The sequence below is a fragment of the Lactuca virosa genome, chromosome 5 (assembly GCF_052849685.1).
Source record: "Lactuca virosa cultivar CGN04683 chromosome 5, Lactuca_virosa_CGN04683_v6, whole genome shotgun sequence".
NCBI classification, from domain to species: Eukaryota; Viridiplantae; Streptophyta; class Magnoliopsida; order Asterales; family Asteraceae; genus Lactuca; species Lactuca virosa.
The window spans coordinates 70747925-70820013 of NC_136430.1; the positions used below are offsets into that span (position 1 = coordinate 70747925).

Sequence of the window (72089 nt, forward strand, 5' to 3'; positions counted from 1 at the left end):
TCGTGGATAACTCATGCGGAAGAGCGTCGCGTGGAATGGATCGGGCTTGGCTGCCAGCGATCGTAGGTAGATCACGCGGAAGAGCGTCGCGTGGAATGGTCGGAGCAAGTTGCTATAATAGAGTCGGGCTGGGAAGCCAGGCGACTCGAGGCGGGGGTACTGAACCTCGTATGCGGAGCGTGCCGCTATAATGGAGTCGGGCTGAGAAGCCAGGCGACTCAAGGCGAGGGTACTGAACCTCGCATGCGGAGCTTGCCGCTATAAGGAGTCGGGCTAAGAAGCCAGGCGACTCGAGGCGAGGGTACTGAACCTCGCACGCGGAGCTTGCCGCTATAATGGAGTCGGGCTGAGAAGCCAGGAGACTCCAGGCGAGGGTACTGAACCTCGCATGATTGGGCGTAGCACCCCACAGTCTATGCGTCTAGCTCGGGTGATCAGTTTGGGTTAAAGTGGAATGGTACCTGATGCTTTGCTGCATCGCTAGTCGTACTAATAACTGATGCCTCGCTGTTTTGACTGTTTGTCGAAGGCTATGCGGGGGGTGCTACTTAGAGTTGAATAGTGTAGCTACCGTCAAGTGGTGCGTAGCGAGACCGCCGTCGAGAGCCGGTCATCACGGCTGTTGAGAACTGAGTACCGAGCTGCTAGCGATAGATGAGCAGCACGACCGCTGAAAGCTGGGCAACGAGACTACCGAGGGTTGAACAGCGGGGCTGATCTTCCGATTCGGAATATTAATATCACCTCGGGAGTGCACTATCATGCATAACATCAGCTCTTCATGTACTTTAACTCTGCCCCTTCGGAATCACTTATGCATGGTGTCGTACCAACCCTACTCCCCCCCCCCCTTTTTTTTCTTAGAGGGGCGAAGAAAAGGGAAATATGGATGTACAACTGCTGAAAGCTGAGATACATAGCTGCTGGAAAGAGCTAGGCGACATTAGTGCTAACAAAAGGCGGATAGCACGGCTGCCGAGAGCTAAGCAGCGCAACTGCTGGGAGTCAGACAAAGTAGCTGCTGATGGTTGGGCTTTGCAGCTGCTGAGCTAGGTCGTGTCGCTGCTGAAGGTCGAGTTGTGCGACTACTAAGAGCTGGGCAGTAAGACTAGCGGGGGTCGGTCAACATGAATGTGAGAGTTGATTAGCGAGACCTCCCGGGATTGGTCAACACGGCTGCTGATGACCGCGCAGCGCAGTTATTGATGGCTATTTCGAAATGCTTCACGAGTAGTAGTAGTAATGTACTACTCTTCTCCCTCCCCTTTTTTTTTGAAAATCGAGTGATCCGGACCGCAATGCGTGTTCTGAAAACGTATTTGCTGGGCGGAGCTTGCGGCGTGCGAGTATAAAATTGCTAATTTTTGTCTTGCAAAATTGGATCATTTTTGCATTGGAGGCAGCCCATTAAATATCAATTTATATGAAACCTAAACTGTCACAGCCCAAAATCGCTATTATTTCTTGTTAGAGCCCGCGAATAATCAGCCCAAGTTCATATTCTCCTTCTTTTCTCCTCTTTTTTTTTTGTTTTTTTTTTTTTGAAAACTCCGAGTGTTCCAGCCCTGGGTCGCAACGCATTTTTTAGAATCTGGCTTGTTGATTAAAGTTACAACATTTGAGTATTGATTGACAGACTAATTTATTTTTGCAAAAAAAATTGGGTCGTTCTTCCCTTTTAGTCCATCAGAATTAAGAACTAGAGCCCAAAGTGACAAAATAAATTCGGGAGCCCATATGTGAATATGTATGTGAGAAGCCCAAATCATAGTTTTGGCAGTCCATAGCAAGTGATACCCGATGCTGGTTTTGTTTAGTCTGTATAGCACTTGCGGGCCCACCCTAATTTGTTAATTTGTTTTATAATCAGTTTACAGGGAAAAAACCTTTCAGTTGCATCTCGTTTTACGTTTTCCCTATGGAGGCGCCAAAGAATGGACGCCTGTCGTCCTGCCATTGAAATTGGTCGACGAATGGAGGTGCTCGATAGCCGGATTTTGGGGTTGTGGTCGGCGGAGCGAAGGTTGATGAGAACTCCGATGCTTCTTCTTCTTTTCTTCTCTCTTTTTTTTGTTTGTTGGAGTTTAATGGTGCGCAGGTGGAGACCGGTGGTGATGATTGGAGGCAGCCCAGCAGTGGCGTGATGTCGCAGAAGATCGACGAGTGTGGAAAGAGATCGGTGACCGGCGGGCGTTGCTTTTGCTGGGTTATTTGTGCTGCAGGTTCGACGGAGATGATGATGGCCGGTGGTGTTGTAACTCCGGCCGCCGACAATTATGTGTGAAGAACACTGGGATCGAAGAATGGTCCTTGTGGGTCGTCTCCTGAGGAAGATGGTTGATTGGGGTTACGACTCCGACAATATATCGAGAAAACAAGCAGTCGGAGACTAGATATGGTTCGGCTATAGTGGATCTGTAGTTGGCGATTGGATGTCATCGAACATAAGGTAGGTCGGAGCAACGCTTTCGTTACAGCTAGGGCTTCTGTGGTTAAGGTCGGAAGTGCTTGGTGGTAGAGTAATGGCAGTCTATTGGTGGGTCGACCAGTGATTAACTTCGGCGAGAGGCAATGATCCCTCGAGAAGGTTTTCGATGGCTCATTATTTGGAGAAGACCGGCGGCTGTGGTGACTTGGATTGGGCCAGTAGATGGAGCAGCAGTAATCAACGACCAGCTACGGTGGTTGCGATGAGACTGTTCCGATGTTGAAGTCGACGATGGGAAAAGGTTGGGATGTCACGACAGTGGTACGCAGTGGTGGACCTAGTGGGTCCCAATCTTGATCTTTGTCTTTTTAGTTGATTTTTAGTTGACTTTTGATAGGTTTGAATTTGTGGGGCCCATAGAAGATGTAATAGCACAGAAAAGATGTAACATGTATAGATGGTATAGCTGATTACCACCCCCCTCCCTTTTTTTTCTTTTTGGTCGGCCATGAAACAACAGAGAGCTGTATACAGCTTTGTATCTCACCATTTTTTTGTTGATATGAAAAGGAAGCACCACTAAATTTTGTGTATCCGTCTCCTTTTTCTTCTTTTTTTACTACTTTCTTTCAACAATTCATCTCTACTCTCTCTCTCTCTTTTTTTTTAAACCATTTACTGATGGTAAAAATTACTTTACCAATGTCTTTAAATGTATAAGGAGTACAGCCCAACTTAATCAAACTTATACACATAAACTCATTACTAAAATGAAGTTTTAATAATACGTTAATCGGAAGACGGTAAAATTTATAAAAGCTTTCTTTCTTCCCAACATCTCTCGTAAGTCATCACAGAGGATGTCAAAACTGATGTGAGATAAAAATATGTTTTGTGAAAGTTTGAGAGGATAAAATATTTACAGAAACTTATTTTCTTCCTTCTAGATTCTAAACAAATTGAATCAACTTGTTCATGGAAAATCACAAATAAGATTTTTTGAAAAATATCTCTTTCTGAAAGGGTTTTGTAAAATGTACAAGTTACACAGCTGTATGTATAAATGAATGCTTCAGGAATTGAAGTTCTATGCATAAAATCTAAACTAAAATTGTTTTTATGTAACATATAAACTAAAAATGAAGTAAAAACTCATAAAAATTTATTTTCTCTGAAGTTGCTTAACAAACCCCCAACATATAAACAAAAACGGATCTAAAAAGGTTTTTGCAAGCTTGGGGAATGTTTGAAAGGCCAAATGATTCTAAGACAGATCTGAAAAGGTCTTGGCAAGAACCAAATGGATCTTAAACAGATCTTGGCAAAGGCCAAACGGATCTGATGAGGTTTCCTTCTCATAAAACCTTTTTCCTCTACAACTTCCTCAACAAGCTATCAGAATATGAGCAACAAACAGATCTGAGAAATTTTTGCTTCATTTTCTAATCTTTTAAAGAAAATAGACAGCTTTGAAAGAGTTTTGCAAAGAAACCATAAATTGAAGATGATTTCTCTACAACATAGACTGAAATAAAGTAACCAAAATGTTCTTCAACTCTCAAGTTGCTTGGATAAAGCACCAAAATATGAACAAAGATGGAGAAGAGCTCCTAAGAACCTCTTCTCTCCCCGAATATTTCAGTAAAAAACGGGTCTGAGTTGGTGTTTTGAAACTTGAGATCTGATTAAGTAAACAAAAACTTTCAAATCTAGAGATCTGAGCTAAAAATGAAGTAGATCAACAGATCTGAAAAAAAAGTCATCAGATCCAAAGATCTGAAACATAGCTAATCAGATCTGGATATATCTTTGCCAAGATCCAAACGAATCTGAACTAAGGAATGTAGAACTGAACAGATCTGAGCAAACCTTAGATGAGAACACATCAGATCTGAAGGGATCTGGGCAAAAACGAGCTTGAGACCAACTAAGGCTTTTACCACTTGCTCGAATCCGGGATGGCGCCAAATGATGCGACATCGACCTCCGGCTGGCCTTCTGGTCTTCTGCTGCGGCGGAGATCTGCTAGTCACAATCAGAGAGATGTGTTAGAGCCGTCCCAGGGACTGTGCCCCGGGAGCGGACTTCGACGGTCAAGTTAGATCAGCTAGAAGATCTGAGATGGTTCTCCTTAGCTGGAGAGGACCATCTTGGTGCTAGTAGTGATGTATGGTGGCTGACGGCGGCGGGTGGCGGCTGAGCCACCCAGACGGAGTGTAGTATGGCGGCTGAGCCAAGGGGAAGATCCCCCTCCATGGAGGAGGTACAGTTCATTATATAGGGGACAATTAGGTCAGGCCTTGGGCCAGCCCAATTCAGGCCCAGCTAGCAAGGAGCTAGGCGAGGCTGCCTGGAGGCTGGCGGGCGCGCACCAGGCAAGGCTGGCGGGCGCACACCAGGAAAGGTTGGCAAGGGAGCGCCAAGCCAGGGAGCGCCAGGCTAGGCCGGCAGGGGAGTCCCCAGCAGGGCTGGCAAGGGAGAGTCAGGCCGGGCCGGCGGAAGAGTCCCCAGCAAGGCTGGCAAGGGAGCGCCAGGCGAAGCTGGCGCGTCGGAGCTGTCTAGGCCATGCTAGCGGACCATATATCATCAAGTCCCCCCCAGTCTGATGTTATTGGTACGCGGCCAATGACATCGGACTTGTAACACCCAAATTTTCAAAACAATTTTTCACATTTTATAAAACACATTTTCATTCATAATCGTTATAAAAACACCATTGGATCACATAGTCAATCATAACATCATATCCCAAGATCATAATAAAAATCTCCCCGTGTGTGTACTGATCAAGCCGGCGCCTTCCCGTGATCCTCGCTGGTACCTGAGACACATAACACAACACTGTAAGCATAAATGCTTAGTGAGTTCCCCAAAATACCACACACAACACATATTAGCCACTCAAGGCTATAACTCTGATGACCCTCTGGTCAAGGTGTCTCTGTGGGACCCTCCAGTCCCATAACTCTGTGGGCCCTCTAGCCCTAACTCTGTGGGCCCTCTGGCCCTAACTCTGTGGACCTTCCGGTCCTAACTCTGAAAACTCTGTAACATACATAGCATATAACACATAGAAATCACATCATGCAAAAGCATACAGCATACTCTGTCTCATAGCTCTAATTACCACTCTAGGTAAAGTATAGTGAGAAGACTCACCTCGGGTAACTCGGTAAAGCTCGAACTCTGTAAAATCAGGTCTAGCCTCCGCCTAATCATGTAAAATAAATACTCTCAATCAATACATCTCTCAAGGCTAGACTATTCCTCCTCTTAGTACTCTCAGAAGGGTAAAAGACCATTTTACCCCTCTCATAACTCAAAGGCCCCACTATAGACCAAACCCTAAAAGTCAACCAAAAGTCAACCCTCCGAGTTACGCTGCGCGTACCAGATGTGTACGCTGGGCGTACCCGGCAGTCTCTCAGAATCGGGGAACGCCACCCCGTACGCCGCGCGTATTGGGATTACGCCCGGCGTAAATCCCAGTTTCAATCCCTTAGCTCTTGAGGTCTTAAACAGTTAAGACTCACGTCCAGCTTTTAGATCTGACCATTTTTAAGCCTCTTAATCCATAAAGTCGATGACTTTAAGCCTTTGCATGGCTGAACAAGTCACTAACACCCAAAATATACCATTTCCTAACACTAGAAAGCCCAATACTCAAGCATGATCTCATATCCACGACCAAGATGGGAACTTTATGGATCTATAACACAAATACCACTGAAATGGGACAGATCTAGGTCCATGGAGCACATTACGCTCATAAAGTCTCCACCTTTGGGACTTTTAACCCTAAAATGGTCCATGAAGCAACAAACCAAATGAAGAGGAAAGTTTTGAACTTTATACCTCCAAATGCAGCTCCTTCCTCTGTAGATCTCAGATCCAAACTTGCACTTCAAACTCTAGTCTCCACAAACTCCTCTCCTTCTTCTTCACTAGCACACCAAGGCACTTTTAGCTCCAAAATCACACACACTCACTAAGAACGATGAAAAGTTCTCTCTTAGGGTTTTACTCACTGCTATGGAGGCTGAGAAATGAGCCTTAGCATCCAATATATAGGGCACAAGTCAGAAATTAGGGTTTGCACTTGGACACATTACGCCCAGCGTAACCCTGAGTACGCCCAGCGTACTCAGGCGAGTCCGCGTCCAAAATAAACGCATGAGTACGCCCAGCGTACTCATTTGCTACCAATTCCTCTTAAGGGCTTAACTTGACACTTTGAATAAAAGAAGGGCTAAATAGTTGTACCTGAATTTCGGGATGTTACAATTCTCCCCCACTAGAACCAGACTTCGCCCTCGAAGTCTCATGCTGCAAACAACTCCGGACACTGCTCCCGCATCTCTGACTCTAGCTCCCAAGTCAGCTCGGACCCTCTCCGATGTTGCCACTGGACTTGAACCAGAGGCACCTCCTTGTTCCTCAGAACCTTGATCTTCCGATCCATAATCGCGATTGGCCTCTCAGCATAATTCAGGCTTGCATCCACCTGAATATCCTCCAGCGGTACCACTACTGTCTCGTCGGCAATACACTTCCTCAGTTGAGACACGTGGAAGGTATCATGAATTTGGCTCAGCTCCGTAGGTAGCTTCAACCGATATGCTACTATGCCCACCCTCGCGGTCACCCTAAATGGACCAATGTACCGGGGGCCCAGCTTGCCCCTCTTCCTGAAACGGATTACTCCCTTCCAAGGAGACACCTTTAGGAGTACGAAGTCTCCCACCTGGAACTCAAGCTCGGATCGTCGCCTATCCGCGTAACTCTTCTGGCGACTCTGAGCTGTCAGCAACCTCTGTCTGACCTGATGTATCTGCTCTGTCGTTTGAAGCACTATCTCTGTACTACCCATCACACGCTGCCCGACCTCACCCCAACAAATGGGAGTCCGACACCTCCTCCCATACAACAGCTCAAAGGGTGGCATACCAATGCTCGAATGATGGCTGTTGTTATAGGAAAACTCAGCCAAGGGCAAGTATGTGTCCCAACTCCCTCCGAAATCCAACACACATGCCTGAAGCATGTCCTCGAGCGTCTGAATCGTCCGCTCACTCTGCCCATCTGTCTGGGGGTGGTATGCGGTACTAAAATGTAGCCTCGTACCCAGCTCCTCATGAAACTTCTTCCAGAATCTGGAAGTGAAACGCACATCTCGATCTGAGACGATCGAGATCGGCACTCCATGCCGTGATACCACCTCCCTCACGTACAACTCTGCCAACCTCTCAGCGGAGGAGCTCTCACTGATAGCAAGGAAGTGAGCGCTCTTCGTCAACCTGTCCACAATCACCCAAATTGCATCGACGCCCCTCGCAGTCCTTGGCAATTTGGTGATAAAATCCATGGTAATCTGTTCCCACTTCCACTCGGGAACCTCCAACGGCTGCAACTTACCATGCGGCCTCTGGTGCTCGGCCTTAACCCTGCGACAGGTCAAGCACCTCTCAACAACCCATGCTACATCCTTCTTCATACAGGGCCACCAATAATCTCTTCTCAGGTCCAAATACATCTTAGTGGCCCCGGGATGGATCGAAAACCTCGATCGGTGTGCCTCCTCCATCAATATGGTACGTGCCCCGCCCACAAATGGCACCCAGATCCGACCCTGGAAGGTCATAAGCCCTCTGCTATCGGTAACAAACTCCCATACATATCCGATAACCCGCTCTCTCTTGCGGTTCTCCGGTCTCACGGCCTCAGCCTGGGCCCCTCGGATGGTGTCCAACACCGGAGTCATCACTGTCAATCTCATACAAACGTCCCGTATCGGGGCGCTCTCCGCCCTACGACTCAGGGCATCGGCTACAACGTTAGCCTTGCCCGGGTGGTACAGGATCTCACAATCGTAATCCTTTACCACGTTCAACCATCTCCTCTGGCACATATTCAGGTTGGGTTGATCCATCAAGTACTTCAAGCTCTTGTGGTCCGTGTATATGGTACACCGAACCCCATACAGATAGTGACGCCAGATCTTGAGGGCGAACACTACAGCCCCCAACTCCAGATCGTGGGTGGGATACCTCGTCTCGTGAGGCTTCAGCTGCCTCGATGCGTATGCTATCACATGCCCTCTCTGCATCAGCACCGCTCCCAGCCCCGATATCGATGCGTCACAATACACCACAAAGTCCTCCATCCCCTCCGGAAGGGCTAACACTGGGGCTTCGCACAGTCTCTGGCGAAGTGTCTCGAAGGAGGCCTGCTGCTCTGGTCCCCATGAAAAAGCAACACCCTTCCGGGTCAACCTGGTGAGTGGCACGGCGATCTTGGAGAAATCCCTGATAAATTTCCGATAATAGCCAGCCAACCCTAAGAAACTCCTGATCTCGGTGGGGGATCTCGACACCTCCCAACTCATAACCGCCCTAGGAACTGGACCAATATCCCATTCTGGTTAACGAGGTGCCCTAGGAACTGGACCTCTCGTAACCAGAAATCACACTTGGAGAATTTGGCATAAAGCCTCTCCGATCTCAAAACTCCAAGTAACTCTCTCAAATGCTCCTCATGCTGCTCTATGGATCTCGAATACACCAGTATATCATCGATGAACACGATCACCGAACGGTCCAACATCGGTCTGCATACTCTGTTCATGAGATCCATGAACGCCGCCGGTGCATTGGTGAGCCCGAAAGGCATCACCACGAACTCGTAATGCCCGTAACGAGTCCTGAACGCTGTCTTCTGGATATCCTCATCTCGTACTCTCATCTGATGATATCCAGACCTCAAGTCGATCTTGGAAAACCAAGACGCTCCATGCAACTGATCGAATAAATCGTCGATCCTCGGTAAGGGGTAACGGTTCTTGACCGTCAGTTTGTTCAGCTCCCGGTAATCAATGCATATCCGGTGTGAACCATCCTTTTTCTTGACAAAAAGGATCGGCGCTCCCCACGGCGAGCTACTCGGCCGTATAAACCCCTTCCCCAGCAGCTCCTGCAGCTGCGAGGATAACTCCTGCATCTCTGGTGGCGCAAGGCGATAGGGCGCCTTGGCGATAGGCGCTGCCCCCGGAACCAAATCAATACGGAACTCTACCTGCCTCTCGGGAGGCACACCCGGCAACTCCTCGGGGAAAACATCCGGGAACTCACGCACTATCGGGACCTCATCGACCGACCTCGGTCTCTCTGCATCTACTCTCGTATCCACCACATAAGCCACAAACCCACTACAGCCCTGCTGTAGACTCTGCCTCGCTCTAGCGGCCGAACAAAATGCTGAGCCAGAACGGGTACCCTCGCCGTACACCGTAAGTACTCCCCCACTGGGGTCTCGTATCGTCACCAACTGTCGCTCGCAGTCTATCACAGCTCCGAAACGGCTCAACCAATCCATGCCCACTATGACACATACGTCCCCCATAGCAATCGGGACCAGATCTATCGGAAACTCGACACCGAAGATCTCGAGTACACATCCTCGAATCACATCAGTAGCATACACCGTTCGCTCGTCAGCTATGGAAACTCGTAGAGGTCGACTCAACGCCTCACGCTGGTTACTGATGTGCTGACTAAACGCTAGTGACACAAAAGACCGACTCGCACCCGAGTCAAATAACACCAAGGCAGGTACAGAACACACAAGAAATGTACCTACGCATATCACAATATAAGCATAACACTACAAACTCAAAATAAACAGAGGAAAGAATACATACCAGCTACCACATCGGGTGCTGCGCGGACCTCCTCCGTTGTCAACTGGAAGGCTCTCCCGCGAGCCTTCGGTGCCTCAGCCTTCGCCGGCCGACTCTCTGTAGCTCGAACAGCAGCAGGAGCAGATCCCTGAGAAGCTCCCTGAGCTGACCCTCGTAACTGTGGACACTCGGCCTTCCAGTGTCCGGTCTGGTTGCAGTGAAAACAGACTGCAAACCCCTTGGGGCAATCCTTGGCCATATGCCCCTCCTTGCCACATTTGTAGCAAGACCCTGCTTTGCACACTCCATCATGACTCTTGCCGCACTTGCCACAAGTGCGGCCCCTCTGGCTCCCTGATCTCGAATCGGCAGGCTTGGCCCGCTTAGCTGCCGGCTGAGACTGTGCCGGTCGCCGATCCCTCCCCTGAGACTCCGCCTCCTCCCTAGCCTGAGTCTCCAGCTCTATCTCCCTCTTCCGGGCATTTGCCTGAAGCTCGGCAAATGTCCGGTACGTCGAGTTCGCCACGAACTCTCGTATATCCCTCCTCAAAATGCTCAGATATCGGCTCATACGTGCCTGCTCGGAGTACATGTGCTCTGGGCAGAACATCGCCCGCTCATGGAACATCCTGGTGATCACTGTAACAGACTTTGTACCCTGCTTGAGGGTCAAAAACTCCTGGGCCAAACGCTCCCTCTCCACCTGGGGAACGTACTCTTCTCGAAACATAGCAGTGAACCTCTCCCAGGTCACTGCAACAAGCTCAGTAGGCGAATAGTGCGCCGTCACAAACTTCCACCAGTCCTTCGCTCCCAAGCGAAGCTGGTTCAACGCGAACCGGACTCTCAAATGCTCTGGAGATGAGCAAGTAAAGAAACACCCCTCAATGTCTGATATCCACCTCATCGCTGCAATCGGGTCCTGGGTCCCATCAAACTCCGGTGGTTTTGTGTTGCTGAACTCACGAAACAGCAACGCATCACCACCCTGCGGCCTAGTCGCAGCTATAGCTGCAGTGGCCGCAGCAACCGCAGCCTCAGAAAGAGCAGCGTATCTCTCGTCAAATGTCTCTATCAGTGTGGTCTTGATAGACCCGAACATCTCTGGTATCTCTGCCCTGATGGCCGCAGCCACCTCCTCATGAATGATCCTACGGATCTCCTCATCACTAGTATCGCTGCTCTCTGGTGTGTGGCGTGTCCCAACCATGATGTCTCTGAAATACAACATAATAAATATCAGGGACTCGCTCGAGTATACTCGCACTCGATAACTCCACCCTACTTGCTCCTTAGTACCCAATGGATTCTTACTTAGGGTGCGCACTGCTCCGGTGTCTTCAGTAGTACGGGCCCTATACTACCGTCCACACCGCATCAGCATCCACTCTAAGTCCTCCTCCTTGGATCCCAAGTCCCAAGTACTCTACTCTCTTTAACCATATGCTACTCACTAGCAGCTCTCTCATAAACTCCTCGCTGCTATCTAAACACTCTCAAGTATCCCTAGCAGCAAAACTCCTAGACTAAGGCATCACATATCAGGCCACTCTAGTCCTAATAAGAATACCTAGTCTACTCTAGCATGCATAGCATAACTCATCAATATCATAACATAATATATCTCATAACACTAATTACAAGGGTATTTTGGGAAATCACCGTTCGGGCGCTGGCTGATCGTACACACGGCTCTGCTCTGTTTGTCTCAAAACTCTTTTTACTCTTTAAAAAAAGTTTTTAGTCATCAAAATTTCTCTCAAATCCTCAGTTTGAGTTCAGATACGCCCGAAGATGAATCCGAATCCCTCAAACCAAGGCTCTGATACCAACTTGTAACACCCAAATTTTCAAAACAATTTTTCACATTTTATAAAACACATTTTCATTCATAATCGTTATAAAAACACCATTGGATCACATAGTCAATCATAACATCATATCCCAAGATCATAATAAAAATCTCCCCGTGTGTGTACTGATCAAGCCGGCGCCTTCCCGCGATCCTCGCTGGTACCTGAGACACATAACACAACACTGTAAGCATAAATGCTTAGTGAGTTCCCCAAAATACCACACACAACACATATTAGCCACTCAAGGCTATAACTCTGATGACCCTCTGGTCAAGGTGTCTCTGTGGGACCCTCCAGTCCCATAACTCTGTGGGCCCTCTAGCCCTAACTCTGTGGGCCCTCTGGCCCTAACTCTGTGGACCTTCCGGTCCTAACTCTGAAAACTCTGTAACATACATAGCATATAACACATAGAAATCACATCATGCAAAAGCATACAACATACTCTGTCTCATAGCTCTAATTACCACTCTAGGTAAAGTATAGTGAGAAGACTCACCTCGGGTAACTCGGTAAAGCTCGAACTCTGTAAAATCAGGTCTAGCCTCCGCCTAATCATGTAAAATAAATACTCTCAATCAATACATCTCTCAAGGCTAGACTATTCCTCCTCTTAGTACTCTCAGAAGGGTAAAAGACCATTTTACCCCTCTCATAACTCAAAGGCCCCACTATAGACCAAACCCTAAAAGTCAACCGAAAGTCAACCCTCCGGGTTACGCTGCGCGTACCAGATGTGTACGCTGGGCGTACCCGGCAGTCTCTCAGAATCGGGGAACGCCACCCCGTACGCCGCGCGTATTGGGATTACGCCCGGCGTAAATCCCAGTTTCAGTCCCTTAGCTCTTGAGGTCTTAAACAGTTAAGACTCACGTCCAGCTTTTAGATCTGGCCATTTTTAAGCCTCTTAATCCATAAAGTCGATGACTTTAAGCCTTTGCATGGCTGAACAAGTCACTAACACCCAAAATATACCATTTCCTAACACTAGAAAGCCCAATACTCAAGCATGATCTCATATCCACGACCAAGATGGGAACTTTATGGATCTATAACACAAATACCACTGAAATGGGACAGATCTAGGTCCATGGAGCACATTACGCTCATAAAGTCTCCACCTTTGGGACTTTTAACCCTAAAATGGTCCATGAAGCAACAAACCAAGTGAAGATGAAAGTTTTGAACTTTATACCTCCAAATGCAGCTCCTTCCTCTGTAGATCTCAGATCCAAACTTGCACTTCAAACTCTAGTCTCCACAAACTCCTCTCCTTCTTCTTCACTAGCACACCAAGGCACTTTTAGCTCCAAAGTCACACACACTCACTAAGAACGATGAAAAGTTCTCTCTTAGGGTTTTACTCACTGCTATAGAGGCTGAGAAATGAGCCTTAGCATCCAATATATAGGGCACAAGTCAGAAATTAGGGTTTGCACCTGGACACATTACGCCCAGCGTAACCCTGAGTACGCCCAGCGTACTCAGGCGAGTCCGCGTCCAAAATAAGCGCATGAGTACGCGCAGCGTACTCTTGAGTACGCTCAGCGTACTCTTGAGTACGCCCAGCGTACTCATTTGCTACCAATTCCTCTTAAGGGCTTAACTTGACACTTTGAATAAAAGAAGGGCTAAATAGTTGTACCTGAATTTCGGGATGTTACAGGACTAGACTAAGTCGTATAAACCAACAGGAGAGTCCCCAGCGAGGCTGGCAAGGGGGTCCCCGGCAAGGTTGGCAGGAGCGCGCCAGGCCAGGCTGGCGCGCTAGAGCAGTCTGGGCCATGCTAATGGACCATATATCATCACCGTGCCTCGGTGAGTTGAGGGACAACTCGGTGAGTTGAGCAGGATGGGAATCGAAGATTGTTGTACTCGACGAGTCTTGGGGTGACTCGGCGAGTTGAGTCGTGATTGGGAGTTTCTGAGTATAGGGACTCGACGAGTCAACGCGTTGACTCGGCGAGTAGGGTCAACCAGGAAGGTTGACTTTGACTGAGGACTTTGACTTTGACCAAGGGTTGACCAGTTGACTTCCAAGGGTATTTTGGTAATTTTGGTATTTGTGCTTTGGTAGCGTGCTGTGGTGAAGTTCGTGTCGGTGGTCGGAGCAGCTTGGTCGTATCTTTTCAGTCGACAATTGCAGGTGAGTTATCCTCACTATATCGACAGGGTCTACGGCACCAAGGTCGGCCCTTTATCGGATTGAAATCCGGGTATCTGTTTGATATGTTATTGCTTGCTATGTCTGTATCCTGGTTATTAGGATGGTGTATGTTAGAGACCTGGTTAAGGTCGGTATCCTGGTATATAGGATGATGCTATGTTAGTGACCGGTTAGGTCGGTATCCTGGTTAAGGTGTTGCTATGATATGTGATCTGCTAGATCGGTTTGACTAGATGTGAATTGTTATATGATTATATGTTTATGTGCACATGGTTGTTTGGACTTGGGTTGGGTTGAGGCGGGTCCTGCTTTGTGCTGTAGGCCAACATACCCAGGGCGGACCGGTTAGACCGAAGGCCCGACGAGCGGTCCGGATAGGCTGAAGGCCCCAAGAGGGCGGACCAGACGTGCCGAGGCTCAGAGAGTGGACCTGATAGACTGAAGGCCCGGTGCGGGCGGACCAGTCATACTGTAGACTCGGAGAGTGGACCAGGTGGACTGAAGGCCGGGCGGGCGGACCAGTCACACTGTAGACTCGGAGAGAGAGTGGACCGGGTGGACTGAAGGCTTGGTGCAGGCCGACCAGTCACACTGTAGACTCGATATGCATGGCTGTTCTATTTGTGATATGTTATGAGTATGTTTATGTGTGGTTGGTATTTTGGGGGTAGCTCACTAAGCTTTCGGGCTTACAGTTTCAGTGTATTGTTTCAGGTACTTCAGGAGATCGTGGCAAGGCGAAGGCGTGATCGTACCGCTCCTCATGTTTTATTATATGGTTCTGGGGGATACTCTGATGTTTAAACTATTTTGAAAACGAGATGTATGAACTTAATGGTTTTTGAATGAATTAAAATGTTTTAATTTGGCTCAATTTTTATGGGTGTTACATTTCATCGTGATGATTCTCTTTGATTTCTTTCTTTTACACTTACCCACTGTTTTGTCTCCATTTTGTCCTTCATGCACTAATTTTGATCCACTGCTTCATGCACCAACACCTTATGCCCCTTCACCAATTTCATTGACAACTGTTTTCCTTTTTTCACATTTAGTTTTGGCCTCCTTCCAACATGAGGTATTTCAACTTGAGGACATGTGACCTTGTTATGCCCCACTTGTTTACACACATTGCATGATATTATTTTTCCTTGCCTTAGACACAGTGTGTCTTGGGAGATTTTATGATGCCTCTCTTTTTCTTTTAACCTTTGGTCTACCTGGCATTCTTCTCTTCATTGGTGGAAGAGGTGGTATGTAACACTTGAATCCTGGTATAGTTCTTATTTTGCCCTTATTATTGAAAAGTTTTCATTTTAGTCCTTGGGCGGTACGCGGGGCGTACCACTCGGTACGCTTAGAGTACAAGCTGTAAAGCGAGTACGCGGGGCGTAACACTTGGTACGCTTAGCGTACTGATGCGAGGTTAGGACGGGACTCCGGAAACGTATGCGGGGCGTACATCCATGTACGCGGTGCGTACGTGTGAGTTAATGAAACCCTAAATTAGGGTGATGCACCTTATATAAACACCTTAAGTCATTAGGGATGGCCTCTTTACCAGCCCTGAAGCCTTCAAAACACTAGAAATCGTTCCTTAGCCTCCATGGATGTATTTTGAGCTCATTGTGTCCATTTTGGTGTGTTTTGGTTCATATTTAAGAAGTAGAAGCTTGGTGCAAGGTTGTTGATCAGGGAAGAGCTTGTGGATCCTGATTCTCTACTCCATTTCTAGCTTGTTTGAGGTAAAAAGCTATGAACTTGATCATTAAAGGCTTAGATCTTATATATATGAGTTTTGGTCCCTTTTGGGCCCCATGAATGAGATCTAGTGGTTTGATACCACTCCAGGAGCTTTGAGTTGCCACTCTTGGTGTTTTTGAGGTTCAAGGTCCATAAAGTTGGCACCTTTAGAGTTTAGAATCACCCATGCATGATATTATGTCCATTAAGTGGAAGTAAAGTGCTATATCTTGAAGTTGGATTCTTTTGGGGCATGCAAAGTCACTAAGTCAGTGACTTTATGGTTCTAGAAACTTATTAGGATTCAGATATATGGTTTGGAATCCTAGACTTAAGCATTAAGTGCTTAAAATAGATTATGGATTAATGGGTGAGTACGATGGGTGTACAATTCTGTACGCGCGGCGTACAAGCCTTTTAGCGTGTACGTTTAGCGTACAGCTAAGTACGCCCCGCTCACTCAGTCAGTTGGGCTTTTACACTTTGGGCTTCGAGTTGGGCCTTTCTATTGGGCTTAGATGTTTGGGTTCTTGATAGGCCATCTGAGAACAAGTGTTTTCGACTGTGTATGTTTGAATAATCTAATTATTCGGTAAGTAAAACATGCGAAGTGAAACACAATAATAACCTAATTAACTATGGTCTCAAAACTATTGAATATAAATAAAACTCTTATTATTTAATCACCATATTAATTAGCTTTTATTCATTGTATAATGTTTCGAGTAATCAACTAAACATTTGAATTAAACATCAGTCATGCCATGTTATAAACATGCATACTATGTTTCTCTATGGTCATTCCTTTGTGAACAAATCGATTTGACACTACTCCAATGATGCTTTTCGAATTCTTGTTACTACTAAATGTGTTAGAATTCAACCTTACATGCAATATCCTTTTGTGATGTCGAGGCTTCAAAGTCACAGAGACTTTGCCAACGATATCACAAAATGTTCCATTGGACCTTTTGTTACTAAAACAGTTCCATGGTAACGAAGTTTCAAATTCAAGGTACACTCCTTGAATACCTTCCTTGCATTAAAGTTTCTGACTCACATGTAGATTTTAATAAACAATTCCTTCCATGGAAACATTTCCATATTACCACATGACCATCAATTCTGAACAATGGTCACCTCCACTCAGAATTATGTCAAGATGGTCCGTCCAAATTAATACTATACTTTCGTCTGTCTACAAGCAACCAATCCATTAGTATAACCTCATAATGTCCTTGAGAGTTGTTCAACAACTTTAGTCACATCCAATTCTAGTCATTTTCCCTCTCAATTTGGAAAAATCAGAACAAGCGAATATTATAGCATATGTAATCAATCCTATATCTGAAGCATATGAGACTCGATTCATAATGTATTACATAGAGTCTTGATATATATTCAGTCTCTGTTGCTATAATATTTCCTTATGTTGAGTTTCATATGTTGAACCAATTCAACACAATATTCATATATGTCCAAGACTAAGTTCTTTTAAAACTTTCAATCTAAACTTTTAGATTTGAAACGAAGTATGAATGCCCTCTCCCCTAAATCATTTTATGGCGAAACAATTCCCAAACTTTGCAATTTGCAAATTTGAAATCTTTGTATCCTACAATTAGTATTGCTATCTTGCAACACTTAGCATAACAATTATGCTCCTAATAACATAACAATTATGCTCCCACTAGCTTTGACATGTTATCTTTCCCACCCTCCCCCTTTATTTATCTGTACATTAAACACACTTACCCTCGTTTTTCCGACACCGGCAAGGACTTCGTCGATGCCATCCATTTCGTTTTCTCCTTTGAAGGCCATCATCATCGTCTGTACCACCATAACATGTCAAAATCACCACCACCACAGTTCAACCCAACCACAACCATCGATTTTCTGGAAGAGACAAAATCTCACTCGATTTTCCTGCGAAGACAAAAAAACCCTCCGATCTTAAAACACACTCATCTTTATCCCCCATCGTCACCGAAGCCATCAACCTCTTTCTCCTTCGTCGGAACCGTGAAAGGCATCAGAGCCTTCGATCTGAAAAACCTTCATCGGAGTCGCCAACACGGTCACCGCTTCGATTTGAAAACCCTTCGATCTGGAAACCCCTTCTAGAAAACCCTTCGATTTTAAAGCATGCGTCACCTAGAGAAGAACTGACGGAGAAGAAGAAACAAAATCTAAAAGATCTAGGGTTTTTGGTCGGCGCTGGACAAACCGAGAAAGGCAACAAATGAACTACGACCGTGGATAAGGACATTGCAGCACCGCCGATCTGAGCGAAACATCAATCTGAAAATCGAAACGTTGAAGATGTGGAAACATCGATCTGAAAATCGACCACGACGAAGATGTGGATCTGAGGGTTTCTTTCTTCGTCGGATCTGTGTCTCTTCATCTCCCACCTACGTCTTTCTTTATCTCCCTAGTTTCGGTTGTGTCTTTTCATCTCCCTCTTACCAGCGACGATATCAGGTGGTGGCTTATGGTGGTTGTGGTGGTGATTGTGCTTCACCGGTGATGTGGTGTTAAAGGTGTTCACAAAAATAAAATAAGGCAGATAAAGGGGAGGGTGTTTACATTTTTTTATTTTTGTTTAATAAATAAAAATAATAAAAAAAAATACCAATGATAAAATGGACATTATAAAAAAATTAAAAACAAATTGGTCCAAGGTATAACGTCGTTATCATTTTAAGTAAAAAATGGTTTAAGATAATCTATTAAATTTGCGAAAGGAGAGTCATAGTTGGTTATCGATTATTGGAATATGATGCCGTCGAATCTGTGTTAGCTGTCGATCGTTTTGGTTGTACAATTCCGAAGCTCCTCCGTTCCCAAAACCTCTTCTCGATCTATACCCTCTCTCTTCTCAAAATTTAGGGTTTCTCATTTCTTCGATTCTTCGATTAATTAAAACAGGAACACGTAGGATTAGGGTTTAATTTTGATCTGTCTTCAAAAACCAAATTCCCCTTTTCGTGACAAGAATGGGGTATCCCCCGATTCCAAGCGTTCCTGCCATAACCGACTTACACTACCATCAGGAATCATCATCACCTTCGTCAAATTCGTATTACAATCAAACCAATTGCCATGGAATATTGTACACCGCGGCGCTGTCGATCCTGGCCGCATTGTTTGTGCTCTACTTAGGGTTTCATCTCAAAAAGAACATAAAGAAGCTCAATCATCGTCGATCCCATGTTATGATTGCTTACTATCTTCTTCTTTGGTTCTCTGCTATACTCAATCTCACTTGGTGCTGTCTTCAGGTAACTTTTGGTTTTGCGTTTTGACGATGCTATATTATCGTCGATAATAATATAAAAGTGATTGCAGAAAACAGCAAAACAACTTGCTTGAGCTAGCTAGGATTCGAGTGTATTAATTTTTGAATAATGTGATTCTATTCCCAAATTTGTGTTTGCGTAGGCATGGCAGTGCACTCCAGGGAAGAAGATTTCTTGGAATTTATTGTCATTGGTGACAGAATCTGGAACACTATGTCTAGAGATCAGCTTGGTTGCTTTCTTACTTCAGGAAAATTATGCAAGTGGGTTGGAAACATTAGCTCATACTTTCTCCATATCAGGGCTGATTGTTGGAGCAGATATACTCCTTAAGGTGATAATACCTTTACAGAATTGGAATTCGAGATTCCATTTCGGTTTATTTAATCTTTATTATTGGTCATTCCATTCCATTTACAGGCGATATTTGTGTTTGGATTTCATGTGCCACTTTTCATGGATGGTGAAACTAGCAATGGTGGAAAATGGGGGATGTGGACATTCGATGAACTATTGCTAACTTGCACCTATGGATATATTCTATTTGTTCATTACTCAAAGTGGAGAGATAAGTTACCTCGTGAGTCAACTCATTCAAACTCTGCAAAGCTTCATAATTCACATTTTTTTAATATATTTTTTCTACAAGTGACCACCATTTTTTTTCCTTATGCAGCAAGACCAGCATTTTATAATTATGTTGTAGTCATGTTCATTGTTAACAGCTTGGCATTGTTCGCTTGTGCACTGGCTGCCAGTGGTGTTGGATTTGGATTTTGGTATAAAAAACATATGTTTTTTTTTTTCAAACAAGAAACATAATTTGAGTTAAATAACTGTTTCCATTTTATATATATGACAGGTTTTATAGTTTCATAGGCTTCTGCTACCACACTCTCTACCTTCCCTTTCTGTACATTACTTTCCTAAGAGATTTTTTCCAGGTAATCATTCCATTTGTGCAATTCTTCATATCATTTCTCACCTATTTCCAGGTTTTATATACCAATTATGCAAGTTTTTTTTAATGGTTGTATAATTTGTTACAGGAGGAAGACTTGCTTTTAGATAATGCTTACTACTCTGAGATGCGAGATGCTGGATTTTTCGATGCAGACTGGGAATAATCGTGCCAAATTCTTGAGATTTTATGGAAGAAATTCTGTAAATAAGATATATGTGTAGCATGCTCAATAGGTGTAGTAAGACTCATTTTTAGCTTTGCAGTTATGTTTGTTTTTCTCTCTTCTAGTAAGATTTAGATAGCAGTGTATGTGACACTTATACAACTTGGGTAAAACAACTAAACATCTTGTTATTGTAGTTTCTCGTAATCATGATTTGGGCATATTAATAGAGAAAAAGTCAAATCTAGCTGCTTTGGTTTATGATTAGCCACAATGCCCACTGTAAAAAGCACTATTTGCTGTGAAATTGGCCTGTCTATTATTCAAGGCGTCTTTTGTAGACTTTTCCTCAGTTTTACATCAATCTCAACCTACACTTCATTTTTTTGCAGCAAAAGTGGTTTTGAAGAAAACAACGACAGGGACTTCAAAAGAAATGTTTTTTATATTAAAAAACTATGATTTGTGCAATAATACGAACAATTTCATATTTTGAAGGACAATTGTACAGTAAAAGAATAAAGGGTCCATACATAAAAGCCTATTTGCAGTAAGTAGTGAATGTTATAGTGTGTAGTTGCCAAATTGATATTTTGAGGTATAAGAAAATTTTTTAATTTTTTTGTGGCAAATTGTAAGTTATCTATTTTCTTTTCTATGATGAATGTGTTTGTAATTGCTAAATGCTTAAGAGGCAATTCAATAAATTATTTCGTTAACAGTTCGTTAGATGACATGGTGAATACGTTAAGTAATGCATGCTTCCAACCAGTTGCTTCTTTTTTATGGGGTTTATTTCATAAGAGATCTTTTTTTGTCCTTTTTTTTTTTTTTCTAGTTTTGCCTTATTTTTTTTTCAAAATAAACCTTACTTTTACCTATTATGTTTTATTTTATTAATGGAGCCGATTACCATTACCAGCAGGTAACCATATATTCTCCTAACTCGCGTGTCCTAAACATCGATCACCTAAAAGAAGATTACAAAACCATAAGTGACGTTTCTCATTATTCTTCTTATCCACCCCATTGGGTCCCCTGAAATGGCTTCATCCTAAAGCATCAGGAACGAAACAAAAAACTTAGTATGGAATAGAATTATGTTATTGTTAGGATGAAGTTCCAATATCACTACTAGAAAGAGAGACATCAATGACAGACAAATTCGTTGGTAATCCATTGTTAAACGCTATAAATTTGCTACAGAATTATTCCCGTCACTAATTTCGTAACTAAAAGCCTTGTTTCTAGTAGTATATCTACCTCATGTCTCAAGGCTATTTTCACAAAACTGAGTCTGTTTTCAGTAGGGGTGAGCATAATAACCGAAAAACCGAATCAAAACCAAATTAACCAATATAACTGAACCATAATAACCAAACCATTTTAAAAACCATTGGTTCGGTATCTGATTTTTGTTAACCAATAACTAACGGTTCGGTTATGGTTTTATAGGTTAACTGAACCATTATTAACCGAACCGCTAACTTTATATTTTAATATATAAAAATTATAGATTATATATAAAATAATATAATCAAACTTATTTAAGACCCATCAAATTTTCAAAATATAATTCATTAATCATCACTTATTAGGAGACGAACGAGCAATCAAACCATCAAAGGTTGATCATGCAGACACACACAATCTTCCAATCATGCATTGAGTTAGATTATTGATTAATGTTGTAATTCCTAATCGACTAATTATACAATTTGTAAACATTATTCACAAATAGTTTAATCTTCACACTTATAATCCTAATCGGAGGCTTCTCACACCGTTAATCCTTATCAAAGATTGTTTTGACTTTATAGACGTATTCGAAGGATTTTTGACTTTATAATCAAGAATTCTAGGTAAGTTAAGTTTTTTGTTATTTTTGACTTTGTGATATATTAAGAATGTATTTTTTTGAATTTTTTGGCTTTTTTTATTTACTGTTTTTGACTTAATCACATTGAATGTATACAAGTGATTGACTTTTTTTATCCAGATAACACATAATATGAATGTTTGGCTATTTTATTTTATAGTTTTTTATTTAATCGCATTGAACATGTAAGAATGTTTGGCTTTATTTTAATGTTAATATCAATTATCAATATATGAAATTATTAATGTCAATTTTTTTTAATGTTTTATATTTTTATTGAATGTTTTTTATTTTGAATGTGACCATGTGTTATCTCACTCTAAGTATCATACACATTTTTTCTATTACTATAAGCTAGGTTATAGACATTGGCGTCGAGGACTTTTTTGTATTCTCTTTTCATTTTTTAGGCCAATATACTTTCTCCATTTATATTAATTTGAACATTATGGTTAACCAATATTAACCATTAGCCAAAACCGTTAACCGACAAAAACCATTAACCATAACCAATATTAACCATACCCAATGGCTACCAAAATGCATTAACCAATCATAATGGTTATGGTTCGGTTTTGACCAATAACCGAACCAAACCGCCCCATACACAATCCTAGTTTTCAGAGGTTGTCTTAAGAACCGATGGTCGGATCGGATACAAAATAACCAAAAACGTAATTTGCAAGAACCAATTACCATACCAATATAAGGTCAATCAGACTTGTAACAAAGTAAACAAAACAGTGTAGTACATGCTGGAAAAAAATGTTCAGCTCAATTGGATTTATAATGAAATAGTTATGGCAGTTTAAAGTGAAACAATAATCTTGGTTCACCAAGATACCTACATGATAGTCCTGAAACTGATATACCCAAAAACAGAAATTGGAGGATTTCAAAATCTGATAACAGTATACATGATAATTTTGTAACCAAATTAGTATGTTAGGCATGATGTTGAAAAGTGCTAGAAGATCTTGAATGTGGTCAAGATCTTGAAAATAAATCAGATATGCAAATAGATATTTTAACGGTTTTGTATGCTTGATATATTCAGAATGTTAATTATATCTAGAATGCAGAGAAAAACTAAAACTTGTAAATAATTTATTGTAAATTTGTAACAAATAAAGAGATATCATAAATGTTAATAATATGTAAACATGTGTTGGAAAGTCTCAAAGATGTTCAATATAAGTAGAACTGTAGAGATGCTTAAGATGCGCAGAAGATTTTAGATTATTCAAATATATTAAATGCATAAAAATACAAAGATGTTGAAGATAAGTAAAAGATTAAAGATGTTTGAAACATATAAAAGTAAATACTGAAGATGCAACATAGGATATACGAGGACTGCTTCATGCCCATATGATTAATTTGTAAAGCTAAGGTATTTACTATTTACTATGGTGGTGTCCAGCTGCTAAGACTCCATAACCTCTTCAATCGAGTATTCTTGATCAAATCCAAGATAACAATCTGATATCAAAAACAACTTCATCCCCTACCAAAAAAAAAAAAAAAAAAACACATAAGCAAAAAGGAATAACAAGAAGAAAAGGTGTAGGGATAAAAGTAATTAATTACCTGAATATTGGTTGCGGTTGGTGGTAACTTCATGCGGGTAACCACATTGTTTGTGAAGGAAACTCTTTTAAGAGCATGTAATTCAGAGGTTGAGGAATTCCCAAGAACCAACCACCATGCTTCATCTTTTAACTGAAAAAAACAAAGAATGTTAGAGAGGACAAGTTTTCTATGGCTATCTTTGGTGACGAGGATGAGGGCGTTAAGATATCAAATAAATTGCGACTTTTGTCACACTACAATACATGTCAAACACATTGAGTGTACCTTTGGGAAACGAGGGGTAAAAGCTCTTGATGATTTTCTACGATTGGAGTTGGATCTCTCCAAACGAATATTGAGAGACGCCCCAACATCCCTTCCTTGAATCTTGAGTTTCACTTGAATTCGCGGGAAATGTTGTAGATCCTGAAACCATAAAATATAAGACAACACATTCATGCACATAATTAATATACCACATTTTAGTCTCTGTGGTATGTCAAAAGTTATGATTTCTGTCCATATGTTCTATTTCCTGTGTTGTGCAGGTGGTCTTTAAAGATTAGTTTTGTTGCAAAGTTCGTCTGAAAAATGACTATATTGCCCTCATCTTCATTGTCTAATATTGGATAGAAAAATCTAAACAAATCCTCAATTTCCTTCACCTAGAAATAAACTATAACAAAAAGGAAAGCAAGATCTAAATCAGAAGAAACCCAAATATTCACCATATTTTATTTATTTTAATGCATAAAAGAAAATCAATACGACTTCATCAAAATAACAAAAATGGTTTCTTTTAATTTGGATCTTGATTTTCTTAGTTATGATGTATTTGTGGGTTTGGGTTTGTTCTTAGAGTTTAAGATGAAGAAGATTGGTGATTTTGTTAGGGGTTTAACTGAAGAAGATCAAGATGAGGGACAAATAGTCATTTTTCTTTGGATTTAAAAAAAAAAGCTTTTTTAACACGATAGTGATAGTGACAGGGACGAGCATTGCAATACATCTAGATGAAAACAAAACCATAGCGTTTGATATACCGCAGGGACTAAACTTGTAATTTGCTCTAAATTATTTTTTCTATTTCTAATACCTGTTGTAGTCTTGAAGCGCTGTTTCCAAATCTAGATTGCATACTCATTTTCGGGAGATCCAATAACTGTTGTATATTTGAAATTCCTCCTTTTTGCAATAAGCTGAAAAGGTCTTCACTCATGCATGGCAACATCCATAGGGGTGAATCCCTCTCAAACCACATACCCTGACATCAATCACATGATATACATATAACAAAAGTCAATTAAAAAAGCTGACCATACATGAAAAACAAAATGGTTGGGCATAATACCTGCATGACCATCTGGAGAAGATGCATACAAGTAATGGAACTTTCCAGCCATCCACTATTTGCACATATATCTATCATGGCTTGAATAATACGTATACTTTGATCCAGCACTGACTTCAAGTCTGTGTAATAGTCGCTGATAGGCAGTTCCACTTGAGAAAAATGCGCCTTTGGATTTAAAAATAAATAAAGTTTAATAAAAGAAAGAAGTAGAATTCTTTTCAGTTTTTGAAAAGTGTCTCAGATCATGCTGACCTGGAAAAGCAAATTTGCTTTAACATGTGGATCATCGAGGCGATTTTTGTCGACTGCATACGGGACTTTGGCAGATAATGCTTCGTTATAGTTCTCCTACAACAGAAACAAGCAGGTTAGAACCCAACAAAGATATTGCATGTCACTGTCTATATCCTTAAGGTTGTGAAATTTTGTATTTTTTTTGTTCAAGTGTATGAAAATTATGTTTTTTTTTTTTTTGTTGATGTGGCAGATTTACTGAAACAATTTCATTAAATTATAATCAAGCTTCAGTTTTGTTCCAATGTAACTGAGTTGTGACATTGTCCCTTCAATGTTTCAACATTTTCACAAAATGGAACTTAATTACTATTTAATGAAGTTAATTCAATAAACCTGCCACATCATATGTCCACTTCAGCGACAAGTTGAGCCACATCAGCAAAAAAATACAGAGCGTAATAAAATTACCTCATTATGACGGACAGGAAGTTCATCGTATTCGGAAGCAGCCGAAAGTACATTAAGGAAAACCTGAAAGTAAGATGATATACTGTAAGAATAAATATCAAAATGATCATATGATAAAACTTTGGTATAACTTTTACTTACTTCAAGGGAGGTATCTGACTCTATATTTGAAGCAAACATGGAAATTGTCATGTATTTCAGATAATATTGTGATGCTATTGAACCTAACATTAAAGACTCCACATTTTCTTCATCCATCTTAATGCATCCACCATCTTCTAAATCTTCAAATGTATTCTGCACTAGACTGCAAGCAAAATTGTGTATTTAGTACTAAAAAAATGAAACAGGTGATATTTTGTTAATTTAGTGAAGATATAGTACGGTTTTACCTTGATAGGTAAGAATTTAAACTTTCGGGATCACAATCCTCCAATCCATAATAAGCTGGATTAACCATCTGCCAGATGTGTAATAATGTCAAAAAAATGTAATATTCATGGAAATGATGACACATGTTTAATCAGTTTTAGGGTTTAAAAAAATATTACCAGTCTACGGAACAGATAAGTCCAGGTCATATAATGTACAGCATCTTGCTTATGAGAAATTGTTCCAGAAACTATTTCAGCATTGATGTGATCATGGAGCTGGTCTCTAAGACTGCTTTCAACTGGAAATGGTTCATAAAGAAACTGCAAAAGAAAAAATTATATGCACGTCAGCAATTGCAACATTGTGTGTATATCATATATTTGTTTTTTTTCTCTTGCTTTATAATTTTATAAATTGACCTTTTTATAGAAGCTTTTTTTGGGTTCATGTACAAGAATGACGGCTTTCCCATGTTGATCATATTGAGGACGACCTGCACGTCCCATCATTTGCAAGATGTCTGTGATTGGAAAATCAACGTAACGCTTTGCTTTCCCATCATAATACTCTGTTCCCTGCAGCATGTCATAAAAACCCAATATCAATAACATAACATATAAAAATCAATGACCCTCCAATCGGAGGTTATTTTATAGCTTTTAACTATTTGATTTAGGCTTTGAAAGGGTTTTTACTTTTTATCATTAGAATACAATGTTTTTTCTGTCTTTTACTCGACCACTTATAGCTCTTTAAGTGCTTATTTTATCTGTGTTTTTCACATTTAAACCCTTTCATTCAGTAATATTTCATTTACTTCCCTAATCATATTTAACTTTTGATCTTTATTATCTTCTGACTTACTAATCTATTTATCAAATATTTAATGTTACTCCCCAAAATCAATGTTAAAAAAACATAGCAATAATATAATATTTATATTGTTTCATATTTTGTTAACGATATACATGATAATTCTATCATCTTTCAAATGCTAAAGTCAAGTAATATTCTTTTTAAGAAATATAAAATTGAAAATTTTGATGATTGGGCTTTATAGAAGATTTCAAATAGAGGTGAACAAATTAGTTGTTTTAAAAAAAAGGTTTATGCATTGGAGAAGGTTTGTGATGATAGGGTTTAGTCAAATAAAGGTTAGTAGAAAGCTGATGTGGCAGAAATAAAAAAATTCTTTGATAATTGTGGATGCTAAAAGTTTGACTAACCTTTATTATAACCAGATGAGCCGGAAGATTTACCCCCCAAGCTAACGTACTTGTGCAAACCAAAACCTGAAACAGTAATTTTCCATAAAATGTAAATGAAAAAAAGTTTCTAATCATGGGTATTGATATTTTTTTCAAAAAAATAATACAAGTCCTACCTGAATCTTGTTGTTTGCAAAAAGTTCCTCAACAAAAGATCTATCTTTGTCGTTTAATCCTGCATGATGTAATCCGATACCAAATTGTAGAGTGTGCCTAAGATTCTGATCAGTGACCTGAGAAACAATCATCTGTAGCGCCTCCTCAGGCATGGCAAGAAACTGCCTTGGATGTTCATCTGAAGCGGCATACTTCATGTTGCAAAAGAAAATAAAATATGAGTTTAATGAATAAAAATAGTATGTAACACGAGGTTGTCATTTCAAGAAAATTAATTAAAATACCTGAATGAGTTCTAATGCAGTGAGCCTTGTCTGCCGACGAGATGAAACAAAAATTAAAACCGGTTTTGTTGGTGAGTGTGTACATATGGCAGCATAGGTTGGCTTATTCATGCTATTCATTCTTGGACAGTAGAATTTCCCTGGGTACCCCTATAAATTGAAATGATTAATTGTTAATATTTGAAAATTTCTTGTGTATTTCAGACTTTTATACAAGTGGAAAAGAAAGTCGCCTTGCCTGTATATGAACTTCAAGAGGCACAGGTCGTACACTTGGCTTGAAATTGAACAGACCAATCTCCTCAACTCCCAACCAGTCAGCCAGATTCCTGAACAGACATTGTAAAATTGGAGCAATATGAAAAAATATATGTATAATTGTTAAAACATATAAAAGTTCATTTGAGATGTGATGAACCAAAAAAAACTCACTGGGCATTTGCTAAGGCTGTTGACAAACCAACAAACCGAACGGGTCGCTCCGTTTGTGATGATATGTATCTCATCCTTGAGACGATGACCTGGCGACCAATTTAAAATCAGTAAAAAATTAATCCCAAAAAAGCATATCTGCAGGGTAACATGACATGTACCTCAAGTATAGGTCCACGATCAGCTCCAAGTAGGTGAATCTCATCCAAAATCATGAGGCCAACCTGCCAAAAGAATTGAAGACAATTTTCAACATAAAAATATATAATATGCAATACTTTGGATATAACAATAATAATAATGATATGTCATTGTTGTTATGTAACTCTGTGAGGTAAGTAAGAAAAGAACCTTAGTGACATAGCTTCGACTGTGCCAATTACGACTAATACCATCCCACTTTTCAGGAGTTGAGATTATGATATCTGCTGACATCAGAGCCATCATGTCTGGAGTGTAATCACCAGTCATCTCAACCTGATAGAGCACCATATGTAAATATCAAATCATGTTTCACATGTGATAGATTAAGTATCCCAGTGTTAATCTACTATATTCCATGTGGACCCACAAAAATTAAAGGTACACTTACCATCTTTTTACCAAGTTTAGAGACAAGGCCATTCTTCCAATCATTCATTCGTTCTCGAACTATGGCTTTTAATGGTGCTATGTAAATAACCTGTAAATTGTTTTTAAATATGTGTGAGCCACTGAACATACTGATCTCAAGATAAATACTGTAATTTGTACCTTCATATCAGGGGCTGTATTGAATAAATGAAGCATAGCAAGCTCTGCAGATATAGTTTTCCCACTTCCAGTAGGAGCTCCTAAAAGAACGTTGTTCTGTGTGTGATATAACACATGAAAAGCCTGCCAAGTACCATCAAAAGTCAAAACCATCAGTGGCATACAACGTAATTAGTGATAACAACATGGCTAATATAGTAACAACATCCACAATCTAGGAAGCCATACCTGGGTTTGAATAGGATTGAAGTGTGAAAATCTGTACAAAGCTTCGTAAGCCTTGTTGCCAAGTGCAGTCACAGGAAGTGGCTTCAGATCTAGAAGTTCAGTGTGTGTCGTATGGCTCTGAATAATAAAAAAAAAAAGGAATACCAAATTTAACTTTACAACAAGAATTGACAATCATAAACATGTCTGAATGTTAATTTACTAAAATGACCTCCGGTAGGGCTAGATTCTTAAAAGAGATAGTATAGAAAGCCTCAGATTGCAACCAAGAATCAGAAACAGCACGAATGTAGTATTGAGGAGGATGTGGTTCAAAAATCGGCACAGTGAAGGAAAGCTTCTGTGGTTCCCCTTTTGCTGCTCGTTTGGTCAATGTAAAAAGCTCCGAGTGGTAGATATGATCATTCTCTGAATCCTGCATGATTTTTATATTTTTTTCATAAAAGGTTCCACATTAATACAGTGCACTTGTGACTTGTTACTACCATTGAATTATTAAATGTAAAATTATAATCCACATAAACATAAAAAGAACCTCAACAAGAATCCACCAACGTTGTGCAGCACCATGCCAGCGATCTTTCCATACAAAGTCTGGAGTTAAGACCAGATCTACCTGAAACGAATCTCAATATCAATTTGCTGTATATAAAATATCAATACCAAACTCCATACTAATGGTTATCAAAAGAGTTACCTTTAAAACAGTTCTAGTGATCGGACTTATTGTAGCAGACAACAAGATTGATGGAAAGAATCCTATATATTGCTTCACTACCTTCAAAATCAAAATGCATCCAAATAAAATCTTACAAAATTTACATTTTTGGGAGATTAAACTATAGGACACCACTTAGTACTTAGTACTTAGTACTTACCCTTCCTGCAGGTGCATAACGGATCATAGCTCCAATTTCCTTCTCTTGCATCTCTAGAAGATGACTCAAGTCAATCTCTCGTTCTTCTAGCTTCCGAATTATCTGAAACAAAATGGAAAAAATAAATAAGAAAAAGGATGCAGAAAAAGCATATGGAAAAATAGCAACATGGAGATGGTTAGACAAACTTCTGGTGATATATCTCTGTCAAATTGTCTGAGAGGATGCTGGTGGGGCCATATTTGACGATCTACAGCCTTGCAATACTCCAACATGAAGGAAGTCATCTCACACCATCCTCTACGCAGACAAATTTCAAAAAGGGCCCGCATTATACGTGCCAAGCTGGCACTAATGTATGCCGCATCAGAAATTAAGGAAAATGCATCGATAGACCCTCGAGATATGTATAGCTGCAAAGAATCAGAATGTGATTGGATAAAGGCAAATCATATAAACTTAATTGTCGAGTACTTATTCTTGATCTTTAAAAGGCTATACCTGAATTAAAATAGATACTTTTCCATGTTTATTAGTGGGACCACCCTTGACTTCTAAAGGACAGACAGTGCGGGCTAAGGTTTCCAATTCGTTTTGCTCCTCCTCTCGAACAACAATATTTTCAAATTCAGTAGAGTGAGCAACCATGTCGATTATCTGCAAAAAATTAATACCAAAGTAAGGAACTGTTTCTTTTTGAAGTAATGAGCTTAGTGGGTGAAGCATTTATACATGGTTGTTTCATTTTTACTTAACCTTAGACAAAATGACTTAATGGGTTGATCCAAAAAACGTAATTTATTCATGCACCGACTTTTTACCTATCTTTCCTTTTTTCCCCTCCTAACTCTCCTTGCAATAATTTGATGAATATCATGAAAATTGTTTGTTCGATTGTAAGAGTAAAATGATCATTTAGCTCAGTCAGACGGTTTATTCAGCCAAGAAAAGAAACATACCTTGTGTATACATCACTTTATCCAGACAAACATCATTACACATTCAGCCACTTTACCCATACAGGAGTTGGAGAGAAAAAATAAAGAAACCACTCAATAGACAAGAACTTGTTACCTCACTATCACTCATATGGCGTCTCAGCATTTCATTGTACGTCTCCACACTAGAATATTGAATATAAAAGTGACTAGCAATGCGACCAAGTTCAGTGCAGTAGAAGTTCCCACTTTTTTCATCAAAACGCATCATTTTAGCTTTGTCAAGAGCACGTGCAGCATCTGAAACAAGCGATCTTTGCTTCATACTCAATGAAGGATCTGCAATAACCTATCATAATGAAAGCAATTATCACATAAATAATAGTCATAAGCTTGATAAGTAATGTAAATCAAACAATAAAATACATGTGCCAAAAAGTTAAGTATACCTCATCCCATCCAATACCATATGCCAGAGGATTCATCTTCATTCTTATAAAAAGGTATGTGTATCCAAGCCATGCACAAGCTTCCTTCACATTTGTCACAGTTCCCAATGTCACCTCTGCATTTAAGTTATCTTTCAAGGAGGTAATGAACTGGCTTTCTATGGGAAGTTGACTAGTCAAAAGCCGCAGATAGTAGGCCAACTTATCATGAGATGTAATTATAATGCCTTCACCACTTTTATCAAACTGAGGTCTTCCAGCACGTCCAAAAATCTACATAGAATGAAGAACACAACATTAGAACTTAAATAATAACCTTTTTTTTAAAAAAAAACTACAAATAATTTAATGAAAACATTGATGACACCTGCATAACATCCAGCATACCCAGATCTCGCCATCCACCAGCCTTTGGATCATACAACTGAGTCCCCTGTTTCAAAGGTAGGTGTGATGATTAATAAACATTGGGCAATTTGCAAGGAATAGCAACACACTTTACTTTTTCTACCAATATATTATATAAGCAATGTATTCTAGTTTTTACTCATGATAGTCAAGTGCTTATATATTTTTACCCATGATAGCAGCGTACTTGCATTTATTTACCGATAAAAACTATGTATCTTATTTTGTATCCATAAAAGCAATGTACTTATACTCTTTTTACCCATAATAGCAGTGTAATTTCATTTCGGTATTAATATAGGCAGTGTACTTTATTTGTTGCATATTGTTGTTATCGGTAAAGAAATATAAGAACGCTACCGTTATGCATAAGAATTGTAATTATGCTGCTATGATCTGTAAACAAATGTTAAGTACTTTGCTATTACCATTACATACTATGCTATTACCAGTAATAAAGTCAAGCATGTAGCTATTTAGAGTAAAGAAAATGTAAGTGCATTGCTATTATGGATGGGTATAAAATATGGTATACTGCCTATATGTATAAAGAAATAATAAAGTGTGTTGTTATTCCAGAAATTTATAAACAAATAACATAAACCAATACGTGCATGTATTGGTGTATGTTATTTGTTTATAAACTACATTAAAAAAATATCCTACTTTATTATTACGTGTGTGCGTGCATACACATTTTAAGTTTTAACAACCTTAATAACAACAGTGTGTGCAGGTAGATTTACTCCCCATGCCAAAGTCGCTGTACAAACAAGGACCTGAAAAGAAAACGGTGACATATTAAGTGATATACCACAAAAATTTAAGAGAAAAGTCAAAAGAAGAGTTAAATAAATACCTTAAGCAATCCATCAGAAAAAAGGCGCTCGGTCAAACCTCTATCAGCACGTAACATTCCTGCATGATGGATGCCAACTCCTGATCCAAATAGCTGAACGAGCTCTTTGTTTCTAGACTTTGAAACCTCCATCTGGAAGCAAATAAAGTAGGTGATGGTGACACCTCAAGTTAGATCATGATATGCTGTTTCCGGAAAGTTCCGAGTCTGACAATGTCCTTACCTTAACCAACTGAAACTGAGGATGTTCATCATTCCTGAAGAGATCTAGTTCATCATATTTCCTGGCAAGTTCAACCTATACAATACATCGAATCAATATATTGAAATCATCAATAAATGTGACAAAGTACTTATCTCAGTATGCAACAAGGACTAATAGTTCACTAGGCATATTACTAAGTAAACAGGCTTCATATTTATCATATGATTCTGAATCAAATGAGTCCAATGATCCTTCGGAATGAAGTTTGGAAACGCGCATACTAACAAAAACACTGTCTGCCTAAAAATATTATCAGTTATTACAAGTTTATCAGCTGTTTTCCCAGTGTCCTTCCGTGAATGCACAAACACCATAGCTTGATGACCTTGCTTTAGTGATTCAGAAACCTGAGAATACGAAGTTTTAGAGACCAACGATAGTACAAAAACAGATAATCATGATTGAAAAAAAAAAAAAAAAAAAAAAACCTTTTTGTAGCAAACTTCATTCAACAGTTCATTTCGTGCTTGATAATTCGTCTCTGTAATTCCAATATATTGCTGTGCAAGAGGCACAGGACGATAGCTAGAATCAAAGAAGAAGAGACCCGCCTCAGTGTTAACCCTCAGGAATTGTGCAACCTGAAAGTTGGGGATGATGTCAGCAAATCAAGCTACACAGCATAGAGGTAAATCAACCCTAGTGTTATGTATATCAAGGAGGATAGAAGATCAACCTCAAGATAATTGGGAAGAGTAGCTGAAAGGCCCACAATACGGATCATTGACTGTGTTGACTCCACCTGGCGAAGTGTGCGGGCCACTAATGCTTCTATTACAGGCCCTCTATCATCATTCAGCAGATGTACTTCATCAATAATCAAGAGCTTTACGAGCATGGACAGTGACATGTCACTGCTTTTACGAGTAATTACATCCCATTTCTCAGGTGTTGTCACAATCATCTGTGAGAAAATATTCCAATATTAAAACTAAAACACCATTTGTATAATTTCATTTCCAAAGTTGTAAAATACCTGAGTTTCTTCGAGTTCATTTTTGGAAAGTTGCATGTCCCCAGTAAGTTCTTTCACAACCATGTTCAATGGAGCTAATCGATGGCTAAATGCCTTAGTAACTTCAGCAGCTAATGCCTAGAGATTGCATGCCCAAAAAAGAACATAAGAATCAAAAAGAACAATGGGTTTAAATGATGATCAGTTGTACCTTCATGGGGGCAACATAAACTATCTTAAACTCTTCTTTATGCAAGTAGCCATCTTTGAAGTGCTGTCCAATCTGTAAACATCACTTGGTATCATTTAATTTAAAAATAAGTTTTACAGGAGAAACAAATCTCTATGAGATCAGAGTATTTGCGCACCTCATGTAGAACAGCAATCATAGCTATATTTGTTTTTCCAGCTCCTGTTGGAGCACAAACCTGGAAAACATAATGATTGCTTGAGGAAAAAGGATCTTATTTTTTTGGCATCATATGTATTAATGAACTTATTCAATTTTGGACTGACCAGAATGTTCTCATTAGTGTTGTAAGTAGTATGGAAAATTCTGCTCTGAATACGGTTGAGTGATTTGTAGCCTTGAAAAGCAGCTTGTGCAAATTCATCCAACTCCGTTATTTCAATCTGAAAACACAACATTTTGAAGAAAAAGAAGTAAATAAAATAAAAACTATAAATCACTAAACATGATTTCTTATAGATTAGAGAAGGAAAAAAGAAGGTACCAGCTTCTCTCCAGGCTTCATGGGTGCAGTTTGTGTTGGAGGGATGGAAACTTCTTCATATCCTTTATGATGTTTTCTAGTTGTTCCCTGAGGAAGAGCAGTAGCTGCTAATGTGTTTGACCCTTCACCATGTCCAATCAGATCATCAAAGGGGCTTTTCTTTGCACTTGCTTGAAGTAAAGAACTAAAACTCATAGCAGACAAATCATTATCAGCCCCATGATCAGTTCCTCGTTTATGTTTCTTCTCCTCTTTGCGTCTTAGTTTATCAATTTGCTTTTCTGATTCTGTTTGAACTGTAACCTGTATCAATTGTTGTGTAACAACCAAATTTTTAAGAGTTATTACCTTGTAAATTTCAATGTTTTTGGTAAGTAGTTGTGTTGTATATGTGTATTAAGTAAGAACATTGGGAGAAATGTGAGGTTTTTGGTTGAGTTGTAAGTAGAATGACAAAATGAGAAATGTGGGCTTTTATTTCGTATTATCTTTGGTTGAGTTGTAAATACAATGTCATAACCCGTATGGACTGTTGACAACCAAGTTTCATGCATGTGAGAATAACAACAAAACTACAAAGAACACATGAACGAATTCATACCTGAGTACCATAGCTAGGCATGCGTGGTTGAGACCCAGACACCACCTTTTCAGATTTTAAGTTCAGCATCCCATGATGAATGGCCTCCACAAGTTCCTTCCTATGCTGAATTGGAGAAATATAAAATAAACACTGATGATAACTTATAAAATAAGTAATTAAATGCAACAAAATTGTTCATTTCTCACCATGATAAGATCTTGAACAGTTTCAAATGCACTATCACCAACTAGATCCATCAAATCACCAGCTATCTTCAAAACAAAAGTAAAAGCATTCGGATGACTTAGAAATCCAAAGGAAAAACCAATTTCAAAATCACAATGAATTTACCACTTCATTACCTCATCACCAGCCTTGTCTGAATCAAGTACCCGACAAATAGCCATTGCTAGTTCATCTTTAGGAAGCTGAGAAGTACTACTTTTTACTATTTTATTGCATTCATCTCTTAACCATCCTAAATCAAAAACTCCACCAACAGGATGGTGATTAGTGACCTCATTGTTATCATACCAGTCCCCATGAAGTGAGGTAGAAGTTACATTTGAATCCTCCCCCCACATTTCTACATCCTCAATAGATTCATCAACCAAGAACCGAGCTGGGTGGTGAAAAACCAAGTTTGCACCAAACTCTTGACCATGATCACTGGCGTTGACTTGGTTTTCAGCCAAATTGTGGTTGTCTGGCTGCAACTTGGAAAGACTTTGCACAGCATTAACAACTTTTTGTAGCTTTGTATCCGAAACAGAATAGCCAAGTAGTTTTTGTAGTTCAGATCTACATTAACATAAAATGTTTTAAGATAAATATTGTCTCTTGATGAATATATTTACAAGGTAAGGGCTAGAATATTTTACTTCTTTTCGATGATCCTTCTATTCTCTTCTTCCTCTTCTCCATGAGTACCAAAAAGCCTGTACACTGCCAACGCCACCTCTTTGAACTCCTCATTGATCACTACTCCATCAATCAACTCAACCACGGCCCCAACAAATTGTTTGTATGCTTGGCGGACTTCAATAGAAGCTACACCAATTTCAAGTACCCAATAAAAATATGAGCTTAAAATGTTTTCATATAATATAGTTTTAGTACACACCAGGTAGTTTTAAATACAAAAATTCATGATAAAGGTCTATTGATAGTGTTTCATTGTCTCCTATAAAGTTTTAACGTAGCTAGCAAAACTTTAGCTAAAAGTCTACGATTGGTCAATTCAAGTTAAACATCTGCGCGTTAACCTCTCAAATCAATCCACGCCTCTATTTTACTTGAAGATTACGAAAGGAATGATCATATATTTTGCATAATAGCAAATGTAAGTATGTATATAAAACAATAGTGCGAGTTAACGAGAGTACCTTCATCCCATCGATGAACAATCTTTCGAGCAACTTCGAATTCGTCAACTGACTTTGCAGAGCTAATTACAGCCAATTCAATATTCAGTTCATTAGAATAACAAATTTTACAAATTGTGAATACAACAGTTGCATATGTGATAGGGTTTGCAATCAACTACCTGCGACGACTGTTGAATGATTGAAGAATGGATTTGCGATTGATATAAGCTTGATCTGCGTCGAATGGATCCCTCAGGGAGTTGGTTAATCGAGGCAATTCGAGCAACATTTTTCTTCTTTGTGATGGCGGGAAGACAGTCAGTCCGGTGGTAGAGGAACGGTGAAGAAGTAATGTTCGATTGTTCTCCACGGCATGGACCGGGTCGGTTTATTGTTGTAATTCCTGTCCTGGATCTGGATGTGTATTTCGGATTCGGGCCGGACTGGGTTGCAGGCTTTGGCTTTAAGACGGGTTCATTCAATCATGGATCCTCTTGTTTTATTGGGGCTAAGAGCATCCATATTTCCATAGTGGGCCTTATTGTTAGTAGTTTTTGGTCAAATAAGTTTGAGAAAGTTAAAGAGATTTTGTGAAAACCTTTTTATTTTATTTATAAATTTGCAAGCTTTTTACGTAAATTTTTTCTTTCGTATTTCTGTTATATAGTTCCGATTATAATAATAAAATTGTAGAAGCATGGGTCAAATACAATCTAATAATAATAGTATTTTCTAGTGTATGATATTTCAATTAAACCATAGGTAAGTGAGACAAATTATGCACTTCGTAACCCTAATAGGTCTCTGATAGGAATACTAGTCGTCTTGCGGCTCAAGGCATCGGCCACTACGTTGGCCTTCTTAGGATGATAAATAATCTCACAATCATAATCATTCACCACAACCAACCATGTGTGTTGTCTCATATTCAGGTTCGGTTGATCCATCAAATACCTCAAACTCTTGTGATCCGTGTAAATGATACATGTGAACCTATAAAAGTAATGGCGCCGAATCTTGAGGGTGAAAACCACAACCCCCAGCTCCAAATCATGAGTAGAATAATTCGTCTCATGAGGCTTCAACTGCCTCGAAGCGTAAGCAATTACATAGCCCCTCTGCAAAAGCACTGCACCCAAACCCATGATCAACACGTCACAATATACCACAAAATCATCCACATCCTCAGGAATGGTCAATAGCGGAGCCACGTAAAGCTTTTGTCTCAGAGTCTCAAATGCCGCTTGCTGCTAGGTCCCCCACCGAAATTTGCCATTCTTTTTCGTCAATCGGGTCAAAGGGACAAAGATCTTTGAGAAATCATGGATGAATCTCCGATAATACCTCGCCAAACCTAGGAAGCTCCGAATCTCAGATGGGGACTTCGGGACCTCCAGTGCATCACGACCTGAATCTTGGTCGGATCGACCAAAATGTCATCCTGGTTAACAAGGAAACCCAAAAAAAATGCACCTCGCGCAACCAAACCTCGCATTTGGATAACTATGTAAAAAGTTTCTCCCTCCTCTAAGTCTCGAGAATCTCCATCATATGCTCCTCGTGTTGCTCCTTAGTCTTAGAATAGACCAAGATATCATCAATAAATACAATCATTGATCATTCTAACATCAGTCTACACACCCGATTCATGAGAACCATGAACGTTGTTTGTGCATTGATGAGCCCAAATAGCATCACCACAAACTCGTAATGACCATAATGATTTTTGAAGGTCGTCTTCTGTACATCTTCATCCCTGACCCTCATCTGATGATAACTCAACCTCAAATCAACTTTGGAGAACCAATACGCACCTTGGAGGTGATCAAAAAAATCGTCAACCCTCATAAGTGGATAATGGTTCTTTACCGTTAACTTGTTTAGCTCCCTGTAATCGATACACATCCTGAGTGAACTGTCCTTCTTCTTCACAAACATGATCGGTGCTCTCCATGGTGAACTACTCGGTCTAATAAATCCATTACCTAACAACTTCTGAAGTTGTGTAAACAGCTCATGCATCTCCGGAGGTGCTAAGCGATACGGTGCCTTGGCTATCGGAACCGCACCTGAAACTAGATCAATCGGGAATTATACTTGCCTCTCGGGAGGCACTCCCGGCAAATCCTAGGGAAACATATCAGGGAATTTCCAAACAATAGGTACATCATCCACAGTCTTCTTCTCCATAACCCGAGAATCCATAACATACACCAAAAATCTAGAGCATCCCTACTGAAGATATCTCCTAGCCCTCGCAACTGAGCAAATAGCTACTCATCGCCATGAATAACCAGTTCTCCCCCACTTGGGGTTCGAACTCTCACCAACTGATGCTCGCAATCAATCATAGTCCCATTATGGCTCAACCAATCTGTGACAACCCGAAATTTCCATTCGTACAAACCCTACTGTCAAGCACTTCAAAAAAAAGTCAAATACTTTTTCTGCTAAAATTTTAGCCGGTTTAAAGTCCGTCTGAGTGTATTAAAGCTTAGTACTTCAGGAGATAACTGGAGAGAGGATACCCTAGGGTTTATTGTGCATCAATAAAGTCTCAAAACTCCAAGAGTTTGGAGTTTACGGCCCAAACATGGTGTTTACGGCCGTAAACCCCAAGGAGTATAAATATGACACTTAGGGCGTGTTTGGCACGGAGCTTTTGGAAGAGTTTGGAAGCTTCTAGCTTTTAGCTTTTGACAAAATGCTCTAGTTTAAACAAAAAGCTTCGTTTGGCAGTACGAGCGTTTAGCTTTTAGTTTAAACAAAACGCTCCAAATCTAAAATCTACTTCATGTAGCGTTTAACAAAACGCTACTGAGCTTTTGAAATCAATTTCCATAATTACCCTTAAAAATATATTTATATATTTATTTATTTTTAATCAATTGTCCTTTTATGTAATTTTATATATTTCAAAAGCTACCAGCTACTTTTACCAAACACTCATATAACAAATAAAAGCTACAGCTTCCCGCTACCAGCTACCCGCTACACGCTACCAGCTACCCGCTACCAGCTAACCGCTACCCGCTTCCAGCTAACAGCTACTTTTGCTAAACACGCCCTTAGTCATTTTTATCACTTTTTCACCATTTCAAGCCTAGAAAACTCATTTCTCTCTCAAGTATCATCCGACTTTTCTTCAAGATCTTCAAGAAAGTAAGTGTTTCTTGCCTTGATTAGTTGTTCTCTACCTTAATCTAGTGATCTTACATGATTTCATCCATGAAATCATTCCATTTGTGTAGATCTTCAAGTGTTCTTCATTTCACCAAGAACACACACTAGTGTTCTTGGACTTTAAACACTCTTACAAGCTTCCTATAAGTAAGTACACTCCTCCTAACTAGTTATTTACTTAGAATACTTGTTAAACCATTGAAGAACACCAAGAATCCCCAAGAACACATGGGTTTACGGTCAAGGGATCTCCTTGAACCGTAAACACCATCAAGTGGTGCATAAGTGCCACCAACACCTTCTAGGGCTTGGATATTGGACTAGAACCTTGCATGCATGAGCTAGAAACCCCAAAACACGAAATGGTAGGATTGACCATGAGTTTACGGCCGTAAACTCATGGGTTTACGACCGTAAACTCCAAGGGAGTGGTCCAAGGACCGTAAACTCAAATGAAGGGTCATTTTGAGCCCTAGTCCCTTCCTAAGCCTTGGATGTAAACATAGAACACTTCCTTGAGGGGTATAAGACCTTAAAACACACAATGGTACAAATTACCATGAGTTTACGGCCGTAAACTCATGGGGGAAATGACCATGGGCCGTAAACTCATGTGTTGTTACCATATGGGAAGTAAACTCCAATGTGAGGCCATACTCTCTTTAGATGCAACCCTTTAGTACTCCTAGCACTTGAAACAAAGTGTTTCCATGTATTAGGGTGTCTTTACTTGATTAATTAGTTGTTAAATGACTAATTAGATACATTTATGTATCACTACATGTTAAATAGGATCCGTGTGTGTGTTCAAGTCCTCACTTGACACTTAGCATCCTATCCGGCACTTCCATCCAAACCACTCACTGCAGGTGAGTTCATACCCCTTAATTAACCTTTTAAATGTTTTTAAATGCTTTTATGGGGGGGGGGGGAATACAAGTTGAATCACGATAGTTATTATATCAATCACATGTGATTAATAACTATCAAACTATGGATTTACTACACTTTTAGCTATTTTATCAAGCAAACTACTTCAAAATGATTTCTCGAAACGCTTTTACACGTTAAACTCTTTATCAAACTTGTTTTCTAAACTACATATTTCCTTTCAAATTCTGTTATGACCATGTTTCAAACAAAGGTTTTCATGTACTTTAAACTATGTTCCACATAAGGGATTTCTTATACTTTAAACTGTTTATATCAAACAAACTGCTTTTAAATCGTTTTATAAATTGACATCAAGTCATCAAGTCTTATTCTTAAACTTTTCAAATGTTCTACAAAACTTCTTTTAAACTGTTATATTGTCAAATGCATGCCTATATATGTATAGTTATATAAGTAATGTTTAAAGGACTTAGGACTGCTAACCCGCCTTATTTCCTGTTCCTTGTTTGGTTGTGGACTTAGGGTATCCTGTTATTTGTCCGAAGGTCATCTAAATATTAGTTATATATTATGTATACTTATATAGACATAAAAGTTCTATCAGTCAGTTCAGTACCTTTGGGTAGCAAAGGCATACTTCCATTTATTCATATACATATATTACTAGTAACTATAATGGGTATAGTTAGGAGATACTATTTACTATTCCTAGTGCAAGGAATCACACAAGAGTCAGTTCATTCATGAGTCTATACAAATATATTACATGCTATATGAAGAGACACTATTGTATACTATATGAAGATGCACTAGTACATACACTACTCCCCACGGGACTAACCATCCTACACCTGGAGTCTGCTTTTCATTCAATTAGACTTTTCGAGGCGTATTGTTCATTCGATACCACCTGGAGTCTGCACTTCATTCATTTAGACTTTTCGAGGCGTATTGTTCATTCGATACCACCTGGAGTCTGCACTTCATTCATTTAGACTTTTCGAGGCGTATTGTTCATTCGATACCACCTAGAGTCTGCACTTCATTCATTTAGACTTTTCGAGGCGTATTGTTCATTCGATACCACCTGGAGTCTGCATTTCATTCATTTAGACTTTTTGAGGCGTATTGTTCATTTAATACCACCTGGAGTCTGCATTTCTTTCATTTAGACTTTTCGAGGCGTATTGTTCATTCAATACCACCTGGAGTCTGCACTTCATTCATTTAGACTTTTCGAGGCATATTGTTCATTCGATACCACCTGGAGTCTTCACTTCATTCATTTAGACTTTTCGAGGCGTATTGTTCATTCGATACCACCTGGAGTCTGCACTTCATTCATTTAGACTTTTCGAGGCGTATTGTTCATTCGATACCACCTGGAGTCTGCATTTCATTCATTTAGACTTTTCGAGGCGTATTGTTCATTTAATACCACCTGGAGTCTGCATTTCTTTCATTTAGACTTTTCGAGACGTATTGTTCATTTAATACCACCTGGAGTCTGTGTTTTAATCACTTTATAGCCAGTAGTGTCACTGCTGAGGTAAAATATTATTTTCCCTATTACAGTTACTTTGTGATTTTATCACATACACGTTTATGTATAACTATATTAGATAATAATAGTTATACTAGGGGAAAAACCTTCATTTTTGCAGAGGTGCAAACCTTCAAAACAGTCGAGTCTTGATAGAAGACTGCTTTTATACTAATAGGAAATATGGGATTTTCTAGGGTTTTCATACTTATACAAAGTTTTCATAAAACAACTACATGCCTTTTCTTTACAGTTTTACAAATCAATGACACTAAAATACTTATGATCTCACCAGCTTTAAAGCTGATACTCGCTTTCAAAATAACTTGTATTCTCATGTCACCAGTAGACAGGTACGATGACCAGGTTTTGAGAAGACGGAGCAGTCAAGACTCGTCTTTTATTTTGATTTCTTATTATCATGTCGTATACTATGAAAGAACACACATGTATTAAAATTCTACTATTAATGCAATGGATGATGTTGTTGCTTGTTTACTACTTTACACTGTTGTGATACTTTACATGACGTCCTCCGCCCCAGAACGTTTCCACCGTTCTTGGTTTTGGGGTGTGACACAATCCATGTCCACTATAATATTTGTTCCTCGCATAGGAATAGGGACCATATCGTCAAATACTTCTCGTGGAACAGCTCGAGAACGCAACCCCGTTGAACCCTATGAGCACTCACCGTACGATCATCGGCAATATCAACCTCTAATGGGTAGTATAACGCTCCACGAGTGTCATCAAACTTCTTTCTAAGCGCAATGTAACACCCGAGTCGCCAGGTATAAACCTTAACCATTATTTCAAATAATTAAGGAGTAGACCACGAGTACGTTAGGCGTACACTTGGTACGCACAATGTACTCCTTTACATGCGTACATCGGGGATGACCCCTACGTACGTTGGGCGTACCCATGCGTACGCAAGGCGTACTCAAGCCATAGGCAAACCGTAATTTTTAGGGTTTACACCATATTTAAGCTCATTAAGTCCTTCAAGTTCGTCACCTTATCAACCTCCTTTTCCTCTTAAGTCATATCTCGAAACCCTAATCCATTTTCCTTAAAGTTTGAGATTGTGTGTGTGTTTTGGGTGTGTGTGGTGCTTAGAGAAAAAGAAGAAGAGTTGTGAAGAAGCATTGGATCGGAAAGAGCTTGTAGATCTAGAGGTTTCTCATCGTTTATAGCTTATTGAAGGTAAAAGCTTCTACCTTGATGACTTCATGTATTAGTTTGTAGTTTAGGGCTTATTTCATCATAAAATGGTCATTTAAGGTATTCTTAAGAGTATGAGCTACTCCAGAAGGTTATAATGTTAGATCCTAGTGTTTCTAACGTCCATTGAGCATAAAAATGGAGTCTTTATGGATTAAGTTCAATCATGCAAGGATTGAAAGTGGTTTCATGAAGATAATGTGGTTTAATCCAAGATTTTCCCCCATTAAGACATGCAAAAACATAAAGTTGGCAACTTTATGGCTTAATACACTTTAATAAGCCTAGATCTAAAATTGGACATTGGGTCTTAACTGATTAAGACCTTAGAATGAGGTTTTGGCCAACTACAGCGTACGTCGGGCGTATCTAGTGGTACGTTGCGCGTACGCTCATGAAGTCCTGATGATGTGAGGGTTGTAAGTACGTTGGGCGTACTGATTGGTATGTTGAGCGTACTCATCAGAGTGAGCCTTGTGCTTGTTTCAGGTCATGTATGGGACTTAGGGACTTTGGGCCCTTGTTGGGCTGTAAGCTTTTTTGCGTTTGGCTTTTGGGCTTGGGCCCATTTTGGACATATGTTATCTTTTCGGCTTCGTGGCTAGTAACATTTAGGCCTTGATGGGTTAGGCCCAATGAGGAAAGGAATAAGTAACTTTTTCCCCTTGAGGCCAGGATTTAGGGTTTGGACTCTCAGGTTGGATTATTAACCTAATTTCTCTTGTGATCTAGTGGGGATTTTCCGGTTCAGCAGCCCGATCATTTGTTTGACTGTTAGCAAACTAAGGTGAGTTTGTGACTCCTGTTGTACGTGTTATATGTATGTGTGCTTGTTTGCTATATGTATGTGGGGTGAAATAGACCCAGGGGTGAAATACACCCAATACAACCTTATGATTACATATGAGGTGAAATAGACCCGGGGTGAAATAGACCTAGTACGGCTTGGACCGACGCATGAGTTGGAATAGATTCGGGGATGAAATAGACCTAGGGTGAAATAGACCCGACACAACCTTGAGGTGGCAGATATGTATGGTATGAGCTATTTTGGGGGAACTCACTAAGATTCGTGCTTACGGTTTTCAGTCTATGTTTCAGGTACTTTCGGATCGAAGGGGAAGAGCTCGGGATGATCACATCGCACACACCATATTGTTCCGTGTTTTAGTTGACTTTGATGTATTTGGATGATTTTGACATACTCTGATTTCATTATGGTTTTATGAAAACATTTTGGATGATGGTTTTATTATTATAAAAATTGAAATTTTTGGTCTTAAATTTTGGGACGTTACAAGTTGGTATCAGCACTTTGGTTTGAGGGATTCAGGCATACTCTCGGGTGTGTATGAACTCAAACTGAGAATTTGGTAGATTTTTCAAAAAGGAAATGTTTTATAAAAGAGTTTTCTAAAAAAAGGGCAGTGAGCTGAAAAGCACGGCCCCAAGCCCTCGGGGGCTCCGCTCTATCTTGGCGCCCATCGGTGATCCTTAGAGTGGCTGGCGTCGAGGCCTACGCCGTCTTGGCGACGAGAAATGGACAGTTGACCTTCACATGGCCAACCTGATCACAATGGTAGGAATCCTGGTGCTCGGTAATGGGACCGGCTGGCGACAATCCCTACTAAATTTCCCCTCCTTGCCACATTTGTGGTACACAGAAGTAGATCAACAAGGACCCTCATGAACCTTGCCGCACTTGCCACAAGTACGACCCCTCTGACTCCCATATCTCACATCATTGGCCTTGAACCGCTTTGCCGCAAGTTGTGACTGCACAGGGGCCTGCCTCAGCTCCCTCGTTTGGAGTTCCATCTCAATCTCACGCTGCCTCACGGCCTCCTGTAACTCAATGAGTGAAACATATCGCTAAGTGGACACAAACTGACGAATATTTGTCTTGAGCATGCTCAAGTACCGGGTCATCTGAGCTTGCTCAAAAGCATCAAACTCAGGGCAGAACAACACTCTCTCAGTGAACATCTTGGTGATCTCAGTCACTGACTCCGTCCCATGCCTCATGTCCAGATACTCTTGGACTAATCTATATTTCTCTCCACCAAAGGGACGTATCTCGAAAGGAATATCTCAGAGAACTGATCTCATGATACAACAACTCTATGCTCTAGAGTGTATGAACCAGTAAGCCAACCTCCACCAATCCTTTTCTCTATACCGAAGAAGGTTCAAAGCACACTTGACCTTCTGGTCAGCTGGGTAGGAACATGTAAAGAAACATCCCTCGACATCGGACAGCCACCTCATGGAAATTATCGGATCCTGGAATCCATCAAACACTAAGGGCTTCATATTGTCGAAGTCCCAGTACTGGAAGGCTCCCCCACCCCAATCCCCGCAACAGCGATGACTGCGGTGGCTGCAGTAACAACAACCTTAGAAAGTGCAGTGTACCGGTCATCAAAGAACTCCATCATAGAGGTCTTGATAAACCCAAAAAATTATGGTATCTACCCCCGAACAATATAAACAACCTCCACATGAATCACCTCCCTGACCTGATCCTCGGTCAACTCTGGCCTATCATAGCCACTCGCTCCTGATCTTGATCCCCTCGTAAACGCCATATTGAAAATAAACCAGAGAGATATCAGATAAAACGCATATCATACCATAGGAACCAATTAAGACCCTAGGATTTGTGGCTTCCCTGTTACACGTACGGGTCCTGTGCTTCCAGTAGTACGAGCCCATACTACCTTCCGCACCTACCCGTATTTGTCTCAGAAGATCATCACAAAAACCCTAACAGCACACATTAAAATACGCATATACCCTATTCTCACATCCTAGAGAAAGGCTAGATATTCTTCGACTGGCCGCTGACCCCACATAACTCATCCATGAAACTTCCACCAACACTGTAGCAATCGTGTATGCTAATCATACATAACACTAGATCCGATAGACAATCGAATACTTGATTCAACCTAAGCCTACAACCAGACAAGGAACAAGAAATAAGGCTAAATAAAACATTTACGGGCTATAAAATCTTAGTTATGTACAATTTTGATGCATACACTAAGCAACTACAGTAATGATGTCAATTTCATATAAGGAAGAAACCCTAGGCTATCAGGCAATTCTATCATATAATTTCTGAAAATCCCTAGCCTATCAGTAGCATGATGTTCTAACATAACATACCATCAAATAACAATGTAGTAAATTGGGGTATACTTACTGGCTCCGGTTAATCGTACACATCGCATTCTTTCTTGGTTATTTTTGAAAACAATTTTTAAAATCATTTTTAAAACTTTTTCAGTTTCTTAGTTTGAGTCTGGATTCACATGGATGTTCCTCCAATTCGCTCAAACCAAGGCTCTGATACCAACTTGTAACGTCTCAAAAATCACAACAAATTTAAACTTTTCAAAACAACTCATTTACTAAAAAGAAGTGTTTACAAAACCATTATTTCCAAAACATTATTTAAAATCAGAGTCTCCCAAGATCCAATCAACATAAAACCAAGGATGTGTACGGTCACGCTTTCGCCTTGCCACGATCCTCTGAAGTACCTGAAACAAAACTAAAACTATAAGCCAACGCTTAGTGAGTTCCCCCAAAGTACCACCACATAAACATAACAAACAACAACATGCATACAAAGCCTTCAGCATGACTGGATCGCCTCACCGGGCCTACAACCTATCTGGATCGCTCTTTGGGCCTTCGGCCTGACTGGTCCGCCTCGTAGGCCTTTAGTCTATCCGGACCGCCCTAGATGTCTTGGTCGTTAACACAAAGCAGGACCACCTCAACCCAATACACCATCACATATCAAAATATACCATAACAATCAATAACTAGCATATATAGGTGGTCATATAGATATAACAGATCACTACAACTTAACAACATCCTATATACCATGATACAGATTTAATAGATCACTACAGCACAACAACATCCAATATACCAGGATACATATCTAACATACCACTAAAACATAACAACATATAGTAAAACCAAGATATCAATCCAATGGTCCGGCCTTGGTGCATTTGACCCGTAAGTACAGTGAGGAAAACTAACCTCACAGTCTAACGAATAGTCGATTAATACTCTGCTCCTAAATACCAGCTCAACCCAAATCCTAAATGTCAAAACATTTCCATTCTAAATTAATAACATTTCCCCAAAAATACCCTTGGTCAAAACTGGTCAAAATCAACAAGTAAACCGAGTCAACACAACTTAGTCAGCCCAGCCGAGTCGACTTAGGCTTCGTACGCGGGACGTACTTCGGAGGTATGCGGAGCGTACTAGCTGTCCGAGGTGTCGGGGCTAGATCTGGTACGTGCAGCGTACCCTTCGATACGCCCAGTGTACGCATCAATCCCCTACTTAACCCATTAAGTGCTTATTTTTCCGACTTAACACGTCCACTTGCAGATCCAAGGATAAAATACCATCAAGAGTCATAAAGTTTCCAACTTTTTGACTTTGCATGCCCATTAAGTGCTTCATACACAAACTCTCAACATCTTAATGCCTTAAGACATTCTATAGCATGTATGGAGTAAAATTAACCATCAAGACCACATTTTTATGACTTAAGACCCCTCATAAGGTATGAAAGGACGACTTCTTTGGTCAAGAGCATGTCATGCTCAAGAATCACCATATTTGGGATCAAAAGTGCCCTAAAGGAAGAAATGGCTAGATCTATAAGATGAAGTGCTCAAGTTATGGAAATTTTACCTCCTGGAGGTTGCTAGCAAGTGTGGAATCCTAGATCTAAGTTGCTTCCAAGCTTCAAGGTCCTTGCACCAACTTCTCCTTCTTTAAGAACACCAAAAAGGCACACAAATGAGATTAAAACACTCTTCTCACTTAGGGTTTGCTAGAGGGTCGAAATCTCAGATGGGGGCTGATGAGAGAATGATAAATGAGGCTATAATGATGCTTATATATGGATCAAACCCTAAAAATTAGGGTTTGGAGTTTCTCCACGTACGCCCTGCGTACGAGGTGTACGCCCAACGTACACCCAATGTACTACCCTATTGCCCAAAATGCCACTATGGGCCATTTTGCACTATTCTTATACTCAGGGACTAAAATGAAATATTTATTCGTATATATGGTTAAAATTGAAGATACCTCAACATCGGGATGTTACCAAAACTGTCGCGACATTCTCCTTTATCACACCATGGCACCCTTCTTGGCACGTTGTGGATATTGCACTTTGGACCACTTAATGGATTAAGTTCTAAGTCTGAAACGCTCTTTGCTCAAACTTTCCAGTAAGCTTCTTGGGACTCTAATGGTCCATAAAATCCTAGCTTTATGGACATGCATGACTCATGCATGTCCTTCAATGCATGTCCTTCACCTAACTATGTCAAAATGAATAACAAGTGGCCAAAAACTCATGTATGACTCTCAAAACTCAATCATCTTTTTAGATCCATGAAATATAGTGACTAAGAGACCAAGTGAGCTATAAAGTTGCAATTTTTTTCTCACCAAACCAACCTAATCTCAAATATAAACCAAAAAAGCAATAATACCAAGATATATCAAGAGAGAACCAAAAGGTGGAGGCTTGATGACTTACAAAGGGTCCGGAAGGTGCACACAAGAAATAGAGATGAGTTGTTTGTTGGATCTAAGTGTTGGATTAGTGTCTAAGTCCGTAACTATATTTGGTATGTACTTGACCCGAGTGTGCATGGTCCTTTTGGGTTGCCTTCACCAAAGCAACTTGACAAGGTAATTTGATATGAGAGAGAAGATATTATGGTTTATTAATATATTATAAGAATAATATATTAAAGGAGAAATCATATTTATTTAATTAGTATTAGTCATAAATTAATTAGGAATTAATTTGGTGACTAAAAGAGATTAATTAAATAAAGGGGTATAAACTGTCAAATGTGTGATAGTTGAGTTTTGGGTTGAGAAACCTTATGGACTAAGGGGGAACGAAATTATGATGAGGGATCATCATATTTTCGTCCAAGGGCCTCATTCCAGAAGGTTCCTTGGGCTGCTTGGTGGCTAAGCTATCCATTAGGGTTTAGACTGAAACCCTAGCACCCTACAGTATAAATAGATGCCCTATGCTTCAATTTTAGGCACTTGATTCCAAGGGAAACCCTAGGGCCGAAATTAGCATCCTTCCCCTCTCTCTCTTAATTGCCTTCTTGCTTCAAGGTGTTTGTGAGCCATTAGAGGCACTACAATTGTGGTGCTTGCTTTCAAGAGTTCAAGAGATCAAGGAAACTAGTTGTTATTGCAATATAACAACAAAGGTATGTCTTCTACACTTCTATATGATTTTCGAAAATTATAGAAGCATGCTAGGGTTTATTTTGTGTTCATATAGTTGTATGTCTTATAGTGAAAACATAGATCCAATTAGGGTTGCATGCACACATAGGATTGTTTGTATAAAACCTATCAGTGGTATCAGAGCCTTTGGTTTTTGTTTTCAATTTGATTTGATACATATTATGAATTTGACAAATTAGGGTTTATGGCAAGTAAACCCTAAGGCTTGGTGGTTTTCGAAAATAGGGTTAAGAAACCCTAGTTGGCGATTTTTGTAGGGTTCTTAAACTTTTTTGCCTAGCCTCCAAATTTCGAAATTAGGGTTATGAAACCCTAGGGATTTCGAAAATCCCTTGCCCCCCAAGACAAGATCCCAAAATTTTAGGGATTTGGATAATGTCATCTTTGTGATTATCAACTTAATTGTTTAAACTAGATAATTGAAGATCTTGAATTATCCTTTCCATAAATTTCGAAATCTAGGGGATAAAAAGGATTAGGATAAATTAATTGTTTAATTTTATGATAATCCTTCATGATTTAATAATTTAAATTAATTGTTTAATTTTGATAATTATTAAATCAAAGATTTTTGGTGTTTAAAAAATTTTAAATTAAATTGTCTAATTTTCGAAAATTTTAAATGCAACAAAGACACTAGTATTTTAAAATGTTTTAAAATACACCCTTATACAATTATGATATTATAAGATTAATTATTATATATATGTATAAGAATAAGCTAGTCTTATCGCTAGTAGGCCTCATTCACGAAGCCAGTCTATAAGGTGGGTATAAGGTTGCTGCCTATAAAATGGCGCTTAATGGATGTACACTCACATCTACCGCTTGCTTGACTGGTGGAGGGTCGTTAGCCGAACGGATAGGATAGGGCACTTAATTCCTCATTATAAGTATAATGGAAATATTAAAGTAACTACATTGTTTTACAAATTCCCACTCTTAGTTACTTTAGGGTAAAATGTGAAAATGATGCTATTCCATGGAATTACACTTTGTACCCCTGTCAAACGTTAGTGGAGCGTGCGTGGTTAACCAGCACACTAATTTGGGATTGACATTGGTGACAAAGGGTGGCTCGATGTCTTATCATAGATCAATGGAGCGTGCGTGGCTAACCAGCACATTGATTAGGTGATGAAGACATTGAGTGCACCATGATGATTCGCATGGTTATTCACAAACTTGTTTGCGATCCTCGGCATCCCAGTCGCAAATTTGAAGTGCATATCGAGATTTAAACATGCCATTGAAATGTTCAATGAATCTCAAAAGAAATCTAGGAATTTTCAAATACATTTAAAACTTAACCTCTTTCGTTTTTCATGGTGAAAATTAGTGAATCGTCATTCACTTACCTTCAAATTATTTACTTTTAGATTACGACATCCCTTTTCTAAGTTGTAAATAATGTTGTTGGATCCTAGCCCTAATTTCTCATGTGGGTGTTTAATTAGGGATTCATTCTAATCAAACTTTGTTCCTTTCTATTTCAGATGTCAAACGCAAACGCAAACAACAACACTTCTGGGTCATTCTCGTTGATGAACCTGTGTCAAAAAGTGACATTTGATGGCTCGAACTTCAACGAGTGGATGAGATACATTCGCATGATAACTCGTTATGAGGACAAAGAATATGTCCTAGACGAGAAGCTTGAAAGGATCAACCCAGAAGAAGCTACTCCTGAAGAGATGGCCGCCTTTGAGGCCCACGAGCGTGATGCAACGAAAGTTCATTGTATCATGTTGGCCACCATGAACCTCGAACTCCAAAAGTCCTATGAGGACATGTATCCATATGAGATGCATCAAGATTTGCTGGACAGGTACCACCAGAGCGCGAGGCAAGAGCGCTATGAGATCATCACCAACATGATCACCGCTAAGATGGGGAGTGGAGAATCCCTAACTGCTCATTTGCAAAGAATGCAAAAATATGTTGATCGTCTTCTCAAACTTAATGTTAAGTTTGATGAGGATTTGGCTATCGACATCATCCTCCACTCCTTGCCTTCCTGCTACAGCCAGTTCAGAATGACCTACCACATGAATAAGGAAGAGGTCACCCTAAGTAAGCTTCAAGGGCTCCTGAGGACAGCTGAGAGCAACCTCAAGGACAAATCTGTTGCATCATCCTCTACTGTAGCTGCTCCTGTGTTGGCAATTGGCCAAGGAAAGGGAAAGAAGAGGAAGGCTCCTTGCAAGAGCCACCATAAGGGTAAGACCCAAGATGGTTCCTCTTCTAGTGGGACCAAAGCAGGTTCTATTAAGCCCTCTTCTGACCCCAAGGAAGCAGAGTGCTTCTACTGCCACCAGAAGGGCCACTGGAAACGAAGCTGCCCTAAATATCTGCAAGATATTAAGGATGGGAAGATAAAGCCCACCTTTGCAGGTATGTATTTAATTAAATCTAATAACTCATCATTTGCTACTTCATGGGTTCTTGATACAGGGTGTGGTTACCACATTTGTTCTGATGTGTAAGGCCTAAAAAGAAGTAGGGAAGTGGAGCATGGAAGGATAAGCTTGATCATGGGAAACAAGAAGTCTTCACCAGTAACCAAGATCGGAGTTTATTCCTTAGTGTTGAGTAATGGGTTAGGACTAGATTTAAATAATTGTTGCTATTCGCCAGATATGGCAAGGAACATCATTTCTTTTCATGGTTTGTTTAGACAAGGTTTCAGATATTCATTTGATAATAGTAATGGTTCTATTAATGCTTATTTGAATGGTGTCTTTTATTTCAATGCATTACCTTGTAATGGGATTTATGAATCTGTGTTAGTTATTGACAATTTAGGAAATGATGTTTTGAATATTGATTCGTCCACAAGTTTGGACAAAGCATGCTTGTGGCATTGTCGCCTTGGCCATGTGAACAAGAAACGCATAGCCCAACTCCAAAAGGATGGAGTCTTGGAATCTTTCGACCTTAGGGACGATGACGTGTGTGAGTCTTGTTTACTTGGGAAGATGACCAAGTCACCCTTTACTGGCACATGTGAAAGGGGTGAGGGTGTATTGGATCTCATACACACAGATGTATGTGGACCCTTTAGATCCACCACAAGGGACGCTTGTCGCTTCTACGTGACTTTTACAGATGATTATAGCAGATATGGATATATCTACTTAATCAAGCAGAAGTCAGAAACCTTTGAAAAGTTCAAAGAGTTCAAGAATGAAGTAGAGAATCAGTTGGGCAGGAAAATCAAGATGCTTCGATCTGATCGAGGGGGAGAGTACCTAAGTCTTGAGTTTCACGACTATCTGAAAGAGTGTGGAATAGTTTCACAATTGACGCCTCCTAGAACGCCACAATTGAATGGTGTGGCTGAGAGACGTAATCGAACCTTGTTGGACATGGTTCGCTCTATGATGAGTCGTGCTTCGTTACCAATCTCATTCTGGGGGTATGCCTTGGAGACTGCCGCCCATATCCTTAACTTAGTTCCCACCAAGAAGGTTACCAAAACACCTCACGAGATGTGGACAGGGAAAGCTCCCTCGTTAGCACATATCAAGGTTTGGGGTTGTGAAGCTTTCGTAAGACGAGAGACTCACGACAAGCTAGAACCTCGTAGTGAGAAGTGTTATTTCATCGGCTATCCACAGAAGTCTTTTGGTTATCTCTTCTATAGACCAAATGACAATGTTGTCTTTGTTGCTAGGAGAGGGGTTTTCAGAGAAAGAGAACTCATAAGCCAAGAAGACAGTGGGAGTCAAATTGACCTTGAAGAGCTTCAAGAGTCAGGAGAAGAAGGAACCTCTGACACTGGCATGCAACCTGAGGAGGAAACTCCTGTTGAACCTATTGACCAGTCCTTACCTCTTAGACGTTCAAGTAGAGTTATTGTTCCACCCCAGTTTTATGGTTTCCATATTACTACTGACGGGGATACGTTTATTAGTGATAGTACACTAGTGAATCTGGACGAACCTAACAGCTACAAGGAAGCCATGGCAGGCCCAGAGTCTGTTAAATGGAAAGAGGCAATGGACAGCGAGATTCAGTCCATGTATGACAACCAAGTTTGGAATTTGGTTGATAATGTACCAGGTCGTAAGACAGTCGGGTGCAAGTGGATCTTCAAGAAGAAGACAGACATGGATGGGAAAGTGCACACTTATAAAGCGCGATTGGTCGCGAAGGGCTTTACTCAAACTCCTGGAGTTGACTATGATGAGACCTTTTCACCAGTTGCGAAAATAAAGTCTATTAGGGTAATGCTTGCAATAGCTGCGTTTCATAATTATGAAATCTGGCAGATGGACGTAAAAACCGCTTTCCTAAATGGGAAGCTGGCTGAGGATGTTTACATGAATTAGCCAGAGGGTTTTGTCAATGCGAAGCATCCAAATAGAGTGTGCAAGCTTGAGAAATCCATTTATGGATTAAAGCAAGCATCTCGCAGGTGGAATCTTTGTTTTGACGAGAAGGTCAAAGAGTTTGGTTTTCTGCGAAATGAAGATGAGTCATGTGTATATGTCAAGGTCAGTGGGAGTATAGTGAGCTTCCTCGTATTGTATGTCGATGACATACTACTCATAGGAAACGACATCCCAACATTGCAGGAGGTCAAGTCCTGGCTTGGGAAGTGTTTCGCTATGAAGGACCTCGGAGAGGCTGCATATATTCTGGGAATAAGGATAGTGAGAGACAGAAGCAAGAGACTGATAGGACTCAGTCAGGATACATACTTGGAAAAGGTACTAAAACGTTTTAGTATGGAAAATTCCAAGAAAGGGGAGTTACCAATCCAATGCAATACCAAACTGAGTAAGACTCAGAGCCCGAGTACAGAGGCAGAGATAGCTGATATGAGCCGAGTACCTTACGCTTCCGCAGTTGGCTCGATTATGTACGCTATGACTTGTACTCGCCCTGATGTGGCTTTCGCTTTGAGCATGGTCAGCAGATATCAAGGGAACCCTGGTAGGGCACATTGGATTGCTGTCAAGAATATTCTTAAGTACCTACGAAGGACCAAGGAATGGTTTCTAGTCCTCGGTGGGAGTGATGACTTAAGGGTGCGAGGGTACAGTGACGCTAGTTTCCAGACAGATCGGGATAATTACCGATCACAGTCGGGCTGGGTCTTTACCCTGAATGGAGGAGCAGTGACTTGGAAAAGTTCCAAGCAAGAAACTGTAGCTGATTCAACGTGCGAATCAGAGTACATTGCGGCGAGCGAGGCGTCAAAGGAGGCTATATGGTTGAAGAACTTCATTGGAGACCTTGGAGTTGTGCCATCCATAAAGGAGCCCATGGAAATTTTCTGTGATAATGAAGGAGCGGTTGCCTTAACCAAGGAACCAAGGGATCATGGCAGATCTCGACATATCGACAGGAAATACCATTTTATTAGACATCGGGTAGAAGAGGGACTCCTCGTTGTGAAGAGGGTATCGTCAGAAGATAACCCAGCAGATCCCCTCACGAAGGGACTGAGTAGGGTTAAACATTTGCAGCACGCTAGGAGCGTAGGGCTGAAGGACGATATTAGTTTAGATTAGATAGGTAGGAAACTTGTAATGGATGATCATGTATTCAACATTTGATGATTAAATAAAGGTGTGTTATTTATAAGAAAGCTTCTATCTTGTGTTGATTATTTATCTATTGTTTCAATTTTGCATGTTTTGACTTCCTGAATAATAAGATTATTCGAACAGTCCACAATCGTTCATATGTTGGAAGTAGATATGAAGGAAGATTGTCATAAATTTGGTTGTAGATTGTCTGAAAAGTTTTAGACATAGCAAAGGTTTGCTGCAAAGTTTATGAGTGCTTATGAAATTTGTATTGAGCATTGGAATAGACCCACACTTGCTGGTATCACTTCATGAATGTTATCACAAGTGATCGCAAGATGATAATATCATATAATCTTTAAACCTAGAGATATGGTTATTGTTTGCTGGTTGATTATACATTGATAATGCGAAAACGCATCAGTAACTTGATGTTATAAAACGCATTATTGTGTGTGGTTTAACTAGTAAATGATAAAGGCATATTAGTCGACGTTTTTCTGTTCCTTTTATTCTATGAGAATAAAAGCGATATCTTGGCCACTTGATGATTTGGTTTGACTTATGTGCCGGGCCCGATCAGGATGAAGTTGATGTGTTCAACTGAGTTCTATGTCGAACAAATCAGAGATCAAGAAATAAAATGCTAAACAATAAGTATTGTTAGCATGATATCTAGAACAGAGGATTATACGATCCCTTATCTGAAGGACAGATTATTGGTCAGAGTTGACAGCGGCTATTGAAAGCTACGATTGCTAATCGGATACGGAAGTCATATGTGAGATGTGGTTACTAGACTTATCCAAGTGGGAGACTGTTGGATTAGTGTCTAAGTCCGTAACTATATTTGGTATGTACTTGACCCGAGTGTGCATGGTCCTTTTGGGTTGCCTTCACCAAAGCAACTTGACAAGGTAATTTGATATGAGAGAGAAGATATTATGGTTTATTAATATATTATAAGAATAATATATTAAAGGAGAAATCATATTTATTTAATTAGTATTAGTCATAAATTAATTAGGAATTAATTTGGTGACTAAAAGAGATTAATTAAATAAAGGGGTATAAACTGTCAAATGTGTGATAGTTGAGTTTTGGGTTGAGAAACCTTATGGACTAAGGGGGAACGAAATTATGATGAGGGATCATCATATTTTCGTCCAAGGGCCTCATTCCAGAAGGTTCCTTGGGCTGCTTGGTGGCTAAGCTATCCATTAGGGTTTAGACTGAAACCCTAGCACCCTACAGTATAAATAGATGCCCTATGCTTCAATTTTAGGCACTTGATTCCAAGGGAAACCCTAGGGCCGAAATTAGCATCCTTCCCCTCTCTCTCTTAATTGCCTTCTTGCTTCAAGGTGTTTGTGAGCCATTAGAGGCACTACAATTGTGGTGCTTGCTTTCAAGAGTTCAAGAGATCAAGGAAACTAGTTGTTATTGCAATATAACAACAAAGGTATGTCTTCTACACTTCTATATGATTTTCGAAAATTATAGAAGCATGCTAGGGTTTATTTTGTGTTCATATAGTTATATGTCTTATAGTGAAAACATAGATCCAATTAGGGTTGCATGCACACATAGGATTGTTTGTATAAAACCTATCACTAAGCACTAGGGCTCGTTCTTCTTTCCAACGTCACAAAACACCAAAGATTAACCAAAAGCATGCAAAAGGGGCTAAGGTTTGGATGAGAGTCGTTTTCAGAGAATAGAGGCTTCCAAATGAGGCAACCCTAAGAGTTAATGCCTCTAAATAGGGCACCAAACCCGAAATCTAGGGTTTTTCATTTTTGTCACCACCACGACATGGCCATTGCATGACCACGTTGTGGCGATTTAAATGATACGCATACCTAAAGATGGATGCCACGCCATGGTGAACCTTTCCACCACGTCGTGGCCAACCCAAAAATCTCAAAAATAAAATCATGAAATTAATACTTGGAAAACCGGATGTTACAAAATGTTTAAATCCTATGTTGACAAATATACAGTTTATGGGTAGAATTTAAAAAATGTGTTATCGGTTCTAGAATAAAAATATAAACCAACATATAAATTATCAAAAACTACATTTAGTTATCGTGACTTTTTGTACTATTAGATAGTGTTTGGTGAACGGAACAGAACAAAACTGTACGGAACAAAATTATTTCTTGAGGTGTTTGGTATGTATGTAATAAAAAGTCAATGGAACAAAAACCAAACCAGTGTGACTAAAACTTGTGAATTTAGTTCCACCTAAAAGGGTGGAACCGAGTTGGACAAATGAAAGCAATCTTTATAAAGACTAAAATGCCCTCTCCTTCTCCTCTCTCGTCATTGTGCAAATCACAAACAATATTTTTTTCTATTGCCTCTCTCGATCCATCTCTTGTATGCCGACAATGATTACAGAACAAAAAAAAAAACACTGGCATCCATTGAATTCACTGCTATATTGGCTAATCAACGTAACACTTAAAATTATCAAAATTAATTTTCTCCACCGCCTTTGTATCAGTGGCGGAGACAGGATCAAAGTAAAGGGGTAGCCTAATTTTTTTAAGGTAGCCTAATTTTCTTTTCCAGGGTATCATTGCAACATAAATCGGAATTTTCTGAATAAACATTGGGGTTAATTAGTAATGTTGATTATGTTATGCATATCAACACTTACAACATATGAAACGATATAAGAGCATCAACATAATCATTTTTATGAAGTTTTAGGTTAGGATATTTGATCGTCTTCTAGTTAATTCTACTTTCAGTCATCACTGATGATGGATTGATACTAATTTAAGCGAGTAATCTAAGGGTGGGATTGACCCCTAATTTATAAGAGTTCAAGCTTGGTATCAACTCATAGTTTGGGTAAGGTTAAGAAAACCTTATCACTAGTCATTTAAAAATTAGATTCAACTGCAACACTTGAATTTCTAAAAGAGTTTCATTGCCCTTTCCTATTGAAGTAAAAAATCTGTAGTATAACTTAATAATGCACTAAATAGGTTAGGCCATTCTATGTATAAACTCTAACATTCAGTTCTACATCTAATCCTCTACACCATCAGTTAATCCTCTACACCATGAGTCTGATTCAGTCAATGAACTATATGAAGCAATTATTCTATGAATTGTAATGCATTTACATTTCACTATGAAGTTCATTTAGTTAATTAGTTCACATCAAAATTCAAATTTTACCACTTCATCTTTGACAATGAGTATTGTGGAACGAACAATTGATAATTGAAACTACTCCTCTTATCTAAAATCAACTTTGCCCCAAAATAATCAGTCCAAATTTAATTAATGTGCTTTCTTATCAATTTTCAGATACGAAAAACATCATGTCTGGTAATATCTATAATCGATAGTAGGCAAAAGGGAGTACCAACGATCAACCATCGAAACAACCATTAACGTCAAAAAAATATTAAAATAACCTATCAAAAATCAAATGAATACATGGCATCATCAAACACCTAACCTTGGAACCCAAATGGAGCGGAAGACTCTAACAAGGCACGACGGCTTCTCTTCTGTCTCTTGTACCAAATAACGAAAACGCCAACGAACACAAGCAAAACCACACCGCCAATATCTATTCTGATTCCAAGCGCAACCAATGCCATGTTACTACTAGATCAATTTTGAGGGGCATCCCGGGATACCCCGGGCTCCAAAGTGGATCCGCCCATGCTTTGTACTTGATTTTTTAGTAAATCATTTGACCATCAATATTCAAGTTAAGGATATTGGGAACTGTAACGCTTGTTCCAGGTATCATTTATTTCCCTAAAATTTTAGGGTTTTGGACTGCGACTCGACGAGTTGGGGGGCTCCAACTCGTCAAGTAGGAATCATTATGGACGCGGGATGAAGGGTCTACTCGACGAGTTGGAAGGTCCAACTCGACGAGTAGGTGCTGGAAAGGAAAACCCTAATTTTTCGGGTTTTGCATCCTATATAAAGAACTTATGGCTCATTTGTGGCCTCCCTCATCATCTTTACAGCCCAGAGAAACCCTAGTTCGAGTTTTACACCTTCTTGAGTGTGTGTGAGAGCCTTAGAGAGTGATTTTAGTGTGGTTGGGATGGAAATTGGAGCTTGAAGAGGTTGGAGAAAAGGGAGAGGCAGTAAATCTGACATCTACTATGTGTTAGCAACCATTTGGAGGTAAAAAGTCTTTACCTTGGCTTTCCATTTCTTAGATCTTCCCTTATGCAAGAATATGATCATTTCTAGTGCAGGATGGAGTCACTCTCGGGATTGAGCTTGTCATGAGGACATGGTCTCAGATTTGGACTCCTCTAGGCCCCATGGACATAATGTTGTCGACTTTATCTAGTATTGGTCCTTCTCTATGCCCTAAACCTCTTCCTAAGCTTAGTTTTGGGTGTTTTAGCCTCTTGAGGCATTGCATGCACCTAAAGTTGGCAACTTTACATGGTAACTACACCCTAGGAGGTTATATCTATAGTTTTTAGAGCCCTAGTTTTGCTTAAAAGCGTCCGAATGAGAAAAGGGTTGAAGGAACTCGACGAGTTGCTTAGTCAACTCGACGAATTGGATCGGGTTTTCCCCGTCTTCTGGATGCTGAGTAAACTCGGCGAGTTGATGAGACAACTCGACGTGTTGGCTAGAGTTTTTCTCGGTTTTCTGGACTCTGAAGGAACTCGACGAGTTGTTAGATGCACTCGACGAATAGGGGTCAACATGGACTGTTGACCTTGGTTGTTGAACTTGACTTTGACCATGGTTAACCAAGTTTGACTTTAAGGGTATTTTTGGTATTTCGGGATTTTGACAAAGTTAGTGGCATGATGGTTGTAGGTAGTTGAGTTGGAGCTGTGAGTTGGGACTTATCTTATCGTTTCAGCATTTATTGAGAGGTGAGTCTCCTCACCATACCAATGGGTCGAAGGCACCAAGGCCGGCCCATTATATGATATGTTAATTAATTAGTCGATTATGTGTTATGTCGATATGACAGTTGTATGGAAGACCCCGGGGGGTTCCCGTAGCAGTAGATTGAGACCATGTGCGGGTTCCCATGGCGTTTGGTATAAGTCCTGGGAGGGTTTCCAAGGCATCCTAGTATGTTTACATGTTTAGCTCGTATGATAGTTAGTTGGTTAAGTGAAGACCATGTGGGGGTTCCCATGGCAGGTAGTCGAGACCAAGTGGGGGTTCCAGTGGCAGTTAGTAAAGACCATGTGGGGGTTCCCATGGCAGGTAGTTAAAACCACGTGGGGGTTCCAGTGGCACTCGGTGTAAGACCTTGGAGGGTTTCCATGACATCCTTATATGTTTGTATGCATGGCTTATGTGGTATGTGTAGCTTATAGAGCTAATATGGATTATGTGATTATGTGGATTGTGTGGGGTATTCTCTGGGGAACTCACTAAGAATTAACTTATAGTTTCTTGGTTGTTTCAGGTACTTCAGAGCCTAAGGGCAAGGGCCCGGCTTGATGGCGCGACATGCACTCTCCGACGATTTTATTGGGGAGACTCTGATATATGAATAAAATATTTGATACCGTGGGTTTAGAAAACAATTGTAATTGGTATTTTATGTTCGTTGGTAACGGATTTGTTAAATTAAAAATGAAATTTTTTATTGGAAAAATTCGGGCTCTTACAAGTTGGTATCAGAGGCTTGGTTTGAGGGATTCGGGCACACTCTCGGGTGTGTCAATACTCAAACTAAGGAATTGGTAAAATTGTTTTAAAAAATCAAAGTTAAAACTGCTTAAACTGAAAAAGGGAGAGTGAAATGCGTTTAATCGACCGAGCTCAAGTAAGTAGTTCCCCAATATGTTATCCATGCTATACTGATATTTGGATTATGATAGTCGAACGGATATTGTTATGTGTATGCTTTAAAAATTGTATACGATTAGGATCTTATAGCCTTAGAATGATTGATTTGGCCTTATTTCTTGTTCCTTGTCTGGTTGTGGTCCTAGGGTAGAGTCTATTATTCGAAACTCTATTTGATCCTGTTCTGTGTATAATTTGCATGCATAAGGCAACCTGTTATGATTGATCTGATTTCTGGTTTGATGTGGATGGAGCAAATCTTAGGATAGCCTGGGATTTGAGTTATGCGGTAGCCTGTGAGATATGTTTTGTTATGGGATGAATTAGAGTTATCAGGTAGAGCCTTGGGGAAGGTATATGTAGGTGTGGAAGGTAGTATTGGGGTCGTACTACTGAAAGCACATGACCTGTACCCGAACCAATATTAGATCCAGAAGCTCTAAGGAGAACCGGTGTGGAAGGATCCCCTTTTTGGACATCATGATCATTATGTTTTATGGTATTGTAGTGCAGTATGGTGATGAAACGACATGGAGCAGGGGGATCAGGATCAGGATCCGGATCTGGGTCGGGCGATGGTACCGATCCCACTGATGAGAGGTTGTGCGAGCTTATTGCATCCGAGGTTACGAGGGGCCTCCTTGACGCTACCCCAATGATTTTTGGGATGGTCAAGGAAGGGATGATGGAGATCATGGAGGAGCGGCTCAGGTCTTTCCGAGCCAAGATTGCTGCGGGCCAGGTCGGGGCCCGAACTCCCTCGTTCAGGGAGTTCAAGGCGTGCGGGGCGCATGAGTTCTTCGGATTCAGGGACCAGATAGTTGGTCAAAGCTGGGTGGCAGACACGGAGAATGCCCAGCGCACGAGATTTTGCCCTGATGCAACAAATGTGGGGTTTTCCTTGTGTATGCTGAGGGATCGAGCAATGGATTGGTGGGAGGAGGTGACTAGCCAGGTGGGAGCAGCCGGTGTGGCTGAGATGACATGGGCAGAGTTTGTCAGACGCTTTGATCTGGAGTTTGCACCACCTATTGAGGTGCAACGGTTAGTGAGGGAGTTTCAGGAACTCCAGCAGACCACCGAGACTATGGCGGAGATCACCACCAAGTTTCGGGAACGAGCACTGTTGATCCCGCAATATGTTGCAGATGAGGATATGAGGAGGACGAGGTATCATTCCATGTTGAAGGATGATATCCGTGAGTTCGTGAGCTTTACAGGGTGCAAGACCCTGAATGAGATGGTGGAAAAGGCCCGAGAGCGGGAGATGGAGTTGGAGCTTCGCACTAAGCGAAAGCCATAGTAGGTTCAGACAACAGTGGGTCTGGATAAAAAGCCTAAGACCTATGATTCTTCGGGTAGGGGCCGACAGGGCCGTGGCCGGTGTGCCAAGTACGGGAAACCGCACAGTGGAGTTTGTCAGGGAACGGGCCCGGTGTGCTATACTTGTGGTCAGTCGGGCCACATGAGCAGGGATTTCCCCAAGAAGGGCTTGATTTGTTTCCAATGCAACCAAACTGTACATAAAAGGCCGATTGTCCGAGGTTGCAGGGAGGAGGAGGAGCAGAGGCGGTGCCCGAGCCCGCCACATTGAGGATCACTGACGGTCGCCCTGCCAAGGCGGATGCTCCTGCGGTGAAGAGCCGCACATTTCAGTTTACTACCGAGGAGGCTCGGGCAGCGCCAAACGTCATGACTGGTACGTAATTTACTTTATGCTCAATATTGATTTGTTATGCTTATGTTTATATGTGCTCTTATATAGGGACCTTTATGGTCAATGGTATGTCGGCCCATGTTCTTTTTTGATTCGGGGGCGACCCGATCGTTTGTATCTCTTGCACTTAGCAAGAAGTTTCGGGATGCTCTGGGGACTTTGGATTCCCCGCTTAAGGTTGAGATTGTAGATGATCGCACTGTGAGTGCTGCAAGGGTATATCCGGATTGTGTCCTGAATCTGCTTGGGGAGAGGTTCTGTGTTGACCTGATTCCGATTCCGTTGTGAGTTCGAACCCCAAGTGGAGGAGAACTGGTTATTCAGGGAGAGAGGGCCTCGCAGGGGCCAACCCTCTGTTCAGCTGTGAGGGCTAGGAGACTTCTCCATCAGGGTTGTTCAAGATTCTTGGCGTATATCTCGGATACGAGGGTTGAGACTCCGACATTGGGTAGTGTACCGGTTGTACGAGATTTTCGGGATGTCTTTCCCGAGGAGTTGCCTGGGGTGCCTCCAGAGAGGCAAGTAGAGTTTCGCATTGATTTGGTGTTGGGTGCCGCTCCGATAGCTAAGGCACCGTACCGGCTAGCTCCGCCCGAGATGCAGGAGTTGTCTATGTAGCTTCAGGAGCTGCTAGACCGAGGGTTCATTCGTCCAAGCAGTTCCCCGTGGGGAGCACCGATCCTATTCGTGAAGAAGAAGGACGGGTCACACAGGATGTGTATCGATTATAGGGAGCTGAACAAGCTAACGGTGAAAAACCGTTATCCGCTCCCGAGGATCGATGATTTGTTCGATCAGCTTCAGGGTGCATCTTGGTTTTCCAAGATTGTTCTTCGGTCGGGGTACCATCAGATGAGGATTAGAGATGAGCATATACCAAAGACAACTTTCAGGACTCGTTACGGTCACTACGAGTTTGTGGTGATGCCATTTGGGCTTACTAATGCCCCAACAACTGTAACATCCAAGATTTTTCATTTATAGTCCCTCGGGATGGATGGGTGAATCCATGAGAAGCCTAAGGGATAAATTGCAATTTTAAGATCAGGAGGAGAACGTTGCGCGTACATAAGGGTACGCTGAGCGTACTAGGCGCACCCTATGTGACAACCCGAAAATTTCTACCTTGAAAGTCAATCCAATCAACCAAAAGTCAGACTAGTTTCTATTGCCTTTTAGCCTTGTTAAGGGTCATTCTAATGAGTTCTAAGCCCAATACACTTTTGGATTAGATGTTAAGAAGTGTTAGCTTACTATTAGAGGAATGAAATCGATCCGGAAAACCCATCAAAGGGTGTTCACGGCCGTGAACCCCTCCCATATATATATATATATATATATATATATATACCTTTTTTCCATTTATTCCTCGTTTCTCAACCCTTGGCCGCAAACACTCCGTTCTCTCTCAAGTATCATAGTTCAAGAGCACCATTTTCACTCTTTTCACCCTCTTTCCTTTGTATATCCTTAGAATACATCTTAGGATCTTCAAACACTAGCCAAAACACAAAGATCTTCAAGTGTTCTTCATCTTTTTGGGCCGTGAACCACTCATCCTTGGGCCGTGAACATCAAGTTGGGCCGTGAACCATCTTGTTGGGCCGTGAACCATCATCTTGGGCCGTGAACCTTGTTGGGTCGTGAACACTTCATGTGTTCTTGGGTCGTGATCACACCATAGGGCCGTGAACACTCCTTTAATCTACTAACTTGCTTCTAGTACTCTTTTGGTGAGTTATTCTTGCATCCTAGGTTGTTTCCCAATTACCTTTGTATTCAGATTTGCTAATTACATGCTTATATATATATATATATATATATATATATATATATATATATATATATATATATATCAATATATGTCATTTAGGACTCGTGTGTGTCGCGGGAATTCATTCGTGGAACTTCTAATCCTTACGCGAATCTTCAATTGAATCACCCACATAAGGTGAGTTCATACCCCTATAATCAATCTTTTAAATGTTTTAAATGCTTTTAAGGGGGGAATACAAGTTGAACACAATGAATATTGTGTAAATGTTATTTGTGATAAACATCATTTTAAAGGATTGCTTATGTGTTTATAAGTGATCAAATCATTTCAAAAACTCTTTTAAAGTTATGTTACTTTATTGTTTATAAAACTTTGTTTTTAAAGTACAATCATAACTCAGTAGATAATCGAGTCTTTTCTTCAAATCAGATACAATTCAAGTAAACACACTAGTAAACTATAATAGGTATAGTTTAGGGTTTCAGTTCATACTATAAATAGTACAGGGAGGAACATACTATAACAAGTTCAGCGAGGAACATACTATAACAAGAACAAGATAACAACAATGTGAAACCACTACTTCACGGCTTAGCAATACACTTGTTATGTCGCGTTTTGTAACCAGAGTCTCCTGGAGGGAGAGCGTGAGTTTGTGTATAGATCTATACGGGATTGACACCCCACACCTTGCTGCTAGCTACATTGGGACTTGCAAGTCTACGGGTGACAAATGTCATACCATTTTCGACGTCTTTGGAGCGTCGTGTTTTATACTAGTCAAATCGAGTATGGTTATAACCTCATCACATTTTAAACCTTAATTTACAAACTGGTTTTAAGGTAGTCAGTAATTCAGTAGCTATTTTATACAATACTACTGTATACTTTCATTTTCCCATTACATTAATATAGTGATATTCTCACATAAAAGGTAATGCAAACTATTTTCTAGTAAAGATAGTTATAAACTAGGGAAAACTTACATCATTACAAACGACAAACAGAACAGTCGAGTCTTAGTACATTCAGTTAGAAGGGGGCCTATAATGCTAACTTTATGATTCCTTGATGGATGCATCAATGATATATATTAATTGGATCTGACAGGCAGTAGGATGTGTGCTTTCCGCTTAATTTCCTGTTCCTTGTTTGGTTGTGGGCTTAGATCAGATTCACACAATCTACTATCTATTCGATCTTAGCTTGATATATATTCTGTATACACCAAGTAATCATAAGGAGTAACAGGTATGGGTCAGGTCATAGCATACAAATTCAGTAAACCGTTTTCTAGTACAAAACATACTTTTCAAATAGAACATTTGGTAGACAAAACTAGAAACTTATCCGTAAAAGGGTTTAATCCATTTTATTAAACCCGTATAACTTAAAGGACCTTTAGTGGTTAATTCTATAATACCTTAGTTTATACATCAGGGTTATATATAATTAATATCCGATAGGTAGTTGGATGTGTGCTTTCTGCTTTACTTCCTGTTCCTTGTTTGGTTGTGGGGTTAGGGCAGATTCACTTAGTTAACTGTCAGTTCGATATTAGATTATATATAGCTAGTATAAACTAAGTGATTATAGAATGAACTATTGTGGTTACCATTTTTACTAAAGGAAATATAGGTTTTTCTTAAAGACTGTTTTCATCAAATATAAAGGAACTATTACAGTTAATTTCGTGAGTACCAAATGAATACGCCAAGGTTATATATAACGAAGATCTAACAAACAATGGGATGTGTGACTTCCGCCTCATTTCCTGTTCCTTGTTTGGTTGTGGGCTTAGGGGAGATTCACACAATTGATTGTCTGTTTACTCTGGGTTTTATATAACTTGTATCCATTTGGTACTCATAGAAGGGATTGTAGAGCCATTTTTACTTATCTTTCATCATATCAGAAAATATAGGATTTTCTGGAGTAACAGGTGAACTTTTCTAAAAGAACTTACAACTTACTTTACATCACTAAAATACTTATGAACTCACCAGCTTAAATGCTGATCTAATCTTTCAAAATAACTTGTATTCTCATGAAACTAGTAGACAGGTACGCGCACTGGGATTCAGAAGATGGAGCATAGTAGCTTCATGTCTTGTTTTGTTATTTACTTTTGGAGTCTATCTTATGTGAACCACATACTTTGTAAGCACTTTCATATTAATGAAATGGTTGTTTGTTACTTTGATTACTATGATGCATGTGTTGTGATACTAAACATGACGTCCTCCGCCCCCGAACGTTTCAGCCGTTTTGGTTTGGGGGTGTGACACCCTAGTATGCTGGGCGTACACTAACGTACACTGGGCGTACTCATGTCAGAAGGAAACCCTAATATTTAGCGTTTGGATGCTATATAAACATCCTTATGGCTCATTTCTCCCATCACTTTCAGCCTCTATACCCTAGAGACGTCCCAAACCCTAGCCTTGTGTGTGAGTGTGAGTTTGTGTGTGTTTTGAGCACTTGGAGGAGAAGGTGTTGCACCAAATAGTTGGAGAAGGAAGGCAAGCTTGAAGATCTGAAGTTCTCTTGTCCTCTAGAAGCTCCAGGAGGTAAAAAGCTTCTATCTTGGAAATTATATTGAGTAAATCTTGTCTTGTTTAGCTTTTTGGCACTTTTCTTGTCCCAAAAACCCCAATATTGTGCATGATGCGTTTTGGACATGTTAAGCTGTCCTTCCAGACCCTAGAAAGGGTCCTAAGTGATAAAAATGATGTCCCAATAGTTGAATGTGTCCCATGCATGGAGTAGGAAGGTCTTAATGGGTTAAGACCATGCATTAAGAACTTTTTGGACGTCCAAAGTCTTAAAGTTCAAGACTTTATGAGTCTTAGGCACATTTGGTCGATGGATCTGAAGTTTGGGCTTAAGTGCTTAAGTTATTAAGCACTTATGAGAGTTTTGGTACAGACTCGCGTACGTCCCGCGTAGAGAGCAGTACGCCCCGCGTACCGAGTCAATGGTCCCGTTTTTCAGTCAACGCGAGACGAAGTACGCCCAGCGTACGCCCCCATGTTGGGCTTTTGCGATTTGGGCTTTGGGATTAGGCCACCTTTGGGTCAGTCGGACTTGGGCCTTGCTGGACTCTTTGGATAATAGTATTGTGGGCCAGTTTTGGTAGTGAATCTTTAAATGGGGCCCAATTAGGGAGTTGGGCCCGATTTGGAAAATTGGGCCAATGATCGGCCTTGTATATGTGGACTTTTGGATCATGGATTTGGTATTGGGCCTTGGCTCAAATTAGAGAAAAGGCAAAATGGACTATTATTCTATGTGGGGCTCGTGGTCAAGATTGATATTCCCATTTATTGACTTATTATTCGTTATTTTGGATAGTTCGGGATTTTTGGTGAGACGGTGATTCGGGAATTTGATTCTTCAGTTCAGATCGACATTGTAAGGTGAGTTCTCCTCACTATATCAACAGGGTCTAAGGCACCAAGGCCGACCCTTTATGATTTTTATCCTAGTTATAGGATGGTTGTTATGTTAGTGATCCGTTAGATCAGTATCCTGGTTATAGGATGGTTGTTATGTTAGAGATCGGTTAGATTAGTATCCAGGTTATAGGATGGTTGCTATGTTAGTGATCGGTTAGATCGGTATCCTGGTTATAGGATGGTTGCCATGATTAGTGATATGTTAGATCTGTATGACTATCTGTACTTGCTAGCCAGCATATGATATGTATGTGCACATGTTTGTTGGTTTGGGGGAATGGGTTGAGGAAGGTCCTGCTTTGTGTTGTAGGCCAAGATACCCAGGGCGGACCGGATAGACTGCAGACCCGGTTAGGGTATACTAGTCAGGCCGAAGGCCCGACGAGCGGTCCAGATAGGTTGTAGGCCCTGTGAGGCAGTCTAGACGTGTCGAAGGCTCGGAGAGCGGTCCAGATAGGTTGAAGGCCTGTGAAGCGGTCCAATCAGGCTGATGGCTCGTTATGCATGTTGTTGTTTATAGGATATGGTTATATCTGTATGGCGTTGGTATTTTGGGGGTAACTCACTAAGCGTTCGAGCTTACATTTATCGATTATTGTATCAGGTACTTCTGATGATCGCGGGAAGGCGAAGGCGTGATCGTACACCTCCTTATATTTTCATGATTTGATTCCAAGGATACTCTGATGTTTAAACTATTTTGAAAACAAATTGTAATAACTTAATGGTTTTAAATGTTTTTAAAAGTTTTAAATTGGATTGAATTTTATGGGTGTTACAGCAACGTTCATGGACCTCATGAACAGGGTATGTAGGTCGATGTTGGATCGGTCTGTAATTGTTTTTATTGACGATATCTTGGTCTATTCTAAGACCAAGGAGCAGCATGAGCAGCATCTGAGGGAGGTATTGGAGACACCGAGGACGTAAAGGATTTATGCCAAGTTCTCAAAGTGTGATTTCTGGTTGCGAGATGTGCAGTTTTTGGGGCACATCATCAACCAAGAGGGTATTTCGGTTGATCCAGCCAAGGTTGAGGCAGTGATGCGGTGGGAAGTACTGAAGAATGCATCTGAGATCCGTAGCTTCTTGGGTTTAGCGGGGTATTATCGTAGATTCATCCAAGATTTATCCAAGATCGCCGTACCATTGACATGTTTGACCAAGAAGAATGTGACTTTCCGGTAGGGCCCATACCAACAATTTGCTTTCGAGACCTTGAGACAGAGGTTATGTGAGGCCCCGATTCTAGTACTACCCGATGGATTGGACGATTTGGTAGTGTATTGTGATGCATCAATCTCAAGGTTAGGGGCAGTTTTGATGCAGAGGGGGCATGTGGTCGTGTACGCCTCGAGGCAGCTGAAGCCTCATAAGAAGAATTACCCCACTCACGACTTGGAATTAGGGGCAGTGGTGTTTGCTCTCAAAATCTGGAGGCATTACTTATACGGGGTTCGGTGCACTATCTTTACTGACCACAAAAGTTTGAAGTATTTGATGGATCAGCAGAACCTCAACATGCGACAGAGGATGTGGTTGGATGTACTGAAAGATTATGACTGTGAGATTTTATACCATCCAGGGAAGGCCAACGTGGTGGTCGATGCTTTGAGCCGCAAGGCGGCGGGTTCTCCTATCAGGAACGTTTGTTTGAGGATGAAGGTGGTCTCTCCACTGTTATATATGATCAAGAAGGATCAAGTGGAGGGTTTGAAGAAAGAGAACTGGAAGATAGAGCAGATTCAGGGTCAGTTTCCCTTGTTTGTACGGGATGGTCGGGGACTCTTGACACAATGTAGCCGGGTGTGGGTACCAGTGTCTGGGGGAATGAGACAGAAGATATTGGAGGAGACACACAAGTCCAAGTTCTCTATACATTTGTGGGCTACAAAGATGTACAGATATCTGAGGCTGAGTTACTGGTGGCCCTGCATGAAGCGAGAGATCGCATGGTTTGTGGAGTGGTGTTTGACCTGCAGGAAGGTCAAGGTTGAACATTAGTGACCTCATGGCAAGGTTCATCCGCTACCCATTCCTATGTGGAAGTGGGAAGAGATCACCATGGACTTCATCACGAAGTTACCGAGAACAACGAGGGGTGTGGATGCCCACTACAAGAAAATTCATGAATAGCTACGGAAAAATGTTACGGAATCAAATTTTGTAGCCATTTTGCTACAGAATATGCTACGAAATGACTTTCTGTAGATTTTTTGTTACAAAATTTTCTACGAAATAAAATTCCGTAGCAAACTTATAACTAATTACGGAAATTTGTTACGGAATCATAAATTGTAGTTAGTTTGCTACCAAATTTGCTACGGAATTAAAATATGTAACAATTTTGCTACGTAAATTACTACGAATCTAAATTTTGTAGCTATTTTGCTACATAATGATATTCCGTAGCTATTTTGCTACAAAATTTAGTTACGGAAATGATTTCCGTAGTTATTTTACTACAAAATGAAATTTCATAGCCATTATGCTACGAAATCTTGCTACATAACTGATTTATATAGCTATTTTGCTACGGTGGAAAAATTCATAGCTCTTTTGTTACAAAAATTTCTACGAAACTAAGTTATGTAGCTACATTGCTACGGGGTGAAACTTCATAGCTATTTTACCCTTAATATTTTTCTTAATTTTCTTAATTTTTTTTTTAATTTTAATAAATGATCTTCCATAACAAATTTCTTACAATATTTATATAAAAAATATTACTACAATTACCTCAATAAGTGTCGTCTTTTCCAACCCTCCACAATCAGTATGAGGATATGATATTTGTTACATAAGATTAACAAAAATATATACTTTTGGGAAGATATAGTTATTCTACTTGTAGCAAGGACCTAGAAGGTTATAGAACCTTACAAAACGCCCAAAATTGCAAAAACAAGATATAGTTAGGGGCAAAAAATGTAATTTACTCTATGTTGTATTTGATGATTGAGTACTGGATATTTGAATCGAACATCTTGGGAGATAACTAAGAATTGGAATCTTGAATTCCATTCCGTGTTGTGTTTACGGAATTGAATTCCAGGAGATGTAAATAAGGATTTACTGTAAAATGACATGATCTCGTTCAAAAATAACCATATTCTGTTTGGTGCTACTTTACATATTTATCAAAAAAAAATCCACTACTAAAATAAATTCTAATCAATTTTAAATTTGAATAAAATAGATTTTTGGGAAGTGTGAGTTTCGATGGTATTTATATACATATTATTATCTACTCGTCCTATAAATAAAGTACTTGTAGTTTATGTAAGAAAATATGTTTTAAAACTTAAAATGAAAAAAAAAAATCTTTAATTATCATCTAACGTGTATAATGAAATCACCAAATGGATTAAAGAAATAGATATTTGTGTTAAATTTTGACTAGGCAACCATTGAATTATTTTGTAGGCGGGACTTTTGCTCATTATTTTGACCTAATTCCTCATTCGTCATTCTGTGATTTTCCCCTGGTCTCCACTTACGCCATTATCGATCAAACTTCACTCTATAGGGAGCTCCTCTCACTCTTATTTGCTCTGTCGTTCGTGCTTGCTCCTTCAATCGGTAGATTTTTCTCGATCGTCTTCGTCCCTACCATGTAACATTCTTCCCTGTCCTGTTTCATCCATTTTCTCTTTCTATCATCCAATGACCTGAAGGATCTATTGATATTGTTAACTATACCAATCCATATACACAGTTAGATTCAAGTTTTTATTGGTGAATTTGATTGCATTTGATGTGAATTGTGGATTTTGAGTAGACAAATAATGAAGTATTGATGTGACTTAGTGTGTGAGCATCATAGATTAATTAAGTTAATTTACTTCAAGTTACATCATTAACCTTCATAGGTTTTATACTCATGT

The 72089-nt window shown here is 40.2% G+C and overlaps 2 protein-coding genes and 1 long non-coding RNA gene across 3 annotated transcripts; 2 read left to right on the forward strand and 1 right to left on the reverse strand.

Moving 5' to 3' along the window:
* The first annotated feature begins 1803 nt into the window (after positions 1 to 1803).
* LOC145115872 (uncharacterized) lies at positions 1804 to 3021 on the forward strand. Its single transcript, XR_013711749.1, has 2 exons — positions 1804 to 2023; positions 2099 to 3021. It is a non-coding gene; the product is annotated as an uncharacterized LOC145115872 (long non-coding RNA).
* A 15600-nt stretch (positions 3022 to 18621) lies between these two features.
* LOC145116798 (protein CANDIDATE G-PROTEIN COUPLED RECEPTOR 2-like) lies at positions 18622 to 20548 on the forward strand. Its single transcript, XM_079053113.1, has 6 exons — positions 18622 to 19156; positions 19317 to 19508; positions 19595 to 19754; positions 19851 to 19953; positions 20037 to 20118; positions 20224 to 20548. The coding sequence occupies exons 1-6, from the start codon at positions 18872 to 18874 to the stop codon at positions 20299 to 20301; spliced, it is 900 nt and encodes a 299-aa protein (XP_078909239.1). The 5' UTR covers positions 18622 to 18871; the 3' UTR covers positions 20302 to 20548.
* A 2864-nt stretch (positions 20549 to 23412) lies between these two features.
* Positions 23413 to 37051, reverse strand: LOC145117192 (U5 small nuclear ribonucleoprotein helicase). The gene is made up of 47 exons (XM_079053496.1): positions 36884 to 37051; positions 36723 to 36784; positions 36219 to 36387; positions 35700 to 36138; positions 35544 to 35609; positions 35356 to 35460; positions 34755 to 35057; positions 34537 to 34653; positions 34389 to 34448; positions 34232 to 34303; positions 34042 to 34158; positions 33742 to 33969; positions 33494 to 33646; positions 33329 to 33412; positions 33024 to 33098; positions 32801 to 32932; positions 32655 to 32720; positions 31901 to 31966; positions 31534 to 31806; positions 31221 to 31433; positions 30648 to 30803; positions 30335 to 30559; positions 30147 to 30248; positions 29966 to 30046; positions 29804 to 29884; positions 29480 to 29683; positions 29269 to 29385; positions 29041 to 29163; positions 28880 to 28969; positions 28639 to 28764; positions 28449 to 28511; positions 28288 to 28376; positions 28094 to 28184; positions 27856 to 28005; positions 27571 to 27762; positions 27413 to 27478; positions 26606 to 26761; positions 26363 to 26506; positions 26204 to 26271; positions 25953 to 26118; positions 25812 to 25874; positions 25359 to 25454; positions 25104 to 25271; positions 24849 to 25016; positions 24038 to 24178; positions 23771 to 23902; positions 23413 to 23687 (listed from the first exon to the last, which is right to left on the reverse strand). Exons 1-47 carry the CDS (start codon positions 36991 to 36993, stop codon positions 23607 to 23609), a joined length of 6249 nt encoding a protein of 2082 aa, XP_078909622.1. The 5' UTR covers positions 36994 to 37051; the 3' UTR covers positions 23413 to 23606.
* Between the last annotated feature and the right edge of the window lie 35038 nt (positions 37052 to 72089).

Bases quoted from the DNA above. Each gene is read 5' to 3' on its own strand.
- LOC145116798 (XM_079053113.1), top strand. From the start codon at position 18,872: ATGGGGTATCCCCCGATTCCAAGCGTTCCTGCCATAACCGACTTACAC. The intron at 19,157-19,316 runs GTAACTTTTGGT...GTGTTTGCGTAG, and splicing joins TCACTTGGTGCTGTCTTCAG to GCATGGCAGTGCACTCCAGG. The intron at 19,954-20,036 runs GTATAAAAAACA...TATATATGACAG, and splicing joins GGTGTTGGATTTGGATTTTG to GTTTTATAGTTTCATAGGCT.
- LOC145117192 (XM_079053496.1), bottom strand. From the start codon at position 36,993: ATGTTGCTCGAATTGCCTCGATTAACCAACTCCCTGAGGGATCCATTC. The intron at 33,970-34,041 runs GTATTTTACAAC...ATTTTCTCACAG, and splicing joins ATGAACTCGAAGAAACTCAG to ATGATTGTGACAACACCTGA. The intron at 29,386-29,479 runs GTCATTTTAGTA...TTTATTATTCAG, and splicing joins AGAATCTAGCCCTACCGGAG to AGCCATACGACACACACTGA.